Source organism: Telopea speciosissima, chromosome 5, assembly GCF_018873765.1.
Source record: "Telopea speciosissima isolate NSW1024214 ecotype Mountain lineage chromosome 5, Tspe_v1, whole genome shotgun sequence".
In the NCBI taxonomy this organism is placed as follows: Eukaryota; Viridiplantae; Streptophyta; class Magnoliopsida; order Proteales; family Proteaceae; genus Telopea; species Telopea speciosissima.
Window position 1 is genome coordinate 62834367 of NC_057920.1, and position 53886 is coordinate 62888252.

The 53886-nt window shown below is 38.4% G+C and overlaps 2 protein-coding genes and 1 pseudogene across 2 annotated transcripts; all 3 read left to right on the plus strand.

Annotated features, from left to right (window-relative positions):
• The first annotated feature begins 21213 nt into the window (after positions 1 to 21213).
• LOC122663230 lies at positions 21214 to 23203 on the plus strand (annotated as a pseudogene).
• A 10085-nt stretch (positions 23204 to 33288) lies between these two features.
• LOC122663231 lies at positions 33289 to 34747 on the plus strand. Its single transcript, XM_043858921.1, has 4 exons — positions 33289 to 33327; positions 33441 to 34219; positions 34441 to 34453; positions 34553 to 34747. The coding sequence occupies exons 1-4, from the start codon at positions 33289 to 33291 to the stop codon at positions 34745 to 34747; spliced, it is 1026 nt and encodes a 341-aa protein (XP_043714856.1).
• A 2786-nt stretch (positions 34748 to 37533) lies between these two features.
• Positions 37534 to 40326, plus strand: LOC122663232 (L-type lectin-domain containing receptor kinase IX.1-like). Its single transcript, XM_043858922.1, has 2 exons — positions 37534 to 37733; positions 37992 to 40326. The coding sequence occupies exons 1-2, from the start codon at positions 37534 to 37536 to the stop codon at positions 40324 to 40326; spliced, it is 2535 nt and encodes an 844-aa protein (XP_043714857.1).
• The last annotated feature ends 13560 nt before the right edge of the window (positions 40327 to 53886 follow it).

Here is a 53886-nt window from a genome sequence, read left to right on the forward strand (position 1 = left end):
GGGCTCAGGTATACGCCGTCTCAGCGACAGATTAGCTTTTCTTTTCCCATAAATAAATAAAAAATAATTAATAGAATAAGCACTTTTTCCCCTCTTTCTCCGTGGATGAACACATGGAGAAGTAGTTAGTTGACGAAGTCCTAATAAAGAAGCATAAAAAGGAAAAGCCCAATTAAGGTTAAGCTTCAATGACCAAACTTGGGTTTGACTGCCGCGTGTCCTCCTCCCTAAAGTACCAACAAGAAGTCTTCGTCTAGAAGATGACCATTCTGTTAATCATAAATGTAATTAGTTTACCTTAATTAAAATATAGAAATGATCAAATTGTGTTCATAACTATGATAAATGTAATTAATCATTTCTTTTTTTATTGGTAATCTGTAATTAATTAACTCGAAGATAGTGACGCATGTGATGTGAACTTGTGAAGTAATCTCCAAGAATATTGTTAAAATGTCACGGCGGCCCACAAATTCGAAAATATGAAGCGTGTTAGACTAAAAAGTGGATTGACAATGTTGACCATATCACCAATCAAGTTCCAGGGATCAGGGTTCTAGTAATCGAAATCTGGGTCTAGGTCAAATTTGGTATGATACCAAATTCAATTTTGAATTGATTTCGTGAGATAGTCAATAAATAGAATTTTGATCAACCTGAAATATTTTAAGAGTAAAAAGTCCTTTTGATTCTTCATTTTTTGAGAAAATTGGGAGAGGGTGGTGGTGGTAGTGATGGTGATGGTAGCAGTGGCGGGTGGTGGTGGTGAGACTATCTGGAGAAGAAGGAATGTGGTCTAATCATTTTAATATGAAATTACTGTTTTGCCCATCAAAATAATCATATGTTCATTAAAGAGCAAGAGTGAAATCAATTTTAATATCAAATTTGAAACAACTCAATAATTTCAAATTTTCTGTTTCACTAAAGTAAGGTGCAAAAATCAAAACAAACAATTTTTTCGAAATAAAATTCACTTCTTGAAATTGAAATAGAAATCATACCAAACTAGGCCTAAATCCACCTCAGCTGATTATGATTTCGATTCCATTTCAGATCTCTTTATTTGTTGTGAATCAGATTGATTTCTTGCTTTCAATCCACTTTTCAGTATCAGCCAAAGAATTGATTAGGCGTTCAATCGGGCCATGTTGAGCTATATTTTTTAAAATCCCAATCCAACCCTAGGTCCCTTTAACTCAACCCGAGGTTGGGTTAGAATGTAGCAGCTCAGGCCTGGCCCTACCCAACCCGGCTCTACTTGATCTTTTTTTTTTTGTTGTTGTCATTTTAGGGCTAGGCAAGGAGGAGCTAGCCATTTTTGTTTCTTTTCCTACCATAATGCGATATTATTATGTCTAATTTTATATTTTATATTTTATATATACAAAATTAGGGCAAGTCGGGCTCAACACGAGGCCTCAACCCAGGCTCAGCCAGCCCCTACCCTCGATCTTGGAAATCCAACCCTAGCCTAGCCTGCGGGTTGAAAAGCCCATCCCACGACATTTATTATAAAAAAGGGAAAAAGAGCACTGCCTGGTCGCAAAGCCCCTGCACCTAGAAATAGGTGGGCGAAAAATTATCACCCTGCCCCTTGTGAAATAAAAAATCTCATCCATGTTGATGCCCTTATGCACACTCTCATTGCCCCCCACTAGTGTAGGGGCTGCATGACCAGACCACAATCTCTTGCCCCAAAAAATTCTAAAAATACCTCAAGATTCGCTCCCTTCCCATTGACTCTCTCTCTCTCTCTCTCTCTCTCTCTCTCTCTCTCTCCATTCTCTCCCCTTTTTGGGCTCTGGCTCTGGATCCCCCTCTCCCTCTCCGACTTTCCCTCCTCCCTCTCTAGCTCCCTGATGAAGTTATAATATCGCTAGTCATTAATTTCCAATGGCTATATTTCCAACCCTTATATTTCAATCACTCTTTTCCAATGGCTAGGTCCCCTTCTCCTATATATATTTGTATTGTGAAGTACAGAAAAGAAAGAAGAGGAATTTAAATCCAATGTAATCTCTTGTGATGAGGGAGTCTCACTCTTGGGTAGAGTAAGTCCCCATATGAAATTGAGGTCCTTTTGTAGTTGAGTGAGAACTCAATTGACCTCAAAACTAAGTGGTTCACTTTGACTTTTGTTATTTTATAATTGATTTCTTATATATGATAATAATGTATATATTTTTAAATTGCATCAGTCCCCTTCTCCTCCTGCTTTGGCTTTCCCTCCCTCTCCCTCTCCCAGCTTTTCTTATCTACTTTTGTAATGCGTGAGAAGATACCAAGTAGCCATCATGCATTTGATGGAATCATAAACTAATGAAGGGACTCTTTGGAAATTCAAAGCAATTTTGAACTTCGTACAATGGATGGAAGAGGAGTCTTTTTCACTGTGAGTGAAGAGAAATTTTATCCATAAAAAAATCAGAATCCAAAGAATGAAGTAAAGGAAAAAAAATATGAGAAAATGTTTTCTGCATTGCCCAGACACATAGGGTGGGACAAAATGACCGCCCCCCCCCCCCCGGCGCCAATGACTGAATGACTGAATGACTGGTGCATCTCGCCCTATGTATCTGGGGCACAACCTATGCTCTCGTGCGCTCTTGGGCAGAGAACATCGCCCAAAAAAATATATAAGTAATAAATTGATAATTTTCGTGTTGAATTTGTTGAGGGGGATGTCTAGCTGACCAAAATTAACATCTTGTTGGTGCAAATGTGGTTTTGATTGATCATTGACAAAGATAGTCATGTGGATTGATGATTTCGAATACTAACAGTTAGGTATAATTGGGACCCATAGGTGGTTTGTTAAGCTAGATGGTCTACTATGTATAGTTTTTTTTCCATTGGTTTTCCAGGGTTTTTTTTATTTTGTTTTTTTTTTATTTTATTTATTTCATTTCTTAGATTTTTCATGTGAATCTCAAGTGGGTAAAGTTTGACTTAAGAATAGATGAGCATGTCCATCAACCGTGGATCCCAACTGAGTTCATATTGGGTGCAATGGAGAGAATTACATTTTTTTTAATCCAATTTTTAATTTTCTTTACTACGGATGATAGTATATGTTCCTGTTTCTTGGCAAAATTATGGTTTAACAAAGAAAAGGGTCACTATTGCATTTCTACAGCCTTCATTTTTGGAACAATCAAATCTAGATTTCTCCACTGCTTAAATTTGCCATGGAGTATGAGAACCATTCCTTATCAATCTCTTTATAGGTTTCATCAAAATCTGATCCCTAGTCACCCTTGAACATGAAATAGGATCCACACCAACATATCTTGAACTTAAAAAATTTAATAAAAGGGAGTATCTTAATAACACCCTCTATTGGTGTGTTTAGAATTTGACACCTGTATTTAATTGTCTATTTTTTTTTATTCTCAAAAGTATTTAATGTATAAATGATTTTTCTAAATAAATCCATCCAATTAGGTCAAAAATATTAATTTTTCAACTCATTTTCCAAAAGTCATAACTTTTCGTTAGGGTGGAGTTGCGGGACCCACAATACCTTTTCAAAAAGGACAACCCGTGCTCTACGGACTTTTTAATAATTTCATTTTTTGGATTGAGGTTTCAGATTCAAATTCGCACGTTTAAGGGATGTACGCAGCTTCCAAAGATTTGTTGCGATTTCAAGCTATCAGTTTCCTGTTTTATTTTTTTAATATTATATTATTTCAAGTTTTATATAGGTTTATTTTCCCTTTGTAATCCAACCTCCTTATATAAGGGTAGTTTTAGACAAAAGATAGACATCTTAAAAAGTTTATAACCTAATTGTTTTATGGGGAAAGTTTTTATACACGGCTGTGTAAGCCGTATATGTGAGAGGGTCTCTCACAAAGAGTTGGAAAAGTCATAAGTCCCCACCCATTAATTAATGCCTTGAAACTCTCACCCTCTCACATACACGGTTTACACGACCGTGTATGAAAACTTTCTCCTTGTTTTATTTTGCTCTTCTTTCTCGATGAAATTAGGGTTTTCTTTACCTTGAGGATTCAAGGTTCGAGAGATCTAACCCCCAAACTTCCTATTGCCTCAACATTTAATGTAGTTGTTTTAATGAAGGTAAAATATCATTTTTCATAGGAAGTGCACTAAATGGTGCATTGAGTGACTTTCAACTTTTTGCAAAACCCCCTTTTTTATTCCATTAAATAATTTTTTAGGATAGACCAAGGGACAACAAAGTAAGGTTAAGCATCTATCTTAGTCCTTTCTTCTTAATTAGGAGAAGAGAAAAAAGAAGAGCCATGTAAATTCCCCAAACTTAGATGTTTCCAATCATATCAAGGCCATTTGTTAGGTAATAATCTCCGCATGAAATACAAGAGATCATCTCCTAACTTTTTTTTTTCTATGGCATCAATGTGAAGTTCATGGAAGGAAACAGGAAAGTAGAAGATGGTGAACAAAAGGTTGAGTTTACCAAGACAAAATTATAATATTTAAATTTAATTTAAGGAAAAATGCATGCTGTCCTTGCACCTTGACATAGGGATGCACAAAATGACCATCGCACCCTCTAAAACCTCAGAAAATGATCTAGAGTGCGGCAATCATTTCACATGCCCATGTGTTAAGGCACAGGGCAGCGTGTCTGACGTGACTGGGTGGTAATCTTTCTTCCTTAATTTAAATATTAATAAACATAAAAAGTCATCTCATAAAGACATACATTTTTACACTTAAGTTGTTGTGCATACAATAGGATAAGAAATCATATTATTAGTTCTGTGACATAAAGTGCATCAATGCAAGTGGATATTCTTAATTTCCCCCTATATTTATTGTCCAGACACTAGTTTGGGACCGCTGCACATCTTCCCATTCAGGCAGGTTTTCCTCAAATATCTGTCAAATGAAGAAATCAGGACCCCAATTACAAGAAGAGAAATACCCCTTCTCTCTTCCACCATAATATTTTTTTTATTAATAAAATTATCATAAGCTACCCCAAGGGATCAGCTCAGTTGGTAAAAGATCAACTCCTCAAATAAGAGGTCATAAGTTCAAACCACCTTCGGGTCTATCCCCATTCCCTGTCCCTCCACCCCTCACCCCACACCCATTAAAACTCTCCAATTCCAAAAAAATAAAAAAATAAATAAATTTATCATAAGCTTCTTTTACCCAAAGTCAATGCTCACCTAGATGATAGGTTTTAGTATTATATGAACTTATTCAACTATCGCGAATATCCAAGGAATAGTTTGAATGGGCCAAATATCAATTTTATCTTTAAATTCAATCATTTATCCTTCTATGTAGGGATACCCTCTCTTGCATGTTCATACACTTTTTTTATGGTACCATCCTGCGGAAGATTTGGATTAGGCTTAGATTGTGTTTGGTATGCATTCTTAGAATAGATTCTAGGTCTAGAATACATTCTAAAATCTTATCTTTCTTTATTTTCTCGCTTCAGAGTGTGTTCTAGACATAGAATCTATTAATAGGTTTAGAATAGATTCTAGGTCTAGAATATTCTGCGAATCCATACCAAAAACAACCTTAAATTATTGAGCATGTAAGCAAGTTTAATCATCTAAATGATCACATGGCAAAACCAATATGTGGTCATGGAATAAAAAAATCACTAACATGACGATGACAAGTTGTAATATGGTCCGTTTCACAAAGGCTAAGAAAGAAAGAATTCTGATGTAACATGGCCAAGGTATTCGGATCAATAAGGCTCTGACAAAAAAAAATTTAAGAACTATGTTAATGCAGTGAGTATAGAGAGGTTGACAATAAAGATGGTGCAATGGAAGGAAGAATTGAAATATAGGGTTAGACTAGGGGTGTCAATTCTAGGCTCGGCCTGGCTAGTTCAGTTAAAGTCCAACCTGACATGTTTAGTAATTGGTCGTTCCCGGTGTGGGGTTCTAGCCTGTCGGGTGCCTGACCAGACTGTCCAATTATAAACCTGACCTTGTACGCCCGGTTAAAGCTCGATATAGCCCGCCCAATTAAAGCCCCACCTATTTGTTGGTTTTGAAATCTTGTGAATTTTCACCATTTTTCTGTACCATAATTTATTTAACTGTGTTAATTAATTAAAGTAAATGTCAGCAAGTTAGCATTAAAGTAACTTGAGGTCTGAAACGTTGTAAATACAAATTCCATTTTACCTTCTAACCCACCAACTTGCAAATTTGACATTAATCTGTTAAGGCATGGTTAAGGCCCAGTTCAGAGTTAAGCAGGCCCACAACCAGGTTAAGGCCTAATTATAACCCAAGCCCAACTGAGCCCATCCAAGCCTGGTCCGATTAGGTAAACGGATGGTCCTCACGAATCACGATGCAGGGTTTAGACTTGGTGAGACCTGGTTAGGTCCAACCGAGACCGACCAAACCCAACCGGTTGACACCCCTAGGTGAGACTGGACAAGGTGGGAAGGATTGTTGAAGAAGAGAAAATGGGTGAAGTATTGGAGAATGAGATAGAGGCGGTTGAAAGGGGTGGCAAGCAGGCATTGTCTCCGCTTGTCCAAAATGGTAACATGTCTCCAACGCTCTCTTTCGTGCTTGTATTTTCCAATGGATCTTTCTTGAAGATTTTGCCTAATGAAATGTGTAAGAGATGCAAGCGAATCAAAATAATGTTATTCATATTCTCTCCTAAGAATGGGATGAATGCATACTAAACATTACCTAAATATGCAATTTCAATCTCGACTAACTCATTTCAAAAACAAAGACCAACAAATGAGCTAAACAGATTTTTAAAAAGCCACTTTGGAAGATCAATCCTCATCCCAAGTTTACTCTTTTCTCTTGGAAGGTCTTGTTGCAACTAGAATCCTACTGGCCGATTTTTGAAATTTGACGCAAAATGCCCTTTCTACATTAGGGTTTTAGTAATCGGTATCAAGATCGGTATTGGTCTCTGTCAATACTAATCTGGATCAACCCTATCAATCTGGATTAGACAGATTTACCCATGTTTTCTTAAATAAAAAATAGATTTTTTTTACCTTTAGTTTATACCAATCCACCAAGACTGGATTGACCAGGAATCGATATCGGTCTCTATTGATACTGATTCCTCAAACTGTGTTGTGCATTCAAGAATCTAAAATAGCTTGTTACCTATTCGTCTCATGCAGTTTTAATGAACGAATATGGGCAGCGGGCATATAAACTGAATATCTTACAACACAATCTATGTTATGTGCCTAATGGGGCTTACTCTAGTGTATGGGTGCTAGCTTGGGCCAGCCTAGTATGAGATAGGTTAAAGGGCTTGATTTAACGCGTTTCATCGGCTCTGGAGCTTTTGGCATATCGGTCAAGTACCTAACATTAGGTATTAGAGCTAGTTACCACGTCATGGGTTCAAGTCACGAAAAGGACTGCCTAGGAGAGGGCTATCTGGAGTAGAGTGAAAGCAGTCAAGAAAGTGCTATCTATCGTCAGGCAAAAACCTTGGAGCAGAGTAGAGCCACTTGGAAAAGGCTACCTACCATCAGAGTGAAAGCTGCATAGAGTGAGAGCCACCGAGGATGAAGGTTGCGGAAGCGTGGTAGTTTATTATGTGTCTAATGGGGCTTGCTCTAGTGTATAGGCGCTAGATTGGGTCAGCCTAGTATGAGATAGGTTAAAGGGTTTGATTTAACGTGTTCCATCAGCTTTGGAGCTTTTGACGTATCGATCAAGTACCTAGCAGTCTATATCCCATCTCTTCTATAATTTCATGTTCAACTCTCCATTAGATACTTCTTCCTAAAATTATCAAGGGTAGTTTCTAACACAACTGGCATGAGGCTAGTGTAGCCCTAGGAGATTTCGAGTCTAGCCCTAGGAGATTTCGAGTTTTGAGACTTTTGTTCCTCTATGATGTAGGGAAACTATGGAGGATAATCCCTAATGGTGTAAAATACAATGATAAATGGCATTATGGCCACAAAAGAAATTAGGCTTGGTCACTACAAAATTACCAAAATTCCCTTATAGGGCAATGATGTATGAGATATGCTAAAAACTTTGTGAAAATAAAATTTTATGCTTGAAACATGTTTGTGAGGGCTAAAACATGAGAAATCAATGGCCAAACCCCTCCTTGAGCCTTGAACAAAATTTGGCCACAAAATGCCAAAGCACCCCTAGAGTGTAAAATGGTAAAAATGCTAAGACATGCATTTTGGAATCATTGCAATTTTTGAAAATGATGTTAAACACCTTGGTATGGAAAAATATGAAAATTTGATATGATGGAAAATCATTTTGGGCTTGCACCTGGTGAAATGATCGAAATGTCCTCAAAGGGTAAAAATGCCTTTTATACATGAATATGTCATGGAATAAGGTTCTCACCCCTTTGAGGGGTTTTTAGTTTTGATCTACAGTCCTTATTGTAACACTTCATTTTACTCTTTACATATCAATACATTGCTGACCTTAAGCAAAACAAAATGTGAGGCAATGAAAATGCATGCATGTGGAAAATTTCCAAAATCATTTGAAATAGCATGGAATGCATAAAAAATATTTTTTATGATTTGTTTGGGGTTTTATCATGTTTTTTTTTTTGGATTTTTACTTATGAAATTACCAATATGCCCTTTAAGTGAAAGAATGCAACCTTTGGCATCTGTCCATTGCTTGTTTTGGTGTGGCCTAGAAACAGATTGATTCACTTCACTGTATGGTTTTATGCTGGATGAGGAAGAGCAGTGGTATAAATCTAAAAGTCCCTTGGTTGGCTGATTTGGTTTTGGTAGCCTCTAACATTTGGTGGGAAAGAAATAGGAGGTGGCAGGAAAATAAATTCAAATATGAAGCTCATCTCTTCTTCGCTTATTACTAAAAGGGTTCTCCAGGAGTCCAAGTTCAATTTAAAAGGTGTTATCAACTCACTATAAGAAAAAGGATTTTTCACGACATTTTTAGACGGGCCTTAGTGGCGTTTTCTAGTAAACGCAGTCATATAGGAACATTCGACGGCGTTTATGAACAAACGTCGGTATATAAAGTATAATAAGTAGATATCGTGGCGTTTATATGTAATTGCCGCTACAAGTACATCTTTGGGGGCGTTTGGTTTAAACTGCCGGGGTATGTAACGACACAACGGCATTTATTTTGTAATCGCCACAGTAGCATACATCTTTAGGGGCATTTGTTTTGAATTGTCGGGGTATGTAAAAATACAACGGCGTTTATTTGTAAACGCCGTAGTATCATACATCGTTGGGGGCGTTTACTTGTAAACGCCGTAGTATCATACTATATTCATTTAGGGCGTTTAGGAAAAAATGCCGTTATATGAGGAGTTTCACTTCCAAGCTCTATTCATTTCCCGCCTCTTGCCGCGCCCTAATGATATCCTCTCTAAACTCTCAAATCACAATCCCTCAAATCTCTCTCAATCTCTTGCATTCTCCCTCAAATCTCTCTCAATCTCTCACCGTCCCTCTTCTCTCACTGTCCCACTTCTACTTTTCTTGTGCTTTTTTGTTACCCTCTGTTCTTTGGTTTCCTTCTTCTTAATCAGGATCTCTTTTTTGCCCCAACCTGATCAATCGATTTCTTCTTAATCTGGGTTTCCTTCTTCTTCTTAGTCTGCGTCATCGGCCTAATCGAGAGTTGGGTTTTTAACCATGCTCGCTGATTGCGTTTTTCTCATGTTTATGCCTCTCTCCTTTCTAGATTTCTAGATTTTTGTCTTGTCTTCTCTGCTTGAGGTTACTTTTCTCCTGGTGGTCGGAAGACAAAGGTGCCTCTTTACCTACAATATTTTGGTTTCGTCTTCTCTGCGTTAGGGTTTAGAATAAATTTGGTAGGGGCTTGTTGAGAAATGGGGTTTTCTATTGGACTGTTTACATGAGCAGATCTATAGTTGAAACGAGATGGGCAGAGAGAAAACAGAATATTGGTCATCATCGGGAGCAGATCTACCGCTTCGTAAGTAGAAGTGAGAGACAAAGAGCCCAAGGAAGAAAAGAAGGTAGTTTTTGGAAAAGCAGAATGTTGAGGAAGAAGATCGATCTAATAATCTTCTTCTAAGATGGCTTCTCTTTCTTCTTATGAAAGATGGTTAGCTCTCAAGCACGGGCACATATTTGGTTTGTTATAAACATCTCCCTCTCTGTCTAAGTTATTGATTATATAATTAGGTTTCATTGTTAGTGATGAATTTCGGTGATAGGCATGAAATCAGGATTGAATGGATGGTTTGCTCAACTATTCCATTGATTTCGTTTGAATCATTCTTGTTGGAAACATACCGTGACGATGCGACTAAAGAATAGCTAATACAAATTTGTATATAGGTTGGACCTATCTTATGGTACAGGACAGTATCTCTCTCTCCCCTCCCCCTACTACCTTTTCCTTTTCTGTATTTGTTTTGGTTAAAAAAGAGGGAATATTTCTGTATATCCATATTGGAAGTAAACTCCTTTTGGGGGTGTTAAGATTTGACCTTACATTTAACTTGGAGGCCTGGATTGGTTATAAATGCCAATTGTGCAGTAGAGGTACTATGCCAATATTAAAACAAACTCATATATATCCGAAAGCCCTCTATGTTCAATCACCACATGTATCTCCATATATAAGAAAACAGTTCACTTTCAAGCAAAATAGTGGGCACCCATTTTAACTTCAAGATTGTTGCTTTGGAAACTGTTGTGAACCCTTATGATTAAGCATGAGAGAAATATTCTGATGAAACTATTTGTACTGGTTTTATGCACAAGATATTAACTCTAAACTGAATGAATCAATGTTCTCTTTCCTGAAACTGTGTGTTAGCCATCTGTATTCAATTCCTATTTTAGCTTACTTTAGGGAGTATTCTAATTGATTGTTGAATGTAAATTGATTTGATTGATGTGACACGAATTCTCTTTTGTAAGAAAACAATGGTATGCCATCATATATTATATGAGCAGTTGCATCACTTTCTACTTTCTAATGAAACTATAAACTGCTCGACTTTCCACTCTGCCATGAACTGGATGAATTTCAAGTTGGCAGTCCTCTAGGTCCATAGGATATATTTTACATTGTTATAAATGTTTGCATGGGCCTCGTTTCAGTTCCTCATTTGCTTTGTTTATTCCAGATTAGTTATTGATAGAGAAACGAGAAAATCAAAAGGTTATGGGATCTTTGAGTACAAATCTGAAGAGATAGCTCTTAGTGCTCGTCGCAATCTTCAAGGCTATGAGATCAATGGCCACTAGATATGGGTTGATTTTTTCGGAAAATGATAAAAGTGCTAACAGAAACCATGATCGGATCATTAAGCTAAATAGAAGCATGTTGAGGAAATTATCTATTTTCCTTATTGTTGTTTAATGATGGCATTTCACCTAATGAGCTTTAAAAACTTGTGTCCATGAAATGTTGAACTTCCTGCATGCCCATTTTGAAAATCATCTGCCAACTTGGCAGCCTATTCTGTTATTAGGTTTATAACATGGAAAAAGAGCACTTGTGAACTTCTAATTTAATTATGTATTTATGTATTCATGTGAGAAAGCTTTTACTCATTGTAATATATGTATAGGTGTTATTTTCTTCTACAGCTCAATAGCAGATGAACATTTCATTTAATTTAATGTTAATCTCTCTCTCTCTCTCTCTCCCTCTCTGTCTAGAAGGATTAAATTATTTACAACCCTTTGCTGCTTCTATGAGGTAATGCGCTTCTACTAATTTCTCATTAATGACAAAAAAGCGTTCCCTCACCCAACAGATGCAAACCTTCCTCTCTCTCCCCTCCACCTCTGAACCGTCGTCCATCCACAGTGCTGACCTCTAGGAATGGACACCTCCCATCGACACACTGCATGCAACATGTGTATATCTTCCATCTCCCAACCCTCTCTCCTACATACTGCCCTTTCTTGCTGCTCCAGGAATCAGGCGGGGGTTGCAAAAGCGATTCAAGTTTGGTACAAATAGGATTGAGGCTACATACAGCCATTTCTTCCTCTCTGCAATTTTTGTTTGTTTGATGAATTTCTAATTACTGCTTATTCCTTTGTTTCTATTGTTCCTTTCCCTTTCTCGAATGTCCTTCTCTCATTTCCCTGGCTTCAGAGATACATCCCTCCATTGGCTTCTTACATTGTAGAACAGAGAAGAATACACAGTTATCTCTTCTTGGAATCAGGTGTTGTTCTACATCCCTAATTATCTAACTAATTTTTTTTTTTTTAACATTTTTTGTGTGTGCTATCGTTTCTATGCGTGGAAATCTCCTATATTTGAATTAATGGAGATGTAATCGTCACGTGAACCGTTAAATTATTATTTTTTCCTTCTTTTATCCATTTTTTCCCTGCGTCTTTTTGAGGTTGGATAGGGTTTTGTTGGCTATATGTGGATAAGTGTCTCATCCCATTGAACATATGCTTTTGATTTTCAATGGAACTCATAACAATCGTGATTTCTATTTATGAGATCGACAAATTTCTTCAATATATAATCTTTATCATCTATTTTTCATTTGGATCTCATGTGGTTGAATTTCATTGAAAGAATCATAGACTGCTGCTTTTTTTTTTGTTTTTGGGTGAATAACTAATATATTCAACCAAGTGTCAAGGAGATCTAACTGCACTTAGAATGTTTGATGCTATGCCTGTGATAAATGTTGTGTAAATTTCAAATCTGTTAGGGAATTTTTGTTCAATTCACGCATGGATACTCCACAGTCATCATGTGGTGTGGTGTCGAACTTCACATAACAGAGTTTGCAAAGAGATAGTTTCATGTAGCGATGGTGAAAGAATCCTTTGTTTGCTTCATGGGCCCAATCTTGAAAAAGTTATAAAGGACTATTGATTGATGCTCTTTGATCATCCTATTTGTGTTAAATCATTGTTACTTAGGTTTATACATTTGTTAGGGTCTCATAAGATATTATTTTCTTTCCTCTCCTAGAGCCATTGTAGTTGCATGATGTGTGTATTTCAGAGCAAGTTAACATTCATGTAGAGAAGACACCATGTGGACATTAAAAATCATGGATAACTGCTACTAATTAGGTATTGACAGTAAGATTGAGAGACCAGCTAAGAAAAGATCCTACATCACAAGCATAAACGTTATTAGATTGCAAGTGAAAGTATTAGATGACTATCATGAATAACAAATACTATAGTTCAGATCTACAACAGCAACAATCCTCTCTCTCTCTCTCTCTCTCTCTCTCTCTCTCTCTCTCTTCCTCTCCAAAGAGATGTTTTATTGATTTCGACACACAAAAAAAAAAAATCTTTCAATCCATACAAATTGTCCAAATTAAATTATCTTTACAGATCTAAGTGCGAAATTTATCCATCTCCCTAACGAATAGCAATGGATAGGATGTTGAACATGGTTTGCATCTGTCTCATTCCAATATATGTTCATTGTGCTTCTGCAGATTTGTGGTTTGAACTTCCCGGCGTTGAAGATGCACATAGCCCCACCTTCCCCTCTATCTTTTGGATGTTGATGTTGGCTCGGTTAGGTCTCTCTCTCTTTCTCTCTCTTATGTTTCGATTTTGATTAGATGGTTATTAATCAATTTTGGATTGGATATGATTCTGGTTTGACAAGTTATGTTCTTTAAATTATTTGTTGTTAATTTGTTGTTACATTCCTAAAGGCATTGGTAATTTTTCCTTCTCTTTTCGTTGTTTTATTTGATATTATGGATTTTAATGATTCTCGTTTTTGAATCATTCAAACCTATGATGGCTAATTTTACATCTATTAATTTACTTGATTACGAAAAGATGCACTTTTCTTCTACCTATGTTTCTCGACTCTTTGCTCTGAGTATTCTTTCATCTCTTCCTGTGGGTGGTCATTTTGTATTTCTCTTAGTATTCCTATTTAATCGTCTAAGATTTTCCTCTACTACTATGAATACATTAGTGCATATTTATTTTTGTAGTGATATTAGCTTGAATGGCATGAGCATGAATGCTCTTGTTCCAGTTTTGTTTGACTGAGAACTGTTGTTTTGTCTACTATGTTGGGTTTTCATGGCTTCTTAACATGTGTACACTTTGGGAACCTTCTTCATTCTTAAACTACCTGGGTTATTTTATTTTATTGTTGTTCTGAATTTGATGGTTGCAGTGTTGCACTATTGTATTGTCTCTTCCTGAGGTATCAGTTTTATTGTGCTTTGGTGAGTCTTTCATGTTGGGTTTCGTTGACAATAGTATAGCATTGACCGGTTCTGCCACAACTTCTCTCTCTAAGGAGATACCCAGCGGCGGATTTCATGGGTTCTACATACTCTAACGAAACCAGTGCAGTTCTATTTAGATAAGAGACGGCACTAAACTTTTTTTTGGGTAACGCACTTAACTAACATTGGCTATTAAAGTGTACTTAATAACCACATATTGACCCACTTGGATGGATGGTCCATTGTTTGGGCTTTTTTCTTTTTTATACCCAGCTGTCTAATGTAGTCAATGATTGGAAAATTATTCACTTCAGAATTCGGTCTAGACATTGAGAGTGACTGGAGTAGTTAGCGATAATGGTGTAATCCCAAACAATCTCTTCTTCTCATCGTAGCATATTCTTAATCTTCTTAATCCCGGATGATCGTAGCATTATAACTATGTACTTACGAGAATCCTCCTCTTTCTCACCAACACCACCTTCAACTACCCATTTGAGATCTCCGGCATAGATGATTGCTCCCCCACCTCCTGTTACAAGAGTAATGATTGGACACCATCTATGTAGTTTCTTGGGGATGAAAACATGATGTCCTATGCTCCAACATCTACGGTAATCTGAATTTGACTTCATACTTTTCTCTTGGCCTACTAACTTATTATTCTTATAATGACAATGGAGATGTTGATGAGGTAATGGATAGTCTTTTCTTCTTTTGTAAATTGGTCTAGATGTTTTTAAATGAGTAGCTTTTCGTGTAGCAAAAACTTCACTTGATGGCATAGAGTTGTTCATGGTTCTTTCTCAATAATTACTCTTCCTTTCATTCTAATTCCCATTTTGTATACTGCACTCCCCATTGCTATTGGCTCCCCAATGCAACTCTAGGGTACATGGAAATTTGTTTGATTCATACATGCTGTTTTTTTTTTTTTTTTTATAATGTTCTAGAAACTCCGAGAAATAAGCAAAGATAGGTGTTGTGGTGTGGGGTGGAACTTTGCATGGCAGTTCGATCGTGAAGAAGTTGTTTCATGGAACAAATTTTGTAAAAACACGGCTTCCTTCTCCACATTATTTATTTTTAATTGTTGCTTTGTATTTATTTTCTTCACTTTCGAATAAATGTGTCTATATGTTTCCCTTGTTAGATCAATGTACATTCTTTGTAGAGTTATATGAGACAAGAGAGGAAGGTCGGAGAAGGAGAATAGAAAAACAACGAGCATTTTCAGCCAAGGGAGTAGTAGTTTTTGGGTTCTTTGACTTTATTATCTTTTTCTAACTCAAGTAGGGAACCTACTCCATTTGGTTTAGGATTTCCTTTGTTCTCTTTTCAAACTTGGGTATTTTTGGAACTCTATTTTTAACCTTAAAGATATAACTGTTAGCATTATTTTTTTCATGGTAGTTTAGGCATGTTCTTTGGTTGAAATTGGATATAAATGATGTCTTGAAAATCTGGCCATGTTTCTTAATTGAAAGTTAGCAAAAATGTGTCTACGATGAGTTCTTTCTTAGTTTGTTCTTTTGGGGATATCATTAGAAGATATAATTGAACTATACGTTGACATAGAGATGATGTATCGATCATTGTAGATTCTTCTTCTTTGTTCTCTATGATACTTCATCTTTGATATGAGTGATAAAATTGGTACATGGTTATATTGCTCACAGTGCGCCTATTGCGAGTTTGATTTCAAACCAAACACTTTTCGACATGATCAAGCTAATAAAGATTGGTACTTGGTTATATTGTTGTAGGAAACGTCCATTTGAATACTAATGTCAATGAGTTATTGCTAAATTTTGTGTGTTTCTTGGAGTTGTTTGGTGATTTACAGCACTCCTTGTCTAAGGTGTTCATTGATTGAAGACATAGAGCAAAGTACATACATTGTTTATTTTGTTTTTGAATTTTAATAATTTGTCATAGGTTGTAAGTGTCCTTTGGGGTAAGGTAGACTAAATGTAATTAAGTTTCAAGCAGTCATTTGTGCAGTAAACTTAAACTATTGTGGATCCTGTCATTATTTCATTGTTTTTAGGGATGAATGTTCTTCTTTTTTTTCTTTTTTCTTTTTTGGGTGGAAGTCTTAAGTCTTTTCACATCAATAGGTTAAAGGATAAGATAACAGAACAGGTTAAAGGATTTGCACCACAAAAATAACAGGTTAAAGGATTAGGTAAATAAATTTTTTTAAAAAAATACTATATGTAACGGCGTTTTTTACTAAATGCCGCTATAGGATATTTTACCGGCGTTTATGTATGTCGCAAATAAATCATAATTATACCAACGCTTACCAATATATAGCGACATTTCAAAAAAACGCCGTTATAAAGTATATATGGCGACATTTGTTAACAAACGCCCGTGAAAGTATACTTACACGGGCATATGGCATAAACGCCGCGATACATTTCCGGCGGTACATTTGACGACATATGTGCGGCGTTTGTAATAAACGCCGCTGAATCATATAGCGGCGTGTTTTTAAGCTACGGCGACATTTAAAAAACGCCGTAAAAGACGCCTTTTCTTGTAGTGACTCGGTGGATGATTTGGTGTCCAAGAGAAGATTCTGGCTGCCTGCTATTCCTTCCCAGTCCAAACATATTATTGAGGTATTTTGGTGCAAGCCACCTACCCCTTAGATCAAGTTAAATGTTGACGGGAGTTGTTTAGAAAATCCTGGCAAGTCGGGTGCTGGCAGTGTGATGTGTGATCAAGATGGCATAGTTATATTTCCGTTCAAGATTTTCTTAGGAGTTAAGACCATCTTCAAAGGGATCATTATCACCTCCAATTCCCTCCAATCCCTCACATGGGAGTGAAATGACCACTTACCCACTGCCTTGGGAAGTGTGTCCAGGCACTGGGTAAGTGGTCATTTCAGCTCCCATGTGAGGGATTGGAGGGGAATTGGAGGGTGTCAGAATTGGAGGAGATAAAAATTCATCTTCAAAGCTGAATTTGCTGATCTCATGGAAAGTATCATCAAAGCAAAGGAACTGAACGTGCGTGCTCTAAGGATTGAGTCAAACTTTGCAACAGTAGTCCTCTCAATTCAACCTAGAACAATTCCTTGGTTTACGAATCAAGACTGGATTTTCTTCAACCTTTCTTGAGTTCCATCTCATGGAAGATTAAATAAATGTTATAGAGAGGCTAATCACACTGTTGATGATCTAGCGAAAACACTCAAAATCAGGGAATTCAGATTCTATGGTTCAATTCTCTAATCACATAGCTGAGGAGCTAGGGAGTGACGCAATGAATAGACCGAGGTTTAGATTTTGATAGTGGGGGGAGAGGGGAGTTCCTACTTATGGCTTTGCCATAGGTGGGGCTGCTCTTTCTCTTGTGTTTCCGCCTAGGAATGTCTAGGCTATTGTTTCCATGTACTTTTCCCTTTTTTTTTCTTCTTATTAATGAATCTTTTTAGCCAAAAAAAAAAAGGATTGCAAAAATACCATGCATGTTGACATTACCCATTGAATTGAATTATCCTAACTTATGTAAAGCACCTCAAACATCTAATGTTTTTTTTGAGGACTAAGAAAATCTTAGAAAACAATTTTTTCTTATTTTTTCTAGTGGAAATGTGCATGAAGGGAAAACTGCGAATGCATTTTTATAAAATAACATGGACATTTTTTTAATGCACAAAAAATATGTATAATGACGCTACATACTGGTATGTCATATAAAAACGCTGAGAACATAAAAATTCATCACTGATATATCATAGGGATTTTATGATGCATATTTACTTCATTTATGGAAAGTATGAGATGTATTAAATAAATACATTTAAAATAATAAGACATGGTTTTCACATGCAAGGACATGATAAACAATTTGTTATGCCATGCTATATGATTAAATTCATAAAACAGCAACTGCACATTTATTTTCATTTTTTTGTATTTAAACATAGAAATGACATCTATGTCGTCCTAGAAGGGATGGGTGCATGCACAATGATGCAGTCCTGGATTCCCAATTATTTTAAGAAAAGAAGATTAGGACTGATTTGGGAATTATTTAAAGAAAAGAAGAATCGGACCTGACCAAGCTAGCCTAGAACCGTTGGATAAGTCTCCCTAATTTGACCAAGTATCTACTTTGAGCAACTATTTAAATAAAGAGAATTAAGGGGGATTGGAGGATTTGGATGATTGGAATTAAATAAGGGATGAATGGAATTAAATAAGGGATGATTAGTATTGGTCTAATTCCTAAAATAATACTAGCATGTGATTTTAATCTTGCCCATAGGATTATAGGGGAACCAAGATTGGGTTGAGGAAAATCTTTTTATTTAATCTATGTCTCTTGATTGTAATGGGCAGAATATATTGAATGAATTGAACATTTGTTTTCCTCCAACGTTTGCAATCTTGAAGAATTGCATCCTTTTGCTTGAGTTTTCTTGATGTTGTTCGTTTGAATTGAGGTGCCTAAAGGAGTATCTTCAATCTAATAACTTCAGCAACTGAATCCAAGCATCCCCCCTCTGTATTATCTGGTATCAGAGTCATTAGCACTACCATGCCACCTATGCGTAGAGGAGGCTCGACAACTCCTGTGGATGATATCCACATTAGAGAAAAGATCCGGAAACTCTGGCAGCAAGTTGCCGCTCTTGCTGTGGAGATTGATCACCTGAAACTTCGACGACAAGTGGTTGATCTGAGAGATCAGACGTTTGAGGAGTGTTGTCCATCGTTGTACCATGGATGAAGTACTGATTGAAGCATCTTCTTCTTCTTCTCCTTCATCGGTGCATCTACAAGTTGATACAGAGGTTCGAACTACAACAATGGTTGATTTAGAGTCACCACCAGTATTCGATGAATACCTGGATGAGGAAATCGAACACAACTTTGCTTCATGTTTCTGGCTACAAGATGGTGTACCGGTAGCACCTAAATCGAAATATGTGAGTTGTGGAATGCCACAACTGATAGTCCCTTGTCATTATGCGAAGGGCCCTTGTTGGAATTGCTGCTATGGAGTCGCGTCTTTGCAAGTTCTGTAAAGGCCTTTGATGGAATCATGCATCAAGAAATAGGGTTGAATCGAGAATGGTTTTTATCCAGTGTTTAGTTACAGGACTCCCCACAACACTGTCCAATTTTTCAAGCTGCTGACCAAGGAGGTACAGCTGGTTCGATTTATCATCGTTGCTATGGAAGTTCGATAGACTGGTTCTCCAATCCTTATAGTGCCTTTGGAGAACTTGGCAACTAGAGGTACTGATGCGTTGTGGGTCCTCGCTGTAGTTGGTAAAAAGATGATTAGTGACGAAGACATGTTCCCTTTGAATCCTGGTGGAGCTAGACCGTTGTTGGTGACGTGAATTATTCGAGGGCAAATTCTTCTAAATTGGGAGGGATTGATGCAACCATAGATTCCCAATTATTTTAAAAAAAGAAGATTATGACTGATTTGAGAATTATTTAAAGAAAAGAAGAATCAGACCTGACCAAGCCAGCCCAGAACCGTTGTAGAAGTCTCCCTAATTTGAGCAACTATCTACTTTGAGCAATTATTTAAATAAAGAGAATTAAGGAGGATTGGATATAAAGAGAAATTGGAGGATTTGGATGATTGAAATTAAATAAGGGATGATTGAGATTGGTCTAATTCTTAAAATAATACTAGCATATGATTTTGATCTTGGCCATAGGATTATAGGGGATCCAAGTTTGGGTTGAAGGAAATCTTTTTATTTAAACTAAGTCTCTTGATTGTAATGGGCAAAATATGTTGAACGAATTAAACGTTGATTTTCCTCCAACGTTTGCAATCTTGAAGAATTGCATCCTTTTGCTTGAGTTTGCTTGATTTTGTTCATTTGAATTGAGGTGCCTAGAAGAGTATCTTCAATCCAATAACTTCAGCAACTGAATCCAAGTATCCCCCCTCCCTGCATTACACAACATGACACATAAATGGACGAAAGTAGCTATTAAGCTTGTAATTCAAGCATGATGAAAGAAATATTTCATATTTTGTTGAGGAATTTTGTATATCTCTGGCATTTATTATAATTTTTATAGAGCCAAAATAGGGGTAAAAAAGAAAAATTATCAAATGCATTTAGAGGCTGAATTGGCTCAAACCAAAACACATGCATACTAATCAAAACAAGAACTTTAAACCTAGCACAAAGATAGAACCCAAAACGTGCCACATAGTTTCAGATTTTACAAGTTCTTAAAATGTTTACAAGGGAAAACCTGTACAAAATTTTTTTTTAAAAAAAAAAAATTTTTTGGAACCTAGGGAAACCAGTAAATAATAAAAGTTTCTATTTTTTTGGAACACAGTAGATATTTTTAAGAATTATTCAATTAAAAATAGTATATTTTCACTAATAAAAATAAAAATAAATACAAAAATAATTCCAAAAAGTAGGGAAATTACCCATGAAGCGTGGGAGTGTCATAGCTCAGTATAAGGACCCTTGGGTGGTTGGAATGTGTTATCAGAATCCACCAATAGTCGTTCTAAATGTGGTTGCTCCAATGGCAAAGTGAATGAACCATGGATATTTGAGGAATTTTATAAAAAAATTGGGGAAAAAATATGGGACTTCTATAAGTTTCACTTGAAAGAGGGCACTGAGTGCAGCCTCAAGGGGTATTTTTCTTGAATTTCTCTCTCTTCCAAGGCCTCCAAGTGGAGGGGTTTGATCGGCCTCCAAGGGTGTTCAACAAAATGCCATGAAGACCCCCGTTATACTCCGTACACAGATAAGGACTAAATAGATCTACACCTAGGGAAAAAAATGGAGTACCCAAATAAATTACATCCTTACGTAGTGACTAACACAAAAGAACTTGTAAACAAAACACCTTGAAAAGTCAGGAATACTGACTTTCTAAAAAGTACTTCACTTTTACTAAAATTAATTTGCTAACGTGAAATATCCTCAAAAAGACTAAGAATAACAAGCATAGTTGAATCATCCTCTTCAGCAAATCATGCGGCCAAAGGAAAATTTTCAAATGCTTGGCAAGTCCCATGTATACTTATGAAGATCCATGGGACCCAGATAATAGTCACATAGGTATTGACATATCTTCCATCGTATCTGAAAAAACTAGCTCATGTAATACTAGTCTTTGGAGTTGGATGAGAAATAATTCTATCCCTTGGGAGGCTTCGGTTGGTTATGATTCAAGTTCCCTAAACTTGAGCGTTGTATTGACTTGTTCGGATAAAACCATTCCTTGTGAGATCTTTAGTCTTAATTATAATGTTAAGCTAAGTGATTATCTTCCTGAACAAGTGACTATTGGGTTTTCTTCAACCACTGGAGAAAGCTACGAGTTGCATCAGCTCAACTCCTGGGACTTCATATCGAGTTTGGAGATTGATAATTCGAGAAACACGGACCATCCGTCAATGAAGAAAAAGATGGGAATTATGGTGGGATTGGTTGTGGGTGGAGCTGCCATGATTACTGGGTTCTTGGGTTTGTTTTGGTTTTGCAGGTGGAGAAAGAATCGAGACGGTAATAACCCAGAAGATGATGATGATGTGGTCTTAGATGTGCCCATGGGACCTAGGGAGTTCTCATATGATGAAGTGGCTGGAGCAACTAGTAATTTCGATGAGAAACAAAAGCTTGGAGAGGGAGGATTTGGAGGTGTTTATGGAGGCTTCTTGAATGATCTCAACATGGATGTTGCTGTGAAGAGGATCTCTAAAGGGTCTAGACAAGGGATAATGGAGCATGCATCGGAGGTGAAGTTGGATTTTTAATTGTTCTTATTAAAGCTTCAAAATGCGCTTTTGTTGGAGGGTTGAGTCCTTTCCTAATAGACACCTAAATAGTCAATGGGTGCCTATTGAAAGACTTGTCTGAGTGCTAACAAGCAAACCTTATGGAAAAAGACATAAGTTGGGGAATATCTTTTGGAGACATCCCTTAGTGGTGTCTCTTCCTCTCCTATATAAAGAGAGGAGGCCTTGCTCATTCTCTTAACAATTATTTTTGAAAACATTTTTAGATATAATTTTAGTTTATGTTTTCTTTCCCACCATAGTCGGTCAGTGTCGATGAGTTAGTGAATATAGCCTTTGGACTCCCTTTGATGTACTTCTTTCTACAATAATATTTTGATGCCAAATTATTTGCCATGTTAAATCAGATAAGCCTTGTATTTATTGTTTGTTTATTAAATTTCTAGTCTGATACTTGTTGCCCATGATATTTTATTCCTACAGGTGAATATCATTAGTCGATTGCGGTATAGGAACCTTGTGCAACTTATTGGTTGGTGCCACCAACGGAAAGAGCTACTTCTTGTGTATGAGTTCATGCCCAATGGAAGTCTTGATTCCCATCTATTTCGAAATAGGGGTTCCTTGACATGGGGGTTGAGGTACAAGATAGCTCTTGACTTAGCCTCTGCATTACAATATTTGCACGAATGGTGGGAACAATTCATCGTCCACAGGGGATATTAAATCCAGTAATGTAATTCTTGATTCCAACTTTAATGTTAAACTTGGGGATTTCGGTTTGGCTAGGCTTGTGGAACATGAGAAAGAGTCAAAAACAACCAATGTAGCTGGTACTACCGGATACATGGCACCTGAATATGTTAGTACTGGGAAGGATAGTAAACAATCTGATGTCTATAGTTTTGGTATTGTTCTTTTAGAAATTGCTTGTGGGAGAAAGGTTGTTGAGATAGCTGCTGACCCAAGTGAAGTTAGTTTGGTAAAATGGGTTTGGGAGCTTTATGGAAGTCAAAATCATCTCAAAGCGGCTGATCTAAGTCAAGGTATGGATTTCGACAAACAACAAATAGAGTGTTTGATTGTTGTTGGGCTATGGTGTGCTCAACATGACTATAATCTCCGACCTTCTATTGGAAGAGCGATTCATGTTCTCAAATTTGATGCTCCACTGCCCATTCTCCCATATTGTAAGGTGCCTGCAGTTTCCTGTGGTTCTACAGAATTTTTGTCCATAGTTGATGCATCAATGATTCCAAGTTAAACATGTTATATGCTTTAGCTTCTTCCTCTGATTCTTTCAATTTGATTTTTCTCTTTCGAAATTTAGAATTGTTTTCACATGTTATTGTATTCAATTCCTATTGAATTAGTAGGACATTCCTTGCTCATGTTATTGCGGTGTGATACTTCCTTGATATTCTGCCTTTTTTGAGTAGAGTATTGTGTAGGAATCCTCTCTTCAAAACAACTGTTTGATGGGAAACACTACCCATGTGTTGTCGTTAGAATTCGATCTGCCACGTTAGTGGGAGACCTGTACACCACAAGATAAATTTAGAGCAAAAGAGATGATCGGAGCTGGCTCTGAGGTGGACTCTCTAATGTTAAAGTCAACAATCCAACGAACAACAGTTAAGGAAAGGGAACTGTGAGTAGTTAGTGAAAGTAATAAATGTGATTAAGTGTCTTTCACTACAACAAAAAAGGCTTATAACTTTTGTGTGATTACACTTTCATCAAGAAAAGAAAAAGGTGTGTGGGTTTAGTCCCACATCGGGTGTGTGGGTTTAGTCCCACATCGGGTGTGTGAGTGTGCTGTGTGTTGTGTATATCCGCCATTCCACGGTCCCAAAAGTCGGTTAACCTTTTGGGATTGGTGTGTGGTTTGTGTGATTACATTTTCATAAGAAAAAAAAAAAAGGTTTTTAACTACGTTTTTTTCCACAGTAAAAAATAAAAAAAACTGCAACATTAGCCTATGAGTGCAGATTACCTATGGTTTCTATCCACAGCTACAAGTGTTGTCGCTATGTCTGTAGCTGCGGATTTTCTACTGCAGGAAAAGGGTACTCTGTGGCTGTAGATTTTTAATTGCAGATTTTTTCACAATAAATTTATAACTGTGGATTTTTAGTTACAGTTATTTCGACAACAAATCTATATAGTTACGGATTTTTAATTGTGGCTTTTTCTATAACCAATCTATAGATGCGGATTTTTCCGTAGCCAATCTGTAGTGCGGATTTTTCCGCTGCAAATATATAGATGTGGAGATTTTGCTACAGATATTTTTAATAGGTTAAGTATGAACTGAACCAATCATCGTTCTCATGGTTAGACAACAACATGTTCACAGCCATCGGATGCAACATCGCTGCATCATACATACGCCTTGGAAATTTACGTGCATGTCTCTGTGCGATATCGTACCGAGCCGCTTGAAGTGACAGAGGAGTACTGTTGTTCTAGAATTGGTTTTTGCCAGACCTCAATTCCTTCAGGTCTCAAAACTCTTAATATTAGTGTTACGAGTTTAGGTAATAACTCTGTGAATTGGAAGTTCTCTGCTTGCAACTTTGCTTTCTTGACCAATCAAACCCGGTTCAGCTAGCTATGTTTTTAAAGAAGATTCCGGTGGTGTTGGACTGGGCTACAGGTAGTCAGACATGTGAATCCAGTGCACCTACGTGGCGCATTGGGCGATATACAACATTTGAGAGGATAAAAATTCATCACTCTCGTAGTGTGGTGCATCATTTCATGCATCACGTAGATGCACTGGGCAATATATTGCACTTGAGACGATAAAGATCTGCCACATTGAAGCAAAAAAATGGGCCAAACATTTCTCTTTCACGCCTCAATCCTTGCCAGCCTCATGTGAACCATCATAACGTGTGAGGGTCAATCACAACGTGCACGGGAGTATCAATAGGGCTGGATTTTAGCATTTCATGAAGGACGCATCGGTCATTTTTTCATATGTTGTGTCTAGGCGTTGAAACCACTGTGCAACGCAACATTCTTTTTCCCAAATTTATAATTTATAAATACCAAAAAAAAAAGCATAATAGACTTAAATAAAATAAAAAATATACATATAATTGGGTAACATAGAAAAAAAAAACTACATATATGTATATTAAAAAATATATAAAATATTATATACCACAAAATACCTTTACCTATCTTTCAAAAAGACTTCTAAAACCTTATTATTATTCATATATACAATGCCACACATATAATTTACATACACTCAAATTAACACGAAATGTAATCAGCTGATTGGATAAATAAGTGGATTAAATATGCTATTTACCCTAACCAACTCAACCTTACTATTACTACTTTACATTAGAGTAAATTACTCTAACCTTTCTTGACGTTTTTGACAATTCAACGAACCAACAATTATTCAAACCTCTTTTACTTTTCAAACTTGGTTTCACTTAGCTCTAGTCCGTTAAATGTGTCAGTTAAAAACCTGTTACGACAAAAATGCCCTTACTTATAAAGGAAGCAGAGGGGGAAGGGGGGCCTTAATTTTTTTGAGGAAAGATCAGTTGTAGAGAAATGGGGGGGGGGGGGGGGGTTTGGCAAAAGGAACAACGAAATTTGTGTCTAATGCCAAACATCATCCTTTTCGCTCTCACCTACTCACTTACCCTCAACATTAAAAACTTGTGGAAAGTTAAACAATGGTAGGTTAAGGGTTTGTATCGACAATCAAGAGAGCAAAAATATATGTGCCTCGTGGAATAGTCAGTATTAATTCATGATAGAGAACTTTGACTGAATCGTGAGTAACACCATGTCCATATGCTTGATGGAAACGGTATGAATTTTTTGAAATCTGATACACACAAAAGACAACTAGCATCAAAGATTAAGATTATGGAAGGAGGCTATTAATTTGTAGGGAAAAAGTTCTCTGTCCCAGAGTGTGGTCTTCACCAGCACTTCCATGAGTCTATCTCTCTCCTTTCCATGTGAAAAGATACCTCTACCCCCTTGTGTTAAGGAAAAGAGAGATAGACACATGGGAATGCTGGCGTACAAATAATTGCTTCCCTAATTTGTATGTTGATTTGAGACTACCCCAAAAAGTAGTGGTGGAAAATTCCAAATACTACAGTTCCTACCTTGACTAAATATATCTTCTTGTGTTCTTGATTAACTCCGAAAAAAAAAAGGAATATAAATAGGGAAAGGGGGAGCAAGTGGGGAGAAAGACATTCTTCCTTGAATTATTGAATAGAAAAGGGGTAAAAATTATGCTTATCAATGCTTCAATTCTCTTGGAGAGAAAACAGACGAGCGAGTCTACTCGTATACACTGAACGAATCGGGGCCATTCACGTTCTCATCAAGACGCAACAAGTTCATAGCCATCGGATGCGACACTGTTTCTAACATTAAAGTGGGTGATAAAAACTTTACGAGTGGGTGTGTGTCTCTATGCGGTAGCGTGAATAGGGTGACAAACGGATCTTGCTCCGAAATTGGTTGTTGTCAAACCTCGATTCCTTTGGGCCTCAAAATTTTCAACGTCAGTCTAACTAGATTTTATAACCACTCTGGGAATGTTTGGAAGTTCAACCCTTGCTGGCCGATCAAGAAGGGCTCATCTTTTAGGAATGTTTGCATAGATTTTCTATACTCTTCGGTTTCTTTTGAATCTATCTTTATTTTATACTGTGATTAGTCAATGTGTGAGAATTAATCATAATTTGGAAATTTTGGATTTTAGTCTTGGTGGGAATTTTCATTTACTCGGGTCTTTTCCTCCTAGGTTATATGAATTATTTAAAGTTGTTTTTCTTTTAATTGTGTTCTAGTTTAAATAATTTTTAAAACAAAATGAAGATTCCAAAATAAACTGGAGGGGGTCGACCTGCTGAGGCTAGATGACACACGTACTATGCATTTTTATCCTCTCCCGTTCTGACACCGTGCTGTCCATCCAGTTCCTATTATGGATGGATGACATGAGGTTGATACTAATCCTTCGATCGTATGTGAAAAACAATCTGGAAACCTTCACTCCTCTAAAAAGATTCAACTCACAATAGATCGAGAAAAGACGGGATAGAACTTCCATAGCTACCAAGAAAAAATATGGTCTTAGTGGGAAGTCTTGTCGCAACTCTCTAGATGCCTGGAAGAATTCAAATGGGCTTCCGTCAAGTTTAATAGAAAAGGAGGTCGTGGAAATCAAAGTTTCAATTAGAGAAACTCATTTATCACTAAAACCCAGGAATTTGAAGATAGATAGGAGCAGGTTCCATTCAATTCTATCATAGGCTTTTGACATATCAATTTTTAAAGTTGCAAAGCCAGCTTTACCCTGAGTGTGATCGAGAAAATGGAAGATCTCCTGGGCTATAACAATGTTATCGGTAATCTACCTACTAAGGATAAAGGCAGCTTGGAAGGGCGAAATAAAGGAGTTGAGTATACTTTTAAGGTGTGATGCAAGGAGTGTAGCTAGAATTTTGTAAGTGACATTGCATAGGCTTATTGGTTCAAGCATAAAGAATTGGCAGGGGTAATTACTAGAATGCAAAAACGCCTCGCCTCTTGGAAGACTAATCTGCTCTCCTATGCAGACGGAGTGTGTTAATTAAATCAATCCTAGCTTCGACCCCTACTTTTCTAATGAATTGCTTCCGATTTCCTCGGAAAACCTGTCATCAATTTGATTCTCTGTGCCTTAGATTTTGGTTGGGTGATCATAATGTGTCTAAAAGGAAAGGTGCACTTATTTCATGGGATAAGATGTGTAAGCCAAAGGCAAAAGGAGGGTTGGGATTTCGAAAGACAGAAACTCATAATTAAGCATTATTGGTCAAGCTAGGTTGGAGGTTGTTGACGGAGCCAGAATCTCTATGGGCAAAAATTCTTCAGGGAAAATACTTTAATAAGCGTTCGTTTTTCAACCTTTCCATAAGAACCAAGAAGGGATCTTGGGTGTGGAATACCATTTTGTCCATCATCCCTAATCTGGAAAAATTAGTTGTCAAAAAGATAGGTCATCTACTTTCTTTTGGTATGATAAGTGGACTCCCCAGCTGCCAGGTAATGTTGTCTCAATGCAACATTATACTTTTTCCCCTCTTGATAAAAAAGCCATGTTAAGATCCTTTCTTAATCATGATCTAGGTGACCTTCCCCACTTTAAGCCTGAAATTCAACAATACTTGTTAAGATTCCTGAATTCCATCAGACTTCAGTTGGGGAAGACCGATGGTATTGTATTAAAGCCAAGAACGGCATTCTTACAACCCAAATAGCAGCCCGATTTTTTAATTCGGCTATGTGTGACAATGCCTTTGTTTCTGATTTCGCTTGGTGGAAATTCTTTTGAAAAATTCCTATTCATCCAAAATTCAAGGTTTTCACTTGGCGCTTACTGAATGCAGGATTACATACCAAGGCAATTCTTTCAAAATGGATCCAGCTTGACTCAACGTGTGCTCTTTGTAGAACTTGTATTGAATCCCTATAGCACCTGTGTTTTTCTTGTGATTGGGTCAAACACGTTTGGGCAGGAGGCCCTTTGGGATTAAGAACTGAATATTTTGATTTGAAGAATCCTATGACCGTATGCCGGCTTTTCTTTCTCTTGTTTAAAACAGACAAACTTATGCTCCGATGGATTTTTAGTGTGTTTTGCATTACTTGGTATTTTATTTGGGCAGCTAGGAACAAGGCTGTCCTGGCTCCACCTAAACTTAGCCCTTGTTGGGTTGTGGGTATGCTGAACAAATGGCTTTTAGAACTTCATATCCCCCCCCCACACACAATTTCTTCCCTGGATGTACTTGATATTAGTTCTCAAGTATCTTTGCAGAGGTTACCTCATTCTTTGCCCACCATTAACTCCCCTGTGTTGATCTGTACAGGATTCGCCAAATCAGGTTTGACGACTACAGGGTGGTCCTATATGTTTTTGTTGCATGGCAGACTTAAGTTTTTTGATACAAGAACTATTTCTAATACCGAAGAATTAGTATCTGTTCTTTCTGCGATCTACAAAGGCTGTGATGGAGCATTGGACTTGGGGTTGATTGTCAAGGAGATCTGGGTGGACAATGACAAAATTCCTGATATGCTTCTTTTTCCAACCCGAAGTGTTTGGCCGTTAGTTTGGTTCAAAAAGTTGTTGTATTTATCTAGGCGTACTCAGGATGTAAAATACAAAAGGATAGAAGATGATATGTGTAAAGCCTTAGCTAAAAATATGGCACGTAATATGGGCTTAAGTCTGGAAGGACTTATTGTAGATGTACTCTAAGGTTTGTTTTAGTTTTTTTTGGGAAATTTTCATCGACGCCCTCTCTGTTGGACCGTGGAATTAATGCCACTCCATTAAGGTCCAATATATCAATTTGGGCAAAAAAACTAACGGAAAAAGTCTTTGAACTGTTAATTAGTGATGTGAGCAGGTTAGATTTTTTTTAAATACTGTTTTGCCCCTCTCCTTAAAACAAGTGAAGCAAGTCATCTGACCAAAATGCCCTCTATCTTCCAAAAATGGTTTCCCCAAAACCTACAATTCATCTTCCCAAACCTGCAAATGGATTCAGATTTAGGTAAAAAAAAATTCAAATGGATCTTCCCAAGGACTCATGCTCGCCTTTGATCGAAAGGAAGAAGAAATTGAATCAAACCAAGAAGAAGGGTTTTGAAACCCTTTGCTCTCTTCTGATTTCTCTATTTTTTTGTTTTCAACATTCATCTTAAAATCGTTTAGGGTTTGATTCAACATGGAAGAAATGGAAAGATGGGAATCAACACTTGTGCCTGGATACTTTGGAGTTAAATCGCCGCCAACTGCAGCTTCACCCGACGGTGCTCCGGTTTTTCGGTTTTCAAAAACCACGACAAACAACAATGAAACTTCGGTCGGTGTCCATTTGCCAGAAAAACAACCCAAAAAAATACCCATTCTTCCTCATTCGGTTACCTAACCCACCCTGTGACTTGCAGAAGTTGTTTTGTTTTTTAATCTGTAGGTTACCAGAGAGGCCGGCGACCGCAACAAAACTATTAAAGGGGAAGTCCGGCTGGGGCTGGCCCATGAGAGCATCACGGTTATGGCAGCCTGGCTGCCCAGGGTTTTGTTTTTTTTTTTTTTAATCTAAACAGTTACAGGTTACCGGAGAGAGATACTTCACTCCGGCGACCATCTCTGTCGCTGCCCTTTAACCAATCACCCTGCTGTCCGTTAATGGCAGCCTTGGCTACCTCTGCAGGTTTTTTTTATTAAAGCGATCATAGGTCACAGGAGAGAGGACGACCTCACCCCGGCAACCACCATTGCCAGTCTCCCTGTCCCTTACTGACAGCCATGACTACCTTCAGAGAGTTTTTTTTTAGAGCAAATTACTCAGACCTCCCCTGGTCTTACTGACAATTCAGTGAACCACCGCTGCCCTTCTGACAACTACTCAGACCTCCCCTGATTTCCAAAATGGGCTTCACTTAGCCCCAGTCCGTTAGTTTTTTAATGATAGGTAACGGATAATTGCTCAAAAACGAAAAAAAAAAAATAAGTTTTTACCTAATATGAATTTACCCTATTACCCCTTAATGAATAGATAACCTAAAGAGCAAACCCATCGTCATCTCTAACTTTCACAAGCTCTCAATGAAACCGAAACCCTAACCTGCAATGGATCGATTCACTCACCTCCCATCGTGCGCTGAGGTTTAGGGGTGGATCATCTTCTGGGACTGAAGCATCATCATCTTCTGGGACTGAAACATTGTCATCTTCTTTGGCCAAAAACCCCATCGATTTCAGTGATTTACGGTGGCATGAAATGATAATCATCTTCTCGGACTGAACCATTCTCATCTTCTCTAGCCAAAAACCCCAAGGTATTTTGTTCTCCTTATGAATCTATCTTATTCATTCATTTATGCTACTATGAACTGATACTCATCCTTCTCTTGTCAGACTGAAAACCCCAATCGAAGCACTCATCGGTTTTGAGTTGATACTCATCCCTGAACCAAGAACCCAAGCTTAGCCCCTTCATGTAAGGTAAAACCCCCCCCCCCCCATTTTTATGCTCTGTTATGATTTATCGAATCAATTTCTCTTCCCTTCTACCAAAAAAAAAAACAAATCAATTTCTCTTTCCCGTATCATTTTTTAGCTCATCCATAATAGCTCAGCCCTTTATTGTAAATTAAATCCCCCACAACATTGGTATGCTATGCCATACTCTGTTATGGAATCAAAAATTAACCGCAGAAGTCCCCCTTCCCACCCCATTTTTATGTTCTGTCATGCTCTGTTATGATATTGAATGTAATGTCATTAATCCAATAGCTCAACCGTAAGTTAAATCCCCCCCACCCCCCATTTTTATGCTATGTGATGCTATTAATCCATGTGTATTTTTAGTGCAAGTAAAACATTGTGAATTAATTGTGCATTCTCAAAAATCTATCATGTCTGTAATTTATGATGAGTTAAATGTATATATTAACCATTGCAGGCCACTATTTGAGTACTAGTTTGAAACAATATGGGTACTGTATGCAAAATAGTTTATCATTACTATGGGAGGACTACAGAGAGATATGTAGACCCAGATAAATATGGATACCTTGATATGGTATATGATGTCTACAGTTCAGTCTTGAGACATATCCCTAAGGGAAAAACAATGACTTTCCAGATGATATTCATGTTACCTGATATGATTCAAGAGATGGAAGTGATGTGTGATATGGATGTTTTAAAAATGTTTTGTGTGGCTGAACAATTGGATGCAGTTGAAGTAATTGTATACAATGTGCAAGCTAGTGAGGAAATAACAAATACTTGGACCATTAATGGATATCCTGATGATGTGGTAGGTAGGGATGAGGTAAGCGGTTTGGCGAGTTAGAGAGGATGAGTTTCTATCAACTATGGAGACAGCCGGAACTCGATATTCAAAAGCGAGGTGGTCCTAGCACCATAAGACCTAAAAAGTCTACTGTTAGGAGAGGTGGTGCCACTACCATGGGTAATAATATTGTGAGGTTTAATAGTAAGAGTATTGGCACAGTTGGTGCAAATACTAAGACTCCTTCTACTATCAGATCATCAAGTAGAAGTTGTGCTAAACTTAGTGATACTGCTGCTGGTTTTGAGCATGTTCAGACTGCTAGCAAGTGTGCTGGAGGTGTTGGTGTGGTAAAGGTGTCAAGTCAAAGTACAACCACTATAGGGGATACTAATGCTAAAGGGGGTGGACATGTTGATTCAAGTAGCCAAACTGCTACTATACAGGAGAGTAGTGCTCAAGGGGGTGGAGAAGATGATTCAGGTACCAAGGATGCTACTGATGATGAGGGCTTTGAAATGTCTGATCCAGATGATGAAGAATGGAAAGAGGGTTCTGAGGATGAAATTGAAACATCTACAGATAGTAGTGATGGTGAGAGTGATGGATATTCTGAACATAGTAAATCAGAGGAGGTAGAGTGTAAGGATGAGTTGTCTGATTACCAGTCAGATGAAGAGGATGGATTAAATGGGGTAAATCAGGAGGGTGAAAGAATTAGCTTGCAAGTTGGACAAATTTTTACTGATGTTTATGCATTCAGGGCTGCTCTTGCTGATTATTCTATTTAAGAGGGATTTGAATTTCTGAGACAAAAAAATGAAAAGTCAAGGGTTACTGTAATTTGTAAAGGTGATGGATGTATGTGGAGGTGCCATGCTTCACCTATTGATGAGGTGGGCACTTATATGATTAAAACATATATCTCAGAGCACACTTGTGTCAGAGTTAGCACAAATAATAATGCAACATCAACATGGATGGCCAAAAAACTTGAGGACAAATTGAGGAGTGACCCAGATTTGAAAAAAGAGACAATGAAGCAATTGTTGAAAGACAAATGACAACTTGAGCCTCACAAAATGCAATATTATAGGGCTCGGGTTTGTGCAAGGGAGTGGATTGAAGGATCACATGCTGAGTCATATGCACTTTTGCCAAAATATATGGAAATAAGTTATTAGAAAAAAATGCAGGGAGCAATTATGTGATAGAATCTGAATTGAGAACAGTGCTATTGAAAGAAGTAAGAGTATTCAAGCGCCTGTTTATCTGCTTTGAAGCATGCAAGAAGGGATTCTTGAATGGGTGTAGGCCATTTATAGGCCTAGATGGCTGCCACCTTAAAGGACCATATGGTGGTGTGTTATTGGCAGCAATTTTAGTTGATGGGAATAATGGACTATTCCCTGTTGCTTTTGGTGTTGTTGAATCTAAATGCAAGGATAGCTGGATCTTCTTCTTACAACACTTGCATGATTCAATTTATGCAGAAATGGAGTTTCCTATCACATTCATGACTGATAAACAAAAGGTATGATGAGTAAGGTTTGCTCTTGTTTTAGATCAATTTTGGAAACTAATTTGTTTATGACTTGTACTATACATCACATAAATTTTGATCAATTTCATTTTATTGTTTTATAGGGACTCTCCCAAGCAATAGCACAGATATTTTCATATGCCAACCATAGGCATTGTGCCAGACATCTGCACAACAACTTTAAAGTGAATTATCCTGGTGCACTATTAAAGAGCCATTTCTGGGTTGCTGTCAGAGCCTACAATCCCATTCAGTTCCAGAGGTCAATGAATGCCATGAAGTCTCTCAATAAGGAAGCCCATGACTGGTTGATGAAAAATCCAGTATCAGCATGGACTAGACATGCATTTGACCATAGGATCAAGAGTGACCATGTCGCTAACAATATGACAGAGTCTTTCAACCAGTGGATAGGACAGTCAAGAAGCAAACCAATCCTTACCTTGATTGATGAGATAAGGTTGAGATTGATGGGTAGGTTACATAAGAGAGATGAAATGGGTGTCTCATTTGTGGATAGGGTGACACCACAAATGAAGAAGAGATTGGACATAGTACAAAGTGAGTCCAGATTTTGTATAGTTTATCCTGCATCCACAAATCAGTTTGAGGTACAAGATGGGAGGTACAAGTTTGTAGTCAATTTGGAGAATAGTTATTGTGATTGTGGAGTGTGGAGTGCTACAGGACTACCTTGCAAACATGGTGCAGCATCAATTAATTTTAAGAGAAAAAAGATAGAAGATTACTGTGATGAATATTTTACAGTAGAAACATATCTAGAAGCACATCAGACCATGATACACCCATTACCAGATGTAAGCCTCCTGTTGGATGATGATAATGATGGCAATCTTATCTTGCAGCCTCCACCATTGAGGAGGTTACCTGGTAGACCACACAAGAGTAGAAGAAAGGAACCTGGTGAACAATCCTCTCAAGATATTAGGAAGTCCAAAAAAAGTATCAGATGTGATTTCTGTAAGGAAATAGGGCACAATAGGAGGGGTTGTCAAAGAGCTCCGAGGCGAGAAGGGTTCTTCTTCTAGGAAGAGATCAAGGTCAAGGTATTATTCCTAAAAGTTTTTAAACATACTCTAACAGGTTATGTTTTCATGTATGTAATATAACAGGGGCTGCCAAAGAGCTCCAGTAGATTAGAATTTGAGCTCTTAGAATTTTGTTGTTGAAACTGATTGAGAATGGACCTTTACAGGGAAAGCAGAAGAGTAATAAACATTGTGAAACCAGCTCATCTCAAAGGGTGACAAGGTCAATGGCATCTTCTACAACCTCAGTTGTCACTGCACAAGAGCATAGATTAGCAAAAATGGCTACCAAGTTAGCCAAGAAGAAGGCAAGGAGGGCTGAGAAAGCTACCCATGGTCCTCATGAACCTGGACCATTCTGACTTCCTGATGCTGATGTGTTGCTGTTAGGATGATGGTGCTGCTGTTATGATGGTGATAGTACTGTTGCTGTTATGATGGTGGTGGTGCTGTTGCTGTTGTGGTGGTGATGGTCCTGTTGCTGTTATGATGGTGGTGGTGCTGTTGCTGTTGTGGTGGTGATGGTCCTGCTGCTGCTGCCAACCCACCTTGTTGCGTTGTGTTTTTTTGTTATTTTGTTATTAAGTTAATTTGGTGAAACTATTGGGCTTCTATGGTTGTTTATGGAACAGTATAGATGATGTGTGCAAAACAATTTGATGTTTTCTTTGTGTTTGAGAAGTAATGGAACAGTATAGAGTTTATGTGTATTTCACAGGTCTTCATTGTCCAATACCATTGTTACTGTCACTGCTTGGATGTATTTGAGTTGGAGTAGGACATTCACATGAACAACAGAAGTAGTGCATGAGTTGCTGCTGCCACATGGATCTTTAGAATTTGGATGCCACATGTTATTGAAGTATATGTAGCTTTGAACACTAGTGCAGCCTATCTAGCAAGTTACTTTGCTGGAGTTTTTATTTTTTCAGCAAGATTCCAAACCTTAATGGTAATCTTCTTGCATGGTATTTAAATATAGAAAATCAAATTTGAGAGTCTGTGAGGAGAAGTAACCTGGGATTCTGCATGGGCAGTAAGGGTTTGATATTATATCTAAATTGGGTTGCTGCTATCTAAAATTTAGGAATACAGCAAGGGAGTGATAAGTATAGATCAAAATCCGAGGAGGTCTGTAGCTCTATAAATGGAATCCCATGTTTACTGATGGCAGCCAATAATATCTCTTTTTTTAATGAGATAAGCCATTGATTAATGTCATTGGATCTCACCATTCATGTCAAATATTTCAGAAACAAAGCTAAGAGTAACTCTTTAACCACAAACAAGGAACCATTGCATTAAGAAATTAGGGGTTCTTACATCCTTTAAACCACAAAAAGATAACAAAGCTGACAATGAACAAAAGTTCGTTCAAGGTTCCCATCTTCCCTATTTCAAATTTTTACAATAATGACCACAACCATAACAACAAACAAAACTATCATGATTTTCCCAAAAATCTGTAGTGTTTTATTAAACATCTCCAGCTTCTTCACTCTGCTCTTCAAACTTTTGAAATCTTCTAGACTAACTTCTCCCACATTTCTTAGTGCATTCCTAGTAACACCATTTTCCTCTCGAGCATCCATAGTCAAACCATATTCCCCTGGTGAATCCACAGGCATACACCATGAAGAAAACCCACAAATGTCATCAGGACATACATAGTAAAGCTTGTTTGGGTTTTTAGCCGACTCAAAGATCTTCACAGCAGCCCTTTTTTGACATTTGCATTTGATGTTTATATATTTCCCTTGCCTACATCTACTATCATTCACACTGGAGCTTGACATCATACCTGCACAAATCATGCAACTCAGATGATATACTAGTTCAACATCACTATGTTGCAATTTGAAATGAATTTTATATGCTCAAAAATCAATTTCGGATAAAAAAAAAACCTTAGTTTCATAACTAATAAGGAAAATGCAAACATGATTTTTTAAATCAGACTTCACAAAATGGAATGGAGCTTGCTGGAATGTGAGGGACTGCATGTATTGGTAAAATAGAATGTTCAAGCTTGAAGTTGGGGTGATTCTTAGCTATATGGGTTGAAGTTCAGATGGAATGAATAGCAACAGGGTAGTAGAAGGGAGTGAAGCAGCAATGTAGGTGAAGTTGCAGTCGCCGGAGGTAAGAACAAGGTCACCGGACTGATTACCTGTCGATCGGTGATGGAATGAGATCAATTTCAGTCGTCGGAGAAGAACTTCCAGTCGCCCCTCTTCTTCTTCAACCCCTATTGTCTCTCCTTTGCTCGATTCAGATGGTGTGGATAATGAGAATATGAAGTGTAATGGTGCTATATAACTAAGGGTAATTTGGTCAGTGAATGCATATTTGTAACGCTGTTAATGGACTGGGGCTAAGTGAAGCCCATTTTGGAAATCAGGGGAGGTCTGAGTAGTTGTCAGAAGGGCAGGGGTGGTTCACTGAATTGTCAGTAAGACCAGGGGAGGTCTGAGTAATTTGTTCTTTTTTTTATTTATACTCAAACATACAAATGGCTACTGATTTATTGGAAGGTAAATACGACAGAGGCATGGAGTCGGGGACGAAAGCTACCGGAGCAAAATGCAGGTCAGGGAGGGAATGGGGTTTCGAGAGGAAGAGTGGATTCCCAAATTTATGTTTTATTCCAAATCAACACTTAAGATTTATTTGTTCAGATCCAATGGTCCAAAAGACACCCTTGAAAACCTCAACCCTTTTTTCTATTTTATCATTTATTTTTTAATATTTTAGTGTAGAGGATAGTTTAATCATTTCCATTCCACAGAGTTTTGGTAGAAACCATTCCATAGAGTTGACCCATTTGTATTTAGACCCAAATTGATATATTGACACTTAATGGGACGAGATTAATTACACGGCCCAACAGAGGGGGTCGCTGAAAATCTCATTTTCTTTTTTTTATCATGAAAAAAAAAAAAAAAAAAACGCTTTTTGATCGCATTTAATGTTCTTCTCTCTCCTCTCTCCTCTGTAAATTTTGAATACTACGTTGATCCACTTCCCCAAAAAAGTGTCGCAGGCGTTTCTCTTTCCAAAACCTCTTTCCCGCTTCTCTCTCTCCTGTCTCTCCTCTCTTTCCCATTTTTTTAATGATAGCTCTCTTTCCCATTTTTCTCACTCTCCGATGACAAAGAACACCTCTGCGATTTCTCACTGCGATTTTGAAGACCATAGAAGACCTTTGGAACAACTGCGATTTCGAAGGCGAGAGAAGACCTCTGGAACAACTGCGATTTTGAGGGCAAGAGAAGACCTTTGGAACATCTCACTGGAAACTCCAACGAAGTTGAAGGCAGGAACTTCTCGTCTGCAAACCCTCCTTGGGTGACATTTCGCAATTAGTGGGGCCTTTTGGTTTGTCGATTTTTCAAATTTTTTTTTTTCCGGTGATAGTCGATTTTTCAAAGTCGCGGTCGCTGCAGTAGGTGATCGAAGATTCTAATAGTCCATGTCATTTTGACTGACTCTAATTTTTAATAATTAAAAAAATAAATAAATCAAAAGGTTTTAATTAAAAATAAAAATAAATAAATATAACATCCAACCCTTTAACCTTAACTGACTGGCATTAGAAATCTTCAGTTCTGTTTGCACTAGCCCATCCAAGCTTCAGCTTCAAGACTCTAACCGAAATCATGGCTCATATATTATCAGGGAATTGGCATCACCAATCTCCAAAGCTTATCACTTTCATTATTCTCGTTCTTCATCAGTTCTCGTTATTGTATTTCTTGCTTTTAACCCTCCCGCAACATCATTGAGTTTCAACTTCCCCAGTTTCAATTATTCAGTTTGGGGTACTAATGGTACCATCGTGCCCCAGAAAGATGCACAACTCTCTGATCCAATCATCGATCTCACAAGAAACCGACAGGAGCAATCCAGTAATGATAGTCAGGGTAGAGTGTTGTATAATGCTCCAGTTCAGCTCTGGGACAAGAAGACGGGAAAACTAACCAACTTCACCACCCATTTCTCCTTCACCTTCAGAAATTCCTTAGGCTACGAGAATTATTGCTACTCATATTACTACTGCGTCGGAGATGGGCTTACTTTCTTCCTTGCTCCTTATGATTCTGAAATACACGATTATATAGAAGGTGGTGGTCTTGGTCTTTTCAACTCCACACCAGAAAGCAGTAATTCAACAATTAATAATTCCATCGTTGCAGTGGAGTTCGATACTTTCAAGAACGATTGGGACCCAGATGAGAATCACATAGGTATTGACATCAATTCCATTATATCTGTGAATTATAGCTCATGTAATGGTAATCTATGGACTTGGATGAGAAATCATTCTAGGCCATGGGAGGCGTTGGTCAGTTATGATTCAAGTTCCCAAAACTTGAGTGTTGTTTTGACTTGTGCTGATAAAACTCTTTCTTGTGAGATCTGTAGCCTTAACTACAATGTTAATCTGAGAGATCATCTTCCAGAAAAGGTCACTGTAGGGTTTTCTGCATCCACAGGATTTGCCTACGAACTACATCAGCTCAACTCCTGGGACTTTAGTTCCAGTTTGGAAATTGATATTAATTCCAATAATAACACGGGAGCAACCAACTTCAATTCGAGTTTGGGAATTGATAATTCGAATAATACGGTAACATCCAGCAAAAACAAGTTAGGAATGGTGGTCGGATTGGCTGTCGGTGGAGCGGCCATGATTACTGTTTTGGGTTTGTTTTCATTTTTCAGGTGGAGAAAGAACAGAGAACATAAACCAGATGATGATGATGATGATGATGTGGCCTTAGATGTGCCCACAGGACCTAGGGAGTTCTCCTATCCTGAATTGGCTAGAGCAACTAGTAACTTTGATGAGAAACAAAAGCTAGGAGAGGGAGGATTTGGTGGTGTTTATAGAGGTTTTTTGAGCGATCTCAACATGGAACTTGCTGTGAAGAGGATCTCTAAAGGGTCTAAACAAGGGATAAAGGAATATGGATCGGAGGTGAAGATCATTAGTCGATTGCGGCATAGGAACCTTGTGCACCTTCTTGGTTGGTGTCACCAACGGCAGGAGCTACTTCTTGTGTATGAGTTCATGCCCAATGGAAGCCTTGATTTCCATCTATTTCGAAACAGGGGATCCTTGGCATGGGAATTGAGGTACAAGATAGCTCTAGACTTAGCCTCTGCATTACAATATTTGCACGAAGGGTGGGATCAATGTGTCATCCACAGAGATATAAAATCCAGCAATGTAATTTTAGATTCCAATTTCAATGCTAAACTAGGAGATTTCGGTCTGGCTAGGCTTGTGGATAATGAGAATGGGACACAAACAACCAATGTAGCTAGTACCACCATGGGAGGATGGTTAGTGGAACATGGGAAAGGGACACAAACAACCAATGTAGCTGGTACCATGGGATACATGGCACCTGAATATGTTGTTAGTGGGAAGGCTAGTAAAGAATCTGATGTCTATAGCTTTGGCATTGTTCTCTTGGAAATTGCTTGTGGGAGAAAGGCCATTGGGATGACGGCTGATCCAAATGAAGTAAGTTTAGTAAAATGGGTTTGGGAGCTCTATGGAAATGGAAAGCATCTCGAAGCGGCTGACCCAAGTCTATGTAAGGATTCTGAGAAGCAGCAATTAGAGTGCATGATTGTTGTTGGGCTATGGTGTGCTCAACAAGACTACAATCTCCGACCTTCTATTGGACAAGCTATACATATTCTAAAATTTGATGCTCAACTGCCCATTCTCCCATATTATAAGGTAAGTGTTTCTTCTCCATTGTATAGGAATACATTCTCGATTACATCTTCCCAGGGTTCTACGGAATGTGATACAAGTCATACCCAATGTACGTCCAAAAGCTGCACCACTAATTCAACCAAGTTAAACATGTCATCATTTGCTTCAACTTCAGCCTCGTCTTCCCTCTTGAATAATACATGGTAAACATAAATGTAATATATTAAGCTCAAGATTTTTAATGTAATATATTAAGCTCAAGATTGCAGTTCTCTCCCCCACCCTCACTTTTAATGTAATAATAATTGCAGATCTTTTTTGTATAAGGTACTGCTTTACAATTTATTAATTCTGTATATTTTCTAATTTTTTTTTCTTTTTTTTTTTTAACCCGAATATTCTCTAGGACCCGGGCTGGCTCTTCATACTTTTATTGATGAAACCAATAATAAAAACTTACAAGGGGGGGACGTGCCCGCCTTACCCCAACCCAAAAACAAGGTGATTCACACTTACTCTCCTATCCTCTCACACCCTTACAGATCCCTCTACTTACCAATCCTTAACAAAGGAATTCCATAGTGATCGTCCCCTATGATACGATTGAGATCAGAAGGTAGCACACTAAACTCCTCAAATTTAGTGTTATTCCCATTCCTGCACTCAAAGTTCGCCAACCAATCAGCTGCCCGGTTACCTTCTCTAAAGATGAATGCAAATTTAGGTCTTAAGGATTTCAGAAGTCCTTCTATTTCATTGTACCAATACCATAACTTCCAGATGTTGCAGCTTCTAGTAATCACACAATTCACTGTAAACTTGGAGTCTGAATTCACATAGAAATCATTGAATCCCAACTCTTCACAGAGTTTTAAGCCATCCCGCAAAGCCCTAAACTCCGCAATGGAATTGGTACATTCTCCATAAAAATTAACGAAAGCCGCTAACACTCTCCCCTCACGATTCCTTATAATTCCTCCTCCTCCCCCCACCCCAGGGTTCCCTTTGCAAGCCCCATCTATGTTCAACATTATCGTATTGGGTGGAGAACGCCATGAGACCGCCTTCGGAGGGGTCTGCCTATGCGGCCCGTGATGGAGGTTCAAAATTTGCAGTATCAGCTCCTCTCTCATGGAGGGTTTTTTTAGCAAAGTCACCCCTAAGCGGTATCTCTCTTATCCAACTCTTCACCTTTTCTATAATTGCCGATGCAGGGCGCATTCTACCATTATGTTTCCTATTGTTCCGCTCTTTCCAGAGTTCCCAAATGATGATTGAGGGGATTAGGCCAATAATCATTCCACATAAATTCCCCCCTCTAGCTTGCCTTTGCCATAAGAGCAACTTACTGCGAACTGTTTGAAAATGAATCAAAGGAATCTCAAAAATGTTTTCAAAATATTCCCATACCTTCCTAGCAGTCCTCCCTTCAACCAAGCAATGAACTATCGTTTCTATCCTTGGCTCACCATAGGAAAGACACCTTGACGCTAGAGGGATACCCAGGGTCTGCAATGCCTCGTCCGTGGGGATGTCGCCAGTGAGAATTTGCCAAGTGAATAAGCCCATTTTGGTTGGCAACGTACCATTCCAGCACCACCTAGCAAAATCCTTTTTTTCAGATTTGGTATGAACCTCCTCCCAGATTGCTTTAGTAGTAAACTCTCCATTGCTAGCTGGCTCCCATATGAGCTTGTCATCCTTGCTGGAGAAATAGATTGTGCGTCCAAGGATGTCTTCCCGTACCATCTCTGAGTCAATCCATATGGCCACATTCTCTCTCCTGGATCTCTCTCCATTCAACAGATCCTTCAAAGTAGTTTCCAAATCAAGTTCAAGCCCTCCTCCATCCACATAGTCTATGAGTGGTCCCCAGCCCGACCAGTTGTCCAACCAAAACTGGGCATCTCCTTTACCGATCAACCACCTGGAATTGGAAATGATAACCTCCTTGTCCTTGAGTGCCTTCTTCCAACTCCACAACGTTTTTTCTGTTATAGCCTTCCATAGCATTTTTAGCCTTAGAGCTCTGCTTATGTCTGCAATGCTCCTAACACCCAATCCTCCCTCTGCTTGTGGCCTGGTAATCTTCTTCCAGCAAACCCAATGATGCCTCTTACCCCACTCGGAATGTCCCCATAAAAAGTCTGCACACATCGTCTCAAATTTCCTGATAACTACCTTGGGAAGGTCCAACGTGGAAATTATGTGGATAGTCATCGAGATGAGAACATTCCTCAACAAAACAACCCTCCTTCCTATAGATAATAGCTTACCCTTCCAACCTGCAATTTTTAAGCACATTTTAGCTAAAAAAATCATCAAAGAAATTTATGCGTATTCTACCTGCAAAGAGGGGAGCACCCAAGTAGGTAAGAGGTAGACTCTTCCTTGTGAACCCTGTAATTCTCTCCACCATGCGGCTCTTCGCTTCCATTACCCCTTTGCCTACCACAAAGCAGCTCTTTTGCTTGTTCACCAGCTGCCCTGATGAGATTTCATATCTGCTAAGCAGCCCCACAATTTGCTTCAGCGATCTCTTCATACATTTTGAGAAAATTATTGTGTCATCCGCAAAAAGACTGTGAGAAATTCCTGGACACCTCCTGGGGAGATGGTAATACTCTGCTCTTCCTTCCTGGAACAAGCTGCGAAGGCCTCTAATCAAAACCTCTTCTACAATGATGAATAAGGCTGGCGATAGGGGGTCTCCTTGCCTAACTCCTCTGGTTGATTTAAAAAACCCTGTGGGTCCACCATTTATAACAATGGAGAACCAACAATTTTCAATGGTTTTCTTTAATAAGTTGATCCATTGTCCATAGAACCCAAACCGTTCCAACACCTTGTACAAAAAAGTCCATTCCAGCCTGTCATATGCCTTGGCCATGTCAAGCTTGAGAATCAAGTTCCCACCTCTACCTTTCCTGTTCACATTACGAGCTACCTCTTGGACTAGAGCAATATTCTCATGAATGTTTCTCCCTTGCACAAAACCTCCTTGCTCCTCCGAAATGATGCGGGGTAGCACAGTAGCGAGTAGCGAGGATAATACTTTAGCCATGATTTTATAAGAGAAATTACAGAGACTGATAGGTCGAAAGTCCGACATTACCTCAGGGCTGTCCTTCTTGGGGATGAGGACCAGATGCGTTGATGTGTAACTTCTGGGTAGGTAACCTTGATGAGCACATTTATGTGTGAAATCTTAGGGCATAAAACATACATTTTACCACATTGGACAGAGTTACGCGGTGCTTTCTTGTACTTTTCAGGTTTTAGGTGAATTCTTGTGAAAATGGAGGAGATGATGCTAAGAAAATGTTTTTAAGCTCTTTAGAGATGTTAATAGTATGGATGCGTAGCCCATCGAGTCAGCTTTGCAACGGTTCAAACAGCACTTGATTCTGAGTTAAAACGAAGAAGTTACGGCCGTTTCCGTAACGACGCGCGAAAATGGTCTACAGAGTTTATTTGTAATTATTGACAGTCGGCTGGGGACAAAATAAAGCGGAAGTTCGGATTCGAGGGGCTTTAGCATAATTCTGAGAAGTTTTTCTGTTAGCCGAGAGATTCTATTTGGAGGGCTCTGGACAGTCCAACTTCAACTTAAGATATCTTGGGGTCCCGAACTCTAAATTGGACGAAATTTTGGTCTATTTTGGGTGATTTTTCGCAAGGAACACAATGGTGAGGCCTATATAATCACCCCATGCTCCATGTTTTTTGAAGGACAGATTTGACATTTCATTAATTATGAGTGGAATCCTAATCATCACTCTCTCTCTCTCCCCTCCAACTTTTCAAGGGCACTCCTGAAACTTCACTTGGGACAGATTTATTTTGAAAGATATTTTCTCATTTATGTAAGGTTGAAAAATCAAAGATGCTTTGATTTTATTGCTTGGAGAAGATATCTACAAAGAAAAGGAAGCACAAGTTAGAATTAGAAATTTACTTTTCTAGAAATAGAAAGTCTATATAACCAATATTCTATTCTCTCCCTCTTTCTATTTTTTCTTTTCTTCTTGGGATTCAAGGCATTGTAAAAGAGGAAGGAGAAGAGAATATTCTCTTTCTTAGGGAATATTTCTCCTACACTTCCCTCTTCTCTCTTCTCCTCTCTTCCCCCTATAAATACTCCCTACCTCTCTTGTAAAAAATTGGTCATTCACTTAGTGAAATTTCTTCTCTTCTTCTCCTTCTAATTTGTGATTTTTGGCTTTTCTAAGTTCTAGTTTGCTTTTTTGATTTGCATTTAATGGTTATAATAGGTTTAATTTATGCTTTAATTTCAATTTAAGTCTTCAATTGGGTTGTAATTTCTTAATTCTAGTTTAGATTTTAAGCCTTCTAGTCTAAGTTCTTAAGTTGATGACAAGACTTGAAGATTTAAAAGAGGAGGCCATGGTAAGTTTATGCAAGTATTCAAGCTTTTCAATTACATTCATGTAAGCACATCCATGTTTTACTATCTAAACTCTCAATCTCATTCTCCATCTCCTCTATCTCTCTCTATCTTCTTCTTCTTCCCTCTTTATGTCTTTTATTTTAATTTTATATGGTTATGATTTATGGATGCATTTTTATTCCCTTATTTCTTTTTATGTGGTTAGTATGTGTGGCTGCATTTTTATTCCTTTCAATTCGCTTTAGTTTGATAGGTTAGATGCTCATGTGTTAGGACGCCGATTTAATCCCTTAATTTTGTTAGATGTTTATGAGTTAGGATGCATTGATTTTCGTTAGTTTAATTTAACACTTTAATTTGGTTCACTTTGCATTACTTTTAAGTTAGTTAAATAGAGTGGCGTATATATCCTCGTGTTTGACCCGTAGCTACAATTGACCCGTATGCTTGCGGTTTTATTTTAACTCAAACAAGTTTTTGGCACCGTTGCCGGGGGGATTATTGTCCATTTTATTTATCTGATTTTTAAGTAGTTCGAAGTGTTTTAGTTTATTATTTTCTCTTCTTTTTTTGAAAAAAAAAAAAAATAGTTTTTGAAAACCTCTTCTTGTTTCTCTTCTGTTTCAAATAGTGTGCGCCCAATCTAAAGTCCTTCATATGCTTCAACCCTCCATCTTTTGGTGCCCCTCATAGGATTACGTTACCTATGATGCTACATCTTGACTTGGTTGGGTGGATTGGCATGTGACTTATCTTTGGAAGTGACCACTCTTGATAACGGAAAAGCGACATAGTGAGAGCGTTGGAAACATAAACGTATAGTAGTCCTCCACTTTACATCAGAATCCATTTGGAGTCGCCCGTAGGTGGCTATAGAAGACTATACGGGTTCCCTTGCAGTCAACCTATATGACATCCTTACAACTTTGGAACCATTGTTTCAATTTTTGAGGGATAGATGCACTATCTACCTTGGGCTCCCTCTTATTTTTAGTATTTTTTTTTTCCTTAAGTCTTTTATTTTTTTCCTTTAATTTTTCAAAGGAGACCTCATATTTGTTTAGGTGGCTAAGGTGTGGACTCGTGATTCAAGTAATCGTCTTATTAGAATACCATCTTCTCCACTACCCTTAACCTCACCTTTGACCATGGGTGACCAACAACCCAAGACTCTTAAGGATAGGTTCTACCCCACCAGGGCTGCACAGCCCTCATGCATTAGTCTGCCTATTGTTACAGGGAATAACTATGAACTCAAGACCAACTTCATCAGCATGCTACCCCATTTCCATGGGATGGCTAATGAGGATGCATATCTCTTCCTTAGGGAATTTGAGGAGGTCTGTGTTCTAATTAAGGCCCAAAATTTGACTGATGATGCAGTTAGGCTTAGATTTATACCCTTTGCCCTAAAAGATCAAGCCAAGAAGTGGCTCTATGGACTGCCAACAAACTCCATTAATACCTGGGATGAGTTCACCATTGTCTTTTTGAGAAAATTCTTCCCTCTTCACAAGACCAATAAGCTTAAAAGTGACATCCTCCAGTTCAGGCAGAAACCACATGAGTCCTTTGCTAAATTCATGGAAAGATTCAAGGACCTCCTCTTAAAATGCCCTCACCATGGTTTTGACTTGTGGCAGCTATGCCAAATTATTTATGAGGGTATTGATTATCAGACCAAGCAACTTGTAGAGTCCATGTGTCCAGCAGGCTTTACTTCTTTTTCTGAGGAGAATGATGCATGGACATTCTTAACCAACTTGGCTTATCAGACTAGGGAATGGAAATCTTCCCAAGAGGCTGAAAGGACTACTAAGGGGTATCTCATTGAGGGTATGCCAGCCAAGGAGGTCAAACTTGATAGCCTCATAAAACGGTTGGAGTCCATAGTTCTTAAAGAGTTTATACCAGTTAATCCGGTCAACCATGTGTCGGTATATAGTTGGTGCCAAATCCCTGGACACCTTTCTGAGGAATGCCCCAACACCTTGGTAGGCAATTCCAGTATTGAGAATGTAAATGCTCTCTACCAAAATAACCCATATAGCAATACTTACAATCCAGGATGGAGAAATCACCCCAATTTCTCCTAGAATCAAGGGAACCAAGCAGGCCCATACAACTTTAACCATCAAGGTCAACTTGGTGTCCAAAGGCCCAACTTTGCATCACAAAACCAAGGGCTGTCTCCTAACCCTGTCCCCCCTCGTCTTCATCCAGGACGTTCTATTAATTCTGCTAGGCCTCCTCTTCCTGCACCTTATCAGCAACCCCCAGGGTTTACCAATACAGGAGAGGCAACAAGACTGAATGAGATGGACAATAAGATAGCTCTTCTCATGACAAGCCACAATAACATGGAAAAACAACTCACCCAGCTTGTCACAATCCTGCATGAGAGGGAAATAGGGAAGTTACCTAGCCAACCTGAGCCAAATCCTAGGCATCAGGTTCATATTCAGCAAGGTACCCAAGGTCCTCCAACCAATGTTGCATAAGGCCAACAACACCAAGGGCCCTCCAGATAGGTAAATGTTGTTTATGTTTTAAGGAGTGGCCATGAGTATCCACAGGCTAGTGCACCTCAGTCTTTACCATCTCATACTCCTGTTGACTCTCCCCCTTCTGAAGAGGCCATTGAAGTGCCTACTGTTCCAGGTTCGTCTGATGTACCTAAAGATATACCAGATGATCTGGTTGAGGAAACCAAAGAGAATTTTGTTGAGAAAGTTAAAAAGACCAACCCTGAAAGAATTTATACCCCACCTGCCGCTTTCCCAAATAGGTTGCTTAGCAAGAAGTCTCCTTCTGTGGAGAAGATATTGGATGTGTTCAAACAGGTTCAGGTGAATATCCCCTTATTGGATGTTATTGCCCAGATCCCCGCTTATGCTAAAGTCCTCAAAGACTTATGCACCCAAAAGCGGACCACCAATGTGCCCAAAAAGGCATTCTTAGCTGCTAACATCAGTTCTCTCATCTCGCAGCCAGTAGCAGCCAAGCATAAGGATCCTGGAAGCCCCACCATCTCTTGCACTATAGGCCATACCACTATTGATCATGCCTTATTGGACCTTGGTGCAAGTGTGAACCTCTTACCCTTTCATGTCTACCAACAACTGGGATTGGGAGAACTGAAATCGACCAAAATTACTCTTCAACTTGTAGATCGGTCGGTTAAAGTTCTTAAGGGAATGATTGAGGATGTCCTGTTAAAGGTTGGGGAATTTATTTTTCCTGTGGACTTTATTTTTGTAAATACCCAACCTACTGCCAACTTCAAGGACCAAATCCTTATCATCTTGGGTAGGCCATTCCTAGCTACCAGTAATGCTTTAATCAATTGTAGGAATGGTCTCATGAAATTATCTTTTGGCAATACTTCTGTTGACTTCAATGTGTTTAAGTTGGGCAAGCAGCCTGATATGGATGACGAGGTGCATATGCTTCAAGGATTTTCCAATGATATTGATACGTTCTTTATGATTGATTTTGATTCGGGATTTCAAGAATGTATGCAGGAATTGGAGGGTGTTGATGATACCCCCTTATCTAAGGTCTGGAGCATCCAACCACCTTTGGAGCCCCTTGGACCCCTATCCACTTCCATTCCCAAACCCTCTATTATTGAGCCCCCCACATTAGAGTAGAAAGCATTGCCCTCCAACCTCAAGTATGCCTTCTTAGGACATAATCATACTCTTCCTATTATTATTGCTTCTGATTTGACTTCTATTCAGGAAGAAGAGTTGATTAAGCTTCTAAAGGACCATAAGGATGTCATAGGTTGGACCATGTCTAACATCAAAGGTATTAGCCCCTCCATTGTTCAAACCTTCTAGGGAACCCCAAAGGAGGGCTATTCCTGTGATGAAAGAGGCAATCAAGAAAGAGATTCTAAAATGCTTGGATCATGACATCATTTATCCTATTTCTGATAGCCAATGGGTGAGTCCTGTGCAGGTTGTGCCTAAGAAAGGAGGAGTCACTGTAGTTGAGAATGCCAATAATGAGTTAATTCCAACCCGTATCCAAACGGGATGGAGAGTGTGCATTGACTATAGGAAATTGAATGCGGCAACTTGGAAGGATCACTTCTCCTTACCTTTTATTGATCAGATGTTAGAGAGACTAGCTGGCCATGAATATTATTATTTTCTTGATGGTTATGCAGGCTATAACCAAATTCCCATTGCTCTAGAGGACCAACACAAGACTACTTTCACATGCCCTTATGGAACCTTTGTTTACCGGCGTATGCCTTTTGGGCTTTGCAATGCCCCTGCTACATTCCAAAGGTGCATGATGAGTATCTTTTTTGATATGGTAGAGCACTTCCTAGAGGTGTTTATGGATGATTTTTCTATTCACGGCTCTACTTTTTCTAATTGCTTGCATCATCTCTCTTTGGTTCTTAAAAGATGCATAGAAAAGAATTTGGTCCTGAATTGGGAGAAGTGCCACTTCATGGTGAAGCAAGGCATAGTTCTTGGTCACATTGTGTCCAAAGAAGGGATCAAGGTTGATAGATCTAAGGTGGACCTTATTGACAATTTACAACCACCCAAGAGTGTGAAGGACATTAGATCTTTTCTTGGCCATGCAGGTTTTTACAGGAGATTCATCAAGGACTTTAGCCAGATAGCTAGACCTCTCACTTCTCTTTTGGCAAAGGAATGCCCATTTGATTTCTCTTTTGAGTGTCATGATAGTTTTGAGCAATTGAAAAGAGCTTTGACCTCAGCCCCCATTATTCAAGCTCCAAATTGGACAGTTTCATTTGAGCTTATGTGTGATGCCTCTGATTTTGCTATAGGGGCTGTTCTTGGGCAAAGAATCAACAAATTGCCCCATATGATTTATTATGCAAGTCGGACTCTTAATGATGCACAGCTTAATTATACCACCACTGAGAAAGAATTTTTAGCTGTTGTGTTTACTTTAGAGAAGTTTAGGCCCTACTTGGTTGGATCACATGTGATTGTTTATACTGACCATGCAGCTATCAAATATCTTGTGCAGAAGAAAGATGCTAAGGCTCGCCTCATTAGGTGGGTCATTTTATTACAAGAATTTGATATTGAAATTAGGGATAAGAAAGGGTGTGAAAATTTGATTGCAGACCATCAATCTCGGCTACCTAATTCTTTGACTGTCGACTCTCCAGTCAATGAGAACTTTCCTGATGAGTATCTGATGGCAGTATCTAGTGAACCTTGGTTTGCTGACATTGTTAATTATCTGGTTACGGGTGTGACACCTGCACATTGGTCCACCCAAGATAAGAATCGTTTCTTTTCACAGGTTAAATATTTCTTTTGGGATGATCCTTATCTTTTTAAGACTTGTCCAGATCAGGTAATCTGGAGATGTGTTCCTGATCATGAGCAACAATCTGTCTTATCTTTTTGCCATGATCAGGCTTATGGAGGCCATTTTGGGCCCAATAAGACAGCGGCCAAGGTTTTACAGTGTGGATTTTATTGGCCTAGTCTGTTTAAAGATGCTTTTACTTATTACAAAGCGTGTCCTTCATGCCAGTCCTTAGGGCGTCTCACTAAGAGGAATATGATGCCCTTCAACCCAATTCTAGTGGTTGAGGTGTTTGATGTATGGGGTATTGATTTCATGGGGCCTTTCCCTAACTCTTTTGGTAACTTGTACATATTACTTGCTGTGGACTATGTGTCCAAATGGATTGAGGCTATTGCTTGTAAGACCAATGACCACAAGGTGGTTGTGAAATTTCTGGAGGAGAACATCTTCTCTCGTTTTGGTACTCCCCGGCCTATCATTAGTGATCGGGGCAAGCATTTTTGTAATCGACCTTTTGAGGCCCTCATGAGAAAGTATGGTGTCGTCCATAAGTTGGTCACACCCTACCATTCCCAGACTAGTGGCCAGGTTGAGATTTCAAATCGGCAGATAAAGCAAATTCTTGAAAAACCATCAACCCAAACCACAAGGATTGGTCTAACCGGTTGGGAGATGCTTTGTGGGCCCATTGGACAGCCTTTAAGATAAATCTTGATCAATCTCCGTACCGTCTAGTGTATGGAAAGGCATGTCACTTACCTGTACAGATTGAGCACAAGGCCTTTTGGGCTATCAAGAAGCTTAACTTTGACCTACCCACTGCAGGTGCCCATAGAAAACTCCAACTATCTGAGTTAGAAGAGCTTAGGAATGAGGCATATGAGAATGCCCGGATTTATAAGGAAAAAACCAAGGCTTTCCATGATAGGCACATTTTGAAAAAATCTTTTGAGGTAGGCCAGAAAGTTTTGTTGTACAATTCTCGTTTGCATATCTTTCCATGTAAGCTGCGTTCTAGATGGGATGGCCCCTATATTGTTCAAAAAGCTTATCCTCATGGGGCTGTTGAAATCCTCAATCCAAGTACATGAGTTACTTTCAAGGTCAATGGCCAAAGATTGAAGCCGTACATAGAGATGCCCACTCCACTTGTAGAAGAGGCCATGGATCTCCATGAGCCTCTTTACCTTGAAGAATGATCTCCTGGTATATTTCTCCTCCCTAATCCTTACTCTTTCTTTTCTGCATGCATTGAGGACATTGCATAAATTAAGTGTGGGGGGATGTGTTGGACTTTATTTGTGAATTTTGATTGTGGCGGTAGTTTGGTTATGTGCATAAGTCTCTTTGATTGCGAAGTGAGAGAAAGAGGGAGTTAGGTGCCCTAGCATGCGAAATCATAAAAAATCCCTTTCAAGGATGGTAGTTGGTTTGTATCCGATGATGGGGATTGAGTCTGAAAATATGAGTGCTACTTCATTTGATGGTTAGATTCCTCTATGTGTTTATGGACCCCTTTGATCTTTTGGCTAGTAGTTGAGACCAAGTTGTTTGTGGCAAGGCATAAAAGTGAAAGTGAATGAAAAAAAAAAGAGAGAAACAGAAAGAAAAGTGGAATTCCTTGGGACTAGACAGGGCACTGTGCCTCATGAAGCAGGGTGACTTGATCGAAATTCTTTGGAAGGAAACTCAAAAAAAAAAAACTCTTACATCAATGTCTCAATGTCTTATGGATACATGCAAAAAGCGAAGCTACCAAGTATTTGGGTGTCTGGTGTATGCTCCACCATGTCATTCAGAGAACAGTAGTGGATTAGAAAAAGAGTTTGTTGTTGAGATAAAAAAAAAAAAAAAACAAAGCTTTTGCCTTAATGCCTGGAAAAGAAAGTATGGTAAAAAATACTCAATGCCTAAGTCTTTGGTTCCATCGGTGCTATGAGTGGTTTACTTGAAGGTGAGTAGTGTTCAAAAAATATGAGGAGATCCCTTGACCTTGATGCATGCTTGTTACTTGAATTGATGTGGGGTGATAAAATTCAAGTGTGGGGGAACCTTTGGCTCCTTAATCTTTAGTTGAGTATTTCTTTGAGACTGTGTGCACTATCTTTCTTATGCCATGATTAAAATTTGCAGCATTTATTTACAATTGAATTTTGGGTGTATATTCATTACAAACACTCACGAGACACAACTCGTCCACTAGGGGTAACCTAGGGGTTTAAAGGCTTGTTGCACATGCTAAGTGCAACCGTGATTCCTACGAAAGTGAGTTAGGATTTTTTACATTTTAGGTTAGTTTTATTTTGCTTTACTTGAGGACAAGTAACGTTCAAGTGTGGGGGAATCTGATGAGCACATTTATGTGTGAAATCTTAGGGCATAAAGCATACATTTTACCACATTGGACAGAGTTACGCGGTGCTTTCTTGTACTTTTCAGGTTTTAGGTGAATTCTTGTGAAAATGGAGGAGATGATGCTAAGGAAACGTTTTTAAGCTCTTTAGAGATGTTAATAGTATGGATGCGTAGCCCATCGAGTCAGCTTTGCAACGGTTCAAATGACACTTGATTCCAAGTTGAAACGAAGAAGTTATGGTCGTTTCCGTAACGATGCGCGAAAATGGTCTGTAGGGGTTTATTTGTAATTATTGACAGTCGGCCGGGGACAAAGTAAAGCGGAAGTTCGGATTCGAGGGGCTTTAGCATAATTTTGAGAAGTTTTTCTGTTAGCCGAGAGATTCCATTTGGAGGGTTCTGGACAGTCCAACTTCAACTTAAGATATCTTGGGCTCCCGAACTCCAAATTGGACGAAATTTGGGTCTAGTTTGGATGATTTTTCGCAAGGAACACAATGGTGAGGCCTATATAACCACCCCATGCTCCACGGTTTTTGAAGGACAGATTTGGCATTTCATTAATTATGAGTGGAATCCTAGTCATCACTCTCTCTCTCTCCCCTCTAACTTTTCAAGGGCACTCCTAAAACTTCACTTGGGACAGATTTATTTTGAAAGATATTTTCTCATCTATGGAAGGTTGAAAAATCAAAGATGCTTTGATTTTATTGCTTGGAGAAGATATCTACAAAGAAAAGGAAGCACAAATTAGAATTAGAAATTTACTTTTCTAGAAATAGAAAGTCTATGTAGCCAATATTCTATTCTCTCCCTCTTTCTATTTTTTCTTTTCTTCTTGGGATTCAAGGCATTGTAAAAGAGGAGGGAGAAGAGAATATTCTCTTTCTTAGGGAATATTTCTCCTACACTTACCTCTTCTCTCTTCTCCTCTCTTCCCCCTATAAATACCCCCTACCTCTCTTGTAAAAAATTGCTCATTCACTTAGTGAAATTTCTTCTCTTCTTCTCCTTCTAATTTGTGATTTTTTGCTTTACTAAGTTCTAGTTTACTTTTTTTATTTTCATTTAATGGTTATAATAGGTTTAGTTTATGCTTTAATTTCAATTTAAGTCTTCAATTGGGTTGTAATTTCTTAATTCTAATTTAGGTTTTAAGCCTTCTAGTCTAAGTTCTTAAGTTGATGACAAGACTATAAGATTTAGAAGAGGAGGCCGTGGTAAGTTTATGCAAGTATTCAAGCTTTTCAATTACATTCATGCAAGCACATCCAGGTTTTACTATCTAAACTCTCAATCTCATTCTCCATCTCCTCTCTCTCTCTCTCTATCTTCTTCTTCTTCCCCCTCTATGTCTTATATTTTAATTTTATATGGTTGTGGTTTATGGATGCATTTTTATTCTCTTATTTCTTTTTATGTGGTTAGTATGTGTGGCTGCATTTTTATTCCTTTCAATTCGCTTTAGTTTGATAGGTTAGATGCTCATGTGTTAGGACGTCGATTTAATCCCTTAATTTTGTTAGATGCTTATGAGTTAGGATGCATTGATTTTCGTTAGTTTAATTAGTTCAATTTAACACTTTAATTTGGTTCACTTTGCATTACTTTTAAGTTAGTTAAATAGAGTGGCGTATATCTCCTCGTGTTCGACCCGTAGCTACGATTGACCCGTACGCTTG

Excerpts from the sequence above, each read along its gene's own strand:
- LOC122663231 (XM_043858921.1), top strand. The coding sequence starts at position 33,289 with ATGGAGTTTCCTATCACATTCATGACTGATAAACAAAAG. Across the intron at positions 33,328-33,440 it reads TCATGACTGATAAACAAAAG|GGACTCTCCCAAGCAATAGC; the intron begins GTATGATGAGTA and ends ATTGTTTTATAG.
- LOC122663232 (XM_043858922.1), top strand. The coding sequence starts at position 37,534 with ATGACAAAGAACACCTCTGCGATTTCTCACTGCGATTTTGAAGACCAT. Across the intron at positions 37,734-37,991 it reads CGTCTGCAAACCCTCCTTGG|TTCTGTTTGCACTAGCCCAT; the intron begins GTGACATTTCGC and ends AGAAATCTTCAG.